The sequence below is a fragment of the Bos indicus genome, chromosome 15 (assembly GCF_029378745.1).
Source record: "Bos indicus isolate NIAB-ARS_2022 breed Sahiwal x Tharparkar chromosome 15, NIAB-ARS_B.indTharparkar_mat_pri_1.0, whole genome shotgun sequence".
Lineage (NCBI taxonomy): Eukaryota > Metazoa > Chordata > Mammalia > Artiodactyla > Bovidae > Bos > Bos indicus.
The window spans coordinates 79,447,071-79,519,159 of record NC_091774.1 but is presented as its reverse complement, the minus strand read 5'-3'; the positions used below and the strand labels follow the sequence as shown (position 1 = coordinate 79,519,159).

General features: G+C 38.7%; 3 pseudogenes; 2 read left to right on the top strand and 1 right to left on the bottom strand.

Annotated features, from left to right (window-relative positions):
- Positions 1-20,778: 20,778 nt before the first annotated feature.
- LOC109569092 (olfactory receptor 8H1-like) lies at positions 20,779-21,728 on the top strand (annotated as a pseudogene).
- A 9,122-nt stretch (positions 21,729-30,850) lies between these two features.
- On the top strand, positions 30,851-31,798 carry LOC109569401 (olfactory receptor 8H1-like; annotated as a pseudogene).
- Positions 31,799-57,157: 25,359 nt separating this feature from the next.
- On the bottom strand, positions 57,158-58,154 carry LOC109569091 (olfactory receptor 9G4-like; annotated as a pseudogene).
- Positions 58,155-72,089: the final 13,935 nt, after the last annotated feature.

The window sequence follows — 72,089 nt, the reverse complement described above, 5'->3', positions numbered from 1 at the left end:
TCTCTTTCAGTATCCTATCATTTTGCCTTTTCATACTGCTCATGGGGTTCTCAAGGCAAGAATATTGAAGTGGTTTGCCATTCCCTTCTCCAGTGGACCACATTCTGTCAGATCTCTCCATCATAACCTGCCCATCTTGGGTTGCCCCACAGGCGTGGCTTAGTTTCATTGAGTTAGACAAGCCGTGGTCCTAGTGTGATTAGATTGACTAGTTTTCTGTGAGTATGGCCTCAGTGTGTCTTCTCTCTGATGCCCTCTTGCAAAACATACCATCTTACTTGAGTTTCTCTTACCTTGGGCATGGGGTATCTCTTCATGGCTGTTCAAGCAAAGTGCAGCCATTGCTCCTTACCTTGGAGGAGGGGTATCTCCTCACTGCCGCCTTTCCCAACCTTCAATGTGGGATAGCTCCTCTAGGCCCTCCTGTGCCCGCACAACCACTGCTCCTTGGACCTGGGGTTGGTCCTCTCGGCCGCTGCCCTGACCTTGGACATGGGCTAGCTCCTCTCAGCTGCCGCCCCTGACCTCAGACTTGGGTAGCTCTTCTTGGCCATTCCTGCGCCATCACAGTCTGGCACTCTAGGCCGCTGCCCCTGACCTCGGACGTCAGGTAACTCCTCTCAGCCGTGCTTAGGGTGCCGGTCGCAAGAGAAGCCCATAAATTGTAAGTGAATAGATTTTAATAGAATGAACACGGTCATGTAACTACCACTCAGATCAAGAAACACAGCATTACCAGCAATCCAGAAGCCTCCCTCAAAATGGGAAAAAATATTGCAAATGAAGCAACTGATAAAGAATTAATCTCAAAAATGTAAAAATAATTCATATAGCTCAGTATGAAAAAAAAAATGCAACCAAAATATGGGTGGCAGACCTAGACATTTCTCCAAAGAAGACATACACATGATCAACAAATATATGAAAAGATGCTCAACATCACTAATTATTAGAGAAATGCAAACCAAAACTATGATGAGATATCACCTCACAACAGTCAGAATGGCCATGATCAAAAAATGCGTGTATAATTTGAGTCAAAAGGAAAGCAACTGGCTGCACACATTTTCTCTCCCTAGAATTCGGAGCATGTTTTCTTCTATGTAAACTACTGTCAGAGAATTCTTTATTTAATGTCTAAAGAAGATGTTGGAAGATCCTTAAAGGAAAGGGGAATAAGTCTGATTATTAATGGTTCCTTAATTAACTTGACAGCACACTTTATAAACATTAAGTAAACTTTTTCAGGGTATATTTCCTGTGAGTGTTAGTGGCCCTTCTGTGTGAAATGGTAAAGAAACCGAGGCATTCCACCTTTCTCAGTTTCATATGATTTAATCGTAATGGAAACCATGGTGAGAAAAAAAGAAACGGTCTGGACTAACCCCTGTGAGTGGAAAGGTAATCAAGAACGAAGTCCTCTTTGACTATTTTTGCGTGTTTGCATTCATTTTGCAGAATATCTGACTATAAAAATTTCAGGCTAATTCCAGGAACATGTATCTGTAAGTTTTATTGGGTAGTTCAAATACCAATGCCTTTTCCTTTAAAATTATTTTGCTTTTTGTCTATGCTCAATAGAAAAAATTAGTTAAGAAATACTTCATTACTTATGAATTTTATGTTTGTGTCTCCCTATTTGTGGGTGTGTCTGCATGTGTATATTTATTTCTACCTACATACAGGAATAAAAATTTTAACAATTAGCCAGAGATAGCTAAACTGGAACCTAGTATGGCTTATTAGCTTAGTTTACACAATAACCAGCCATATGTACTATGACATGCTATTCTTCCAAGCCTTTTCCTTCCATTGCAAAACAGTTCATAATTTTAATAAATGCATATAAATACCATTATCCAAAGCACTTATTTGTCTACAAATAATTTGGCACATATGGTATGACATTAACACGGAATATGCTTCATTTCTTTAGCCCTTTTCACAGCATCCTTCACTTCTTTGTTTCTTAAGGTATAAATTAATGGGTTTAACATAGGAATAACCAGGGTATAAAACACAGATACCACCTTTTCCTGTTCTAAGGAATACTGGGAGTTTGGCTGAATGTAGCTAAAGCTTAGAGAGCCATAGAGTAGAGTCACAACCGTGAGGTGTGATGCACACGTGGAGAAGGCTTTGTGTCTGCCTGTGGCTGAGCGGATCCTCAGGATAGCGGCAACAATGAAGATGTAGGAGACCATCACAGACATGAAAGTGATCAAGGCAATAATGCCAGAGAAGATTAAAAGCAGCAGTTCATTCATGGATGTGTCAGAGCAGGACAGCTTCAACAGTGGGGGGAGGTCACAGAAGAAGTGCCTGACGACATTTGGCCCACAGAAAGACACTGTCATATACCACTGAACAACTAATACACACACACAGTAACTTTACTTCTACAGAATAAAGGATGAAGTTTTCTTGGCCTTATCATCCTTTCACATGGGAGATGCTAGCCCTGTGTTCAATATGTAAAGCCCAATATTTCCTTATTTCTTACTATTTTCATAATCTCACAATATTGTTCTTCTATTATAATACCTTTATAGATCTAGAAATCTGTGGAGACAGGTGAATAATCTTCATAAGATTACATAGTTATGTTTTATATTGAAATTCATTCTTTAGAAAATATTCCAAATTGAATCCAAACATTCATTTGTATTACTCCCAAAGAATTGCATGACAACTTTGTGGTTAATATAGAGAAAAAAACTTAAGTGGAGTATATAGAAGGAGATGAGAGCCAAATTACAAATCCCTCCCTCCCCTATACCTTGAAGTCTTTATCACACTAAAATCTGAATGTGATTTTCTTCTTCTTCTTCTTTGTATTTCAACTTTTGACAGAATGCGTATATACTGAGTATTGCCTGAATTTTACTTACCAGTGAGTGGAAGAAAAAAAAGTGCAACAACTTAGCTCGTTTATGAGCCTCATCACCACCCATTCTTGTGGTCTATTTTTCTATATTTCCCCCCAAACAAAAACAAACACACAAAAGATAGTTAAATCTGTTGGTTTTCAGTGATGCATGAGTTAAGTCAGTGGCATAAGTTACCAGGCAGTAGATTTGAAATTTAAAAATTTTAAAATAAAAGAACAAAAAGCACAGATTCCATGCTGTCAATGCAAGAGCAAGATGAACAAAGAACAATCATATCAGAAAACAGATTTAGTTGAAAAGTTCATTTATATAATTACCTCAGTTCAAATGGGAATAGAGTCCCTGGAGTTCATCTTGTGATCAAAGGATATAATAAATATGTCATTAAAAGTTCCTCTGTGTATCTTGAGGGATTTAGGAAATTCACAAGAATGCAATTTGTCCCTAAGGATTTCATTTCCTTAATTTACAATGAATAAATGAAATTTATCACAAGTAAAAAAAAAAAATGTGTGTGTGTGTGTATATACATACCAACAAAGGTCTATCTAGTCAAAACTTTGGTTTTTCCAGTAGTCATGTATGTATTGAGAGTTGGACTATAAAGAAAGCTGAGTGCCAAAGAACTGATACTTTTGAACTGTGATGTTGGAGAAAACTGTTGAGAGCTCCTTGGACTGCAAGGAGATCCAACCAGTCCATCCTAAAGGAGATCAGTCCTGAGTGTTCATTGGAAGAACTGATGCTGAAGCTGAAACTCCAATACTTTGGCCACCTCATGCGAAGAACTGACTCATTGGAAAAGACCCTGATGGTGGGAAAGATTGAAGGCAGGAGGAGAAGGGGGCGACAGAAGATGAGATGGATGGATGGCATCACCAACTCGATGGACATGAGTTTGAGTAAACTCCGGGAATTGGTGATGGACAGGGAGGCCTGGGGTGCTGCAGTTCATGGGGTCGAAAAGAGTTGGACATGACTGAGTGACTGAACTGAACTGAACTGAATATATATATATATATATATATATATATATATATATATATATAGCAAAAATGCAATTGATAGTGATCCCTGCTTGGTACTTTAGGAAAAGGAGGTTTTCAGAATGCATTATCTGTGCCTAATGTCGGAAACACACACACATACACACATATTCCAATAAACACACAAACAGAAGCAAAAGCAAACATCATTGAGCTTTAAGGCAGTAGAACAAGAACCTGATAATTAAAAAATCTATCCCTTTACTTCCTTGGATTGTAAGAATGTCATCAAGAAAATTACAATTAAAACTACTACATCATAAAAGGCTTCCTTGCAAAGAAGTCAACCATTCATCCAATCTAGCCTGTGTTTGCTGATAAAAATTTGGGGGTTTTTATCTTTATCTTAAAATGAATCATGAGTGATTCTGGTAGCAGTATTTCAAACTATTCCATATTATATATATATAATATAGTATATATATATATATATATATATATATATATATATTCCTTTATTATTTATTCTATAACCAATTACAATTTTTCAACCTGAATGAAAATTTCTTAAATGTCTGAATTAACAGTTGATGGGGCAAAAGTTAGGAGTGGGGGTTAGTTGATATTCTAAGCTTGAGTTAGGCCAGGAGATACTCCATTATTTGATGAGACCTAGAGCACTTTAAGTACTTGATGTGTTCTCTGTTTGTTTTTTAATATATAATCCATTTTCAGTCCACATATGACATATTTATATAAGAAATGCACAACTGACTCTTGAATAATGTGTTGGGGTGCCAGTCCTCTTGTGCAGTTGAAAAACCCATGTGTAATTGTGAGTCTTCCCTCTGTTTTTGTGCTTTTGTGGTTCATCCACCTCTACAAATTCAACTGAGGATCCTTTAGTAATATAGTAGCTACAACTGAAACAAATTGATGCATAAATGGACCACTGCAGACAGAAGATGAGGTATTTGGATGGCAGGTGGCTCAGATGGTAAAGCGGTTGTCTGCAATGTGGGAGACCCGGCTTCAATCCCTGGGTTGGGAAGATATCCTGGAGAAGGAAATGGCAACCCACTCCAGTGCTCTTGCCTGGAGAATCCCATGGACGGAGGAGCCTGGTAGGCTACAGTCCACGGGGTCGCAAAGAGTGAGACACGACTAAGCGAGTGCTTTGCTTTGCCTTTGTTCGCAACTCAATGCACATGAATTTGAGCAACCTCTGGCAGTTGGTGATGGACAGGGAAGCCTGGCGTGCTGCAGTTCAGTTCAGTTCAATTCAGTGGTTCAGTCATGTCTGGCTCTTTGAGACCCCATGGACTGCAGCACACCAGGTTTCCCTGTCCATCACCAACTACTGGAGCTTGCTCAAATTCATGTCCATTGAGTCAATGAGATAGCACAGACGGCTGCCGCGGCGACAGGGAGGAGCAACCCACGCCTGAGGCCAGGGGCGGAGAGGAGATGAGTTACCCCGCATCCGAGGTCAGGGGTGGTGGCCGGGAGGAGCTACCTCACGCCCCCATGCCCGAGGCCAGGGGCCGTGACCAGAGAAGTTACCCAGAACCCTGGCTGTGCGGGCGCAGGAGGGCCTAGAGGAGCTATCCCACACTGAAGGTCAGGAAGGGCACCGGTGAGAGGATACCCCTCCTCCAAGGTAAGGAGCAATGTCCGCTTCACTGGAGCAGCCGTGAAGAGATAACCCACGCCCAAAGTAAGAGAAGCCCAAGTAAGACCATAGGTGTTGCAAGAGGGCATCAGAGGGCAAACACACTGAAACCATACTCACAGAAAACTAGTCAATCTAATCACACTAGGACCACAGCCTTGTCTAACTCAATGAAACTAAGCCATGCATGTGGGGCAACCCAAGATGGGCGGGTCATGGTGGAGAGATTTGACAGAATGTGGTCCACTGGAGAAGGGAATGGCAAACCACTTCAATATTCTTGCCTTGAAAACCCCATGAACAGTATGAAAAGGCAAAATGATAGGATACTGAAAGAGAAACTCCCCAGGTCAATAGGTGCCCAATATGCTACTGGAGATCAGTGGAGAAATAACTCCAGAAAGAATGAAGGGATGGAGCCAAAGCAAAAACAATACCCCACTGTGGATGTGACTGGCGATAGCAGCAAGGCCCGATGCTGTAAAGAGCAATATGGCATAGGAACCTGGAATGTCAGGTCCATGAATCAAGGCAAATTGGAAGTGGTCAAACAAGAGATGCCAAGAGTCAATGTCGACATTCTAGGAATCAGCGAACTGAAATGGACTGGACTGGAATGGGTGAATTTAACTCAGATGACCATTATATCTACTACTGTGGGCAGGAATCCTTCAGAAGAAATGGAGTGTCCATCATGGTCAACAAAAGAGTCGAAATGCAGTACTTGGATGCAATCTCAAAAACGACAGAATGATCTCTGTTCGTTTCCAAGGCAAACCATTCAATATCACAGTAATCCAAGTCTATGCCCCAACCAGTAACGCTGAAGAAGCTGAAGTTGAACGGTTCTATGAAGACCTACAAGACCTTTTAGAACTAACACCCCAAAAAGATGTCCTTTTCATTATAGGGGACTGAAACGCAAAAGTAGGAAGTCAAGAAACACCTGAAGTAACAGGCAAATTTGGCCTTGGAATATGGAAGGAAGCAGGGCAAAGATTAATAAGTTTTGCCAAGAAAATGCACTGGTCATAACAAACACACTCTTCCAACAACACAAGAGAAGACTCTACACATGGACATCACCAGATGGTCAACACCGAAATCAGATTGATTATATTCTTTGCAGCCAAAGATGGAGAAGCTCTATACAGTCAACAAAAACAAGACCAGGAGCTGACTGTGGCTCAGATCATGAACTCCTTATTACCAAATGCAGACTGAAATTGAAGAAAGTAGGGAAAATCACTAAACCATTCAGGTATGACCTAAATCAAATCCCTTATGATTATACAATGGAACTGAGAAATAGATTTAAGGGCCTAAATCTGATAGATAGAGTGCCTGATAAACTATGGAATGAGGTTCGTGACATTGTATGGGAGACAGGGATCAAGACCATTCCCATAGAAAAGAAATGCAAAAATTCAAAATGGCTGTCTGGGGAGGCCTTACACATAGCTGCGAAAAGAAGAGAAGCGAAAAGCAGAGGAGAAAAGGAAAGATATAAACATCTGAATGCAGAGTTCCAAAGATTAGCAAGAAGAGATAAGAAAGCCTTCTTCAGCGATCATTGCAAAGAAATAGAGGAAAACAACAGAAGGGGAAAGACTAGGGATCTCCTCAAGAAAATCAGAGATACCAAAGGAACATTTCATGCAAAGATGAGTTCGATAAAGGACAGAAATGATATGGACATAACAGAAGCAGAAGATATTAAGAAGAGATGGCAAGAATACACAGAAGAACTGTAAAAAAAAGATCTTCACAACCCAGATAATCATGATGGTGTGATCACTGACCTAGAGCCAGACATCCTGGAATGTGAAGTCAAGTGGGCCTTAGAAACCATCACTACGAACAAATTTAGTGGAGGTGATGGAATTCCGGTTGAGCTATTCCAAATCCTGAAAGATGATGCTTTGAAAGTACTGCACTCAGTATGCTAGCAAATTTGGAAAACTCAGCAGTGGCCACAGAACTCTAAAAGACCAGTTTTCATTCCAATCCCAAAGAAAGGCAATGCCAAAGAATGCTCAAACTACCGAACAATTGCACTCATCTCACATGGTACAAAAGTAATGCTCAAAATTCTCCAAGCCAGGCTTCAGCAATATGTGAACCGTGAACTTCCTGATGTTCAAGCTGGTTTTAGAAAAGGCAGAGGAACCAGAGATCAAATTGCCAATATCTGCTGGATCATAGAAAAAGCAAGAGAGTTCCAGAAAAACATTTATTTCTGCTTTATTGACTATGCCAAAGCCTTTGACTGTGTGGATCACAATAAACTGTGGGAAATTCTGAAAGAGATGGGAATATCAGACCACCTGATTTGCCTCTTGAGAAATTTGTATGCAGGTCAGGAAGCAACAATTAGAACTGGACATGGAACAACAGACTGGTTCCAAATAGGAAAAGGAGTATGTCAAGGCTGTATATTGTCACCATGTTTATTTAACTTCTATGCAGAGTACATCATGAGAAACGCTGGACTGGAAGAAACACAAGCTGGAATCAAGATTGCTGGGAGAAATATCAATAACCTCAGATATGCAGATGACACCACCCTTATGGCAGAAAGTGAAGAGGAACTCAAAAGCCTTTTGATGAAAATGAAAGTGGAGAGTGAAAAAGTTGGCTTAAAGCTCAACATTCAGAAAACTAAGATCATGTCATCTGGTCCCACCACTTCGTGGGAAGTAGATGGGGAAACAGTGTCAGACTTTATTTTTCTGGGCTCCACAATCACTGCAGATGGTGACTGCAGCCATGAAATTAAAAGACGCTTACTCCTTGGAAGGAAAGTTATAACCAACCTAGATAGCATATTCAAAAGCAGAGACATTACTTTGCCAACAAAGGTTCGTCTAGTCAAGGCTATGGCTTTTCCTGTGGTAATGTATGGATGTGAGAGTTGGACTGTGAAGAAGACTGAGCGCCGAAGAACTGATGCTTTTGAACTGTGGTGTTGGAGAAGACTCTTGAGAGTCCCTTGGACTTCAAGGAGATCCAACCAGTCCATTCTGAAGGAGATCAGCCCTGTGATTTCTTTGGAAGGAATAATGCTAAAGCTGAAACTCCAGTACTTTGGCCACCTCATGGGAAGAGTTAACTCATTGGAAAAGACTCTGATGCTGGGAGGGATTGGGGGCAGGAGGAGAGGGGGATGACAGAGGATGAGATGGCTGGATGACATCACTGACTCGATGGACGTGAGTCTGAGTGGACTCCGGGAGTTGGTGTTGGACAGGGAGGCCTGGTGTGCTGCGATTCATGGGGTCGCAAAGGGTCGGACATGACTGAGCAACTGATATGATCTGAGTCAGTGATACCAACTAATCATCTCATCCTCTGTTGTCCCCTTCCCCTCCCACCTTCAATCTTTCCCAGCATCAGGATCTTTTCCAATGAGTCAGTTCTTCACATCAAGTGACCAAAGTATTGGAGTTTCTGCTTCAACATCAGTCCTGCAATGAATATTCAGGACTGGTTTCCTTTAGGATGGACTAGTTGGATCTCCTTGCAGTCCAAAGGACTCTCAAGAGTCTTCTCCAACACCACAGTTTAAAAGCATCAGTTCTTCACCACTCAGCTTTCTTCAGAATCCAAACCTCAGATACATACATGACTGCTGGAAAAATCATTGCTTTGACTAGATAGACCTTTTTTGGCAAAGTAATGTCTCTGCTTTTTAATATGCTGTCTAGGTTGGTCACAGCTTTTCTTCCCAGGAGAAAACATCTTTTAATTTCATGGCTGCAGTCACCATCTGCAGTGAGTTTGGAGCCTCAAAAAATAGTCTCTCATCATTTCAATTGTTTTCCCATGTATTTGCCATGAAGTGATGGGACCGGACACCATGATCTTAGTTTTCTGAATGCTGAGATTTAAGCCAATTTTTTCAAGCCTTAATTAGTTACTGTGTGAATATGCCCTTTGGGACATAGGGAAGGTCTAGGAGGATGAAAGTTTTCTTTCTACAAATAAGAAACTTGGGGGCAATGGTTTTGTATTTGAAAGGGCCCCAGGGTGTCCTCTGCATTTCAATCCCACTTTTCTTTGATAATCTTCAACCTTGTGGGGAACAAGTGATGGATAAGAAAAGAAATCCCATTTTGCATAGAGATGTTAATCATAAATTCAACAGAGGAGCTCAATTTTAAGAGTACCTGGTTTCAACATGACAAAATAGATAGTATGACTCCACTAAAAAGATGTATAACTTGAGAGTTGTGAGTTAAGTTCTATTTGGGGCAAAATAGGACTGCAGCCAGGAGGCAGCATCTCATATAGCTCTGAGAGACTGCTCCAAAGTGGCAGTGGGTTAAAATCAATATATAAGGTTTTGGTGAAGGGAGTTAAGACCATGAAGCACTCATTCTACAAAAGGTTGTTTGTTAGTCATGAGGATCTGAGGTCACCATGAAGGGATTTAATGCTTAATGCTTCTCTAGATATGAAGAGATGCAAGCACTGAGATCATAAAAGCATCCAACTATCTAAATACCTGTCCCACCGGATTCCCTGGAGCACAGAGTGCCTCACTCCACCCTGAACTCTCTCAGGGGTTGTTGGAGGTCAAGATCAAAAGCTATAGCAGCATGGGGTTCAACCTCCATAGGGGCAGATGGCAAATGCCTTTGTTGTTCAGCTGTTGGCAATGCTCTTGTGCCAGTTTGTAATTGATATATGAAAGTCGCGTGAAGTCATAACACAAAGCATAAACAAAATGAGTTTCAACTTTGGGACATTATTGAGCATGAAAAACTCGATTCTGGTAATTTTGCAATTACCATTGTTATAGAGGTGGCATTTACATTAAAAATTGCCATTAGCTTCTCAATTATTGGCTTAACTCGCACAGTTGCCTGTTGTCAAATAGGTTTACACTGCTTTTTTTTTTTTTTTTTAGTTTCCAAAGAGAACTGTTTTATCAAAACTAAATTTGTTGAGTAGAGTTGCCCTTCAATAGCACATACAAAAGTAGCTCCTTTATTGACACCAATAAGTTATCACCTGAAAGTCTGCAGTATGAGCAGCCTTCTCTGTAAGAGTCACTTTAAAATCTATATTAACATGAATTTAATTATCACAAATCAGCAGGAACTTTATAATAACATTGTAATCTATTCTTAGTCTGTTCCTTTTTAGATCCTTCCTTTGTTTCTTCATCTTGATAAGTTATCTTCAGTGAAATACTTGTTGTGGTCCAGGCATGGGTTGGAAAAGAATTTCCAGACAACAGACAGAATGAGAGGGAATTAAAGTTTATTAGAGTGGGAGATGCTGTTAGAATAGCAGGCCAGCTCAAGGGAGAACTGACATTGAACAGAGTTCCTTAGTCCCCTTTTATACCCAGGGTACAAGGAGTAGGATAGAGGTCTTGAGAGTCATTTGCTGATTGGATGAGACATGTATACTGGGTGACAGGAAAGAGTAAGCAAATGCCTTTTCCCCTCCTATGGGGTAGGAAGGGAGACAGGTTATTCTGCTCAGGAGGACCTGAAACCCATTAATAGTTACAACATGGGGGAGGGAAGGTCCATAAGGGTCTGTTTTTTCTGTTGCTGCATGCCAAGACCCTCCTTGGTTTTATCTGCTCTTTTGTCCTTGGATCACCACATTCCTCACTCTCTTTATTTTTAGGGCCAATTCTTTGGCCTCTTTTGATATCCTGCTCATGTCTAACTGTCTACTTATTTCCCTTCTCAGACATTTGAGAACCCAGACTCAAAGGAAAACGGGCGATGACCGCTCTGACTTCTTCAGGCTGTGCAGGGGCGTCATGGGGCTCTGGGTTCCCTTTGCCTGCTCTCTGTCAGGGTGCATTTAGGAGGGAGATGATAAGGTGACTTGTTTCAGCATTGTCTAGGTGTTGCTCAGTGAAATTCTTGTCATACTTGGAGACTTGCGGTATTCTAGGAGAAACAAGCTTAACAAGAAAGTTAAAGGTATGTGGCCCAACGATTAATAGAAGCAGAAGAGCTGCTCGGGGCTACCAGGAGAACCAGGACCACCTTGGTTCATGGCGTTAGTGTTTCTCTGGGTGCGAGAAGAGGCAAGGATTTGGGCTCATAAAATCTTTACTGAAAACATCTGACTATCTGAAGGCCAGTTCTTCTGGGTTTTTCCCAGAGCACAGGATGCCTTATTTCTAAATCCCACCCTGAACTCCTTTCAGAAAGTGTTGAGGGTTAGCAGCTTGCAGTGGTCATGATGTAATCTTTGTAGGGGCAGCTGGCAAGTGCCAACTTCCATTCAGCAGGGTCCCTTCAAAGCCACTATTCAACTATGTTTTGGGGGCATTTTATGGCCATTGTGTCCAATGGGGCTGGGAAAACTCATTCCCTGGTCTAGGGAATATTCCATTGACAGGCCCCTCAGTGTGCTATTATTGGACCAGGCCTTGCGAGAGCAAATGTTTCTGGATTATATCTGTGTTACTAACCTCTTGGTCCAGGAAAATATTCCCTCTTGTTGCTACTTTCCATATCTAGGGTTACATTAGTACAATCATTGGCCTCATATGGAACTGCATATCAGCATTTTAACACAGGCTCAGTCACACATTTGGTAAGGTAAGAATCTTCTGGAACAAGTGACATAGAAAATAAAATAACTATAGGTAGAAGTTATTAGTGAAGTCATAAGTAAGAATTATAAGTCAAGAACTTTCATTAGGTATAGCCCAGTATACCCCAGGTCATCTGACTTCATTTGTTAAATGACTATAGCCTTGTATTAACCTCCTAATTATACACCATGGAGCATCTGATCTTTAACTGAAGGCTGGTTACTGAGATAAGCTTTAGAAACAAACTTAGAGTGTCCTATTTAATAATTTAATTAAATTTTTGAGCAATATAACATAACAAGGAGCTATCTCAGGAGTCTTAGTATACAAAACTAGAAACTTAGTTTAACAATTAGCAAAACTTAATATTCAGTGAAACATGATTTTTTCCATTATGAGGGCATTAACCCTGGTACCAGAGAAGGTTTTAACCCATCAAATGAAAATGAAGTTTGTCAGGGAGCCAGGGAAAGCCGAGGAGCCATCTTGGATTTCCCATAGCCCTGACTCTTTGATTTACAGCTATTGTTCACCCATTTTTAATTGCCTGATTTAGGAGTAGACTGTTGCCATGTTTTAAGGACATCAGGATAGCAAAAATCTAGCAGTGAGGGGTTAGTTTTTGTATAAGCAGAATGAGCTTTTACATGTACCATAATCTTAAATAATGCTTATTTACTTTACCAAAGTCACAAAAGAATTTAAAAACAAATATAAATCACTCAGAGGCAAAGAAATTCATAATCTTTTATTGAAAGCTTCATTCTAAGAAAACTTTGCTCTCTTAACATAGAGAGTAGACTAAATTCCAGTCTGTTACCAGTTTACCAGATAACAAACAAAAGTTGTTTATCAGTTAATCTTAGAAATCTTTTCCATACACCTTGAAAAACTAGCAGTATTTTTCTAAAGGCATGAGTGTGAAACCATAGAAGACATGTTTAAAATCTAATTAAAGTACAATTGACAAAGTAGCCTGGTCATTGCTGTGACTTGTAACACTTTAACATGATAACTAGAATTATAACTGAAAACATTTTACCAGGGCATATCAGATTTTCATGAATTTCACATAATTTCCAGGATATTTATATAAGTAACATCAATATACAATATAACCTGAGAAGATTCCATCACCCCTCCGACAATACTTCCCATGTAATTTAACATGTCAAATGAACTCAGGTGGTTTAATAGCTCTTTTGGATGTCTCAGGGGCCCTCTGAAGCTGCTAGAAGTCAAGTTATTTAGGAAGTTTTGTCGATAAATATTAAAAGGGTTTATAACACTCAATCAGATAGAATCATATATATCACTGTGAAACAATATATTCACTTAGCCAAAGTAACAAAGAAGATTTCAAAGGTAAACATAGAAGAAATCACTTCAGAGGTAAAGAAACTTAAAATCCATTATCAAAGGCAGTTCAATATTTCAAGAACACTGGTATTTATGCACAAAACTCTTCCCTTGGGGTCCACTTTCCATAAAACCTTCTTATCACTTTCTGTGCCCATTTGTTCTCCCATCCTGAAACAGCCACCTGTAAGTCAGGCCAACTTCCTTTTCCCTTCATAAAATGTAATTTCATTCCTCAAACCTTCTTTACTGAAAACATACATCCTACTTTCCTTAAGCAACCAAGAACTGACCTTTATGTTAGCATTCTATAGATTGGTGAACATAAATATCAGTGATAATTTCTTTAAAAATTTGTTTTCTTATAGAGAACATCTCAGGGTGGCACCAAATATTATTCATTAATAGTCCAAAATCTCTTTAGTTTCTGTGTAAGAGGAAGTTAGAGCTAAGTTATGACTATTTCAGAGTCTTATTTTATTTGGAAATGACCTAGCTATTCAATAAACTTCTGTCACTTAGTTTAGCAGAACCCTAGAAATTCAAGTTACCAAAATCTAGAGAGACTGTTTTAGACAGACATTTTTAAAGTATAATTATTCTCAATAGAGTTTATTTAAAAGCTCATATCTCATTTACATTTTTTTTAAAGTTTCTTCACTTGAGGTACTTTCCTTTCTGACAAAATTGTAACAGATATATAAATATAACAATATTTAATTTATAGTAAACCTAGGCACAATGAAAATATTATGCTTAATGTTAATGGCTCTTAGACATGTCTATATTAGATTAGCAAACAAACATTAATGCTAGATACTTAATATTGAATATTTCCCAGTTCACATGAATCTGAAATTCATTTAGGTTAATTTCTTTTATATTTAGAATTGTCTGATTTGTAAGCACTTACTTTTCTTTAGCCCAATTAAATTAGAACTCACTTACAAGTTCAGCAATATTATTAAAAAAAAAAAAAAACAAAAACCCAAAAGACACACACTGAGATATACATAAATCCAGACAGACAGACAAAGATCTCATAGTTTTCCACTTGATATTTAAAATGTCTCTTTGACACCCCCTCCTTTTTTTTTTTTTTTTTAAGTTCTAATTTGCCCAAGGTTGAGAAGGCAATGGCAATCTCCAGTACTCTTGCCTGGAAAATCCCATGGATGGAGAAGCCTGGTAGGCTGCAGTCTATGGGGACGCTAGGAGTCAGATATGACTGAGCAACTTCACTTTCACTTTTCACTTCCATGCATTGGAGAGGAAAATGGCAATCCACTCCAGTGCTCTTGCCTGGAGAATCCCAGGGATAGGGGAGCCTGGTGGCTGCCGTCTATAGGGTCACACAGAGTTGGACACAACTGAAGTGACTTAGCAGCAGTAGCAGAGGTCTCAGGCAAAGTGGGCTGAGACATGGAATTTTTCAGGGACATGGAATGGGTTAACTTTAAGCTTTCCCTTAGGCAGACTTTTTAACAGACTAGTTGTTTTTAATTGCATATGCAAAAAGAACCAGTTTTGAAGCATAGAGAAGAGTTTTTGATCCTTCAGGCTTTTGAATATAGAAGAAACACCTGGACCAAAGGGAACCTCAGAATCCTTTCCTAGAGATCATGTGGATACGACAGGTCGAGCTGGAGTAGTCTAGGAAATCTGATGGAGAGAGACAGAGGGCAAAAGGAGATAGGGAGGCAACAGAAAGACACATGCGGCATAAGTCCCTCAAATCTGGGGATTCTGACTGAGGGTCATGAAGGACTGAATAGAAGGAAATTCTGAGTCTTTTCCCTGCTTTTGGCAAAAGCTAGCCTTTGACTGTGTGGATCACAATAAACTGTGGAAAATTCTGAGAGATGGGAATACCAGACCACCTGACCTGCCTCTTGAGAAACCTATATGCAGATCAGGAGGCAACAGTTAGAACAGGACATGGAACAACAGACTGGTTCCAAATAGGAAAAGGAGAACGTCAAGGCTGTATATTGTCACCCTGCTTGTTTAACTTATATCCAGAATACATCATGAGAAACTCTGGGCTGGAAGAAGCACAAGCTGGAATCAAGATTGTTGGGAGAAATATCAATAACCTCAGATATGCAGATGATACCACCCTTATGGCAGAAAGTGAAGAGGAACTCAAAAGCCTCTTGATGAAAGTGAAAGAGGAGAGTGAAAAATTTGGCCTAAAACTCAACATTCAGAAAACGAAGATCATGGCATCTGGTCCCACCACTTCATAGAAAATAGATGGGAAAACAGTGGAAACAGTGTCAGACTTTATTTTGGTGGGCTCCAAAATCATTGCTGATGGTGATTGCAGCCATGAAATTAAAAGACGCTTACTCCTTGGAAGGAAAGTTATGACCAACCTAGATAGCATATTCAAAAGCAAAGATATTACCTTGCCAACAAAGGTCTGTCTAGTCAAGGGTATGGTTTTTCCAATGGTCATATATGGATATGAGAGTTGGACTGTGAAGAAAGCTGAGAGCCAAAGAATTGATGCTTTTGCACTGTGGTGTTGGAGAAGACTCTTGAGAGCCCTTTGGACTGCAAAGAGATCCAACCAGTCCATTCTAAAGAAGATCAGTCCTGGGTGTTCATTGGAAGGAGTGATGATGAGACTGAAACTCCAATACTTTGGCCACCTTGTGAGAAGAGTTGACTCATTTGAAAAGACCCTGATGCTGGGAGGGATTGGGGGCAGGAGGAGAAGGGGACAACAGAGGATGAGATGGCTGGATGGCATCACCGGCTCAATGGGCATGAGTTTGGGTGAACTCTGGGAGTTGGTGATGGACAGGGAGGCCTGGGGTGCTGCAATTCATGGGGTTGCAAAGAATCAGAGTCGACTGAACTGAACTGAATGTGCCATTCAGAGGCAATATTGTCTTTTTTGTGGGGGGTCCCCCAGTTTGTATTGGGCCAGGCCTTTTGCAGGGTCAAAATTTTCCAGTTTCTGAGAATATAGCCAAGGGGTGAGTCTGAGAGAGGCTCCGGGAACATAGCAGAAAACACTCTTAGCCTATGTACCGTGGAATGTGGGTACTGAGCGTCACCGGCTGACAGAAAGGTGTCCCGTTTGTCCCAGTGATCTCTGAGTGAGACTAATGGCACAAAAATGGCCGACCGTCCCAACAGTCGCGTCCACAGAGGTGACCCCTGAGAACGGTTGCAGGTAAGGCACCATGTGACCCGGGCAGAGAAAGACAGAGATTCCTGGGAGCAACCAGGTTACTCGCCATTTAGCGATTTCCTGAAACGTGGAAGGCACTCTTGGGATGGTTCAGAGGCTACACCTAGGCTCCAGTAAATCAATCTGGACTGAAAGGAAAAGAAGTGAAAGTGACAGGGAAGAAGGATGAGGAATCAGCCTTACAATCCTATGAGGAAGGCGGTGGCCAGGGGACAATGATCTGTTTTGCTTCAACTACTATGTACCTGACATGGTGCATGGAAGTTGTCTTGCTGGGGGCAGATGCCCTTGTGGCCTGATCGGTTCTGTGTCCCCCTCATCCTCACACAGGTGTCTTCATGTGGCAGGCACCCTAATGGCTTTTAAGTGCCTGACCCATGCACACAATATTGGTTGGCCTAGTCCTCAGTTGGAGAGAAGAAAAAGGAGAGACCCTCACCCATTCAGGGGGCAGCTACCAGGGCTCTGTGAGCAGTGGGGCCTCTGGAACACACCAGAGGGAAACCATGGCCAGGGTTCCTCAGTTGCTTCCACAGCACTCGCCTGTTCTCAGAGGGTCCCTATGAGAAAGGAGAAGTGAGGAGGTGGGGAAAAATACCCTAAGTCCCTGTATGGGCCACAAAAACTGTCATGGTGTGGGCGCGAGTTGAAAAAGAATTTCCAGACAATAGAGTGAGAGGGAAATAAAGTTTATTAGAGTGGGAGACGCTGTTAGAACAGCAGGCCAGCTCAAGGGAGAACCGAGGCTGAACACGGGTCCTCAATCCACTTTTATTCCCAGGGTACAAGGAGTGCAAAATGGGACTTGTGGGTCATTTGCTGATTGGATGAGGCAGGTATACTGAGCGGGGGGAAGAGTAAGGCAAGTGCCTTCTCCCCTCCTATGGGGTAGGAGGGGAGACAGGTTATACTGCTCAGGAGGACCTGAAATCCATTAATAGTTACAACATGGGGGAGGGAAGGACAATACGGGTCTGGTTTTTCTGTTCCTGCATTCCAGGACCCGCCTTGGTTTTATCTGCTCTTTCGTCCTTGGTTCGCCACAATGCAACATTTGATGAACATTTCTGGAGTAAAATTTGTCATGGAGTATCACTCAATGCATAATGCATGAAATTATGGGTTTTAGGAAAGGACGGCATAACATTGGTCATAGTATATTGTGAAATTTTAGTTATAAAATGCAGATGGATACTAAATATACAGTATGATAAAAAGTATGCATATCTAGTGGCACCCAAATAAGCATTTATGAACCAGAAAAATTGAGAAAACTTTATCAAATATTACAAGAGGTTGATTGTTTTCATATCATTTTTGAAATTTATTATATTCTCATTTTGTATCTTTATTTTTCCTGATATATTTTAGCATGCAACAGTTGTTTTAGAAAAATCAGTTGTTACCATGAATTATACATATGCAAAAAAGAACACAAGGACATTTTTGGAGATTTTTGGATAGGTTTAGAACTTTGATTGTGGTAATGGCATCATGGATATATACAGAAGTCCAAACTCATCAATATGTACCAGTAAATAAGTGTAAATCTTCCTGTTTCAATTATATTTCAATAAAACTTTAGGAAAAAAAAATAGTTCTTACCTTGTCAAGAATTCCCTTCACATTTTCAGATTTCATTTTGTTTCTAATGAACATAATAACTCCTATAATAGTGTTACACACTTAAATATAAATGTTTCATTGTGAAAAATGCATCATTTTGTCCCTAATGGTTCCAGTCATAAAGTAATCAAGCATTTTTTTAGAAATAGTTTATTACCACATGCATATGTCTAGAGCATCACAAAGGAAGATTAAACCATCATGCTCTTCACTGTCTGACTCCTAAGGGAAAAGATAACTAGCTTTAAAAACCTTAGCATTGCTACACTTAGTTTAAGAAATCTTTTCCTTGGAGACATACAAAATAATATTTCCTTGAAACTAGTCCACAGGGATGATGAAATTTTTCATTAACATCAATCCCCAGTATGTGAGGTACCTTGAAATTATTAATATAAGAGGAAAGGCATACTCTGCTCTGTTTACTTACATGGTAGAGCCCTGATGTTCTTTTTAGACAGAACTTCCAGGCAAAATTTACACATGATCAGCAGCTGAACAGAATTTCTATGTTGATTAACTTTTCTCTCAGAATAAAAAAAAATGAATGCACTAAGAAGTCAAAAGAACTTACCTCAAAGAAAACAAATATTATATTACAGAAATTTTTGACTGAGAAGATCTTCATATTTCATTTGTGAGCAAAATTTGAGGTTGACATACTTCTAGACAGATAATATTAGAAGAAAATGATTTTTCACTAACTTTGCCTCTTGGTAAGTACTAGTCTCAAAATTAGAAGACTTTTGTTAGGTTCAAATATAATAAGGAATTATCAGAAGTCTCTGCATACAGGTACCATTTTTTGAATGATATCTGTATCATTTCTTACAGATATCATTTAAATGATTTCTATATCGAGTCTGAGTGAACTCCGGGAGTTGGTGATATACAGGGAGGCCTGGCGTGCTGCGGTTCATGGGGTTGCAAAGAGTCGGACATGACTGAGCGACTGATCTGGTCTGATCTGATATCATTTCTTACAAATAGTATTTGAATGATTACTTACTTTATTATTTCTTCTTCTTACCCTAAGAAGTTCCAGGACTTGTAGATCCAGAAATATAAAATTTGTGCAATCAAGGTCTGCAAGGAAATTGTTAATTTTAGAAGTTTTATTTTAATAGTCAAATTAGGAAAATGCATATTTTGAAAATTAATATGAATATGAAGCTATAATTTTGATACTCTTTACAACTAAAAAATCAAGAGGTTGATATTTATTTTCCATTAGTATTAAATAATATTTTAATATAGTGAACAGTATGTGATACATTAAAACAATTCTACCACTGGTCCTTTTATATCTAGCATTTATTTTCAGGTTTACTGAAATTAATTTTAAATAGTAATAGAGTATCATGTGGAGAAGGCAATGGCACCCCACTCCGTACTTTTGCCTGGAAAATCCCATGGACAGAGGAGCCTGGTAGGCTGCAGTCCATGGGGTCGCTAGAGTTGGACACAACTGAGTGACTTCACTTTCACTTTTCATTTTCATGCACTGGAGAAGGAAATGGCAACCCACTCCAGTGTTCTTGCCTGGAGAATCCCAGGGATGGGGGAGCCTGATAGGCTGCCATCTATAGGGTCGCACAGAGTCAGACATGACTGAAGCGACTTAGCAGCAGCAGCAGCAGAGTATCATGAGCATACTCTCTGGGATCAATCTATCTTGGTAGAATTACAGAGAAAACATGAAATAGCCCTGACTGAAAAAATTACCTAAATTCTCTGTGCACTTTTTCTCACTTAAAAAATGTGGGTAATACCTATGATGTAATATTCTAATGAGAATTAAACATTTTAACAAAGGGAAATGATGTTAGGGCTATCCTAATTGTTTTTGATATATTCAGTTTAGTTCAGTCGCTCAGTCGTATCCGACTCTTTGAGACCCCATGAATCGCAGCACGCCAGGCCTCCCTGTCCATCACCAACTCCCGGAGTTTACCCAAACTCATGTCCATCGAGTCGGTGATGCCATCCAGCCATCTCATCCTCTGTTGTCCCCTTCTCCTCCTGCCCTCAATCTTTCCCAGCATCAGGGTCTTTTCAAGTGAGTCAGCTCTTCGCATCAGGTGGCCAAAGTACTGGAGTTTCAGCTTCAGCATCGGTCCTTCCAAAGAACACCCAGGGCTGATCTCCTTTAGGATGGACTGGTTGGATCTCCTTGCAGTCCAAGGGACTCTCAAGAGTCTTCTCCAACACCACAGTTCAAAAGCATCAATAGATTAGTGTTTATTATATTATATCCAAATGTCAGTTTATACCTGTTGCTATATTTATATATTTGGCAATCAAATTAAGATGTTTCTCTTCATACTTTGTACACACTTCATCATTATCACATCCTAGAAGCACTAACATAAATCTGTCATGTCATTAATGAAAATGCAAACTTTTTGAAGAAATTTTTCCTGAGTATCAACTTTGATCTCAACTGTTTGGAGCATTTGAACACCATGGGCAGAAGGAATATCACACAGGTGTCTGACTTCATCCTCATGGGACTGACAGACTCTGAAGAGATCTGGCTGGTCCTCTTCACCCTCTTTCTCCTGATGTACCTGATCACTGTGCTGGGGAAGGTGGGGATGATCCTGCTAATCTCCCTGGATTCCCAGCTTCACACACCCATGTATTTTTTCCTCAGTCACTTGTCATTTCTTGATCTCAGTTACTCAAGTGTCATCACCCCTAAAACTTTAGACAATTTACTGACTTCCAACAAATATGTTTCATACCTGAACTGCTTCATCCAGTTGAATTGCTTTGTTTTCTTGGGTGTCACTGAATGTTTCTTTCTCTCCTCCATGGCCTATGATCACTATGTAGCTATCTGCAGCTAGGTCTGTGTTACCTGGTTGTTATATCCACCAGACACTGCTGCTCCCTACTTTTTGAATCTTATTTGATTGGCTTTATGGACTCCTTTGTCAATGTGCTTTGCATGAGCAGATTGCATTTCTGTGGCTCCAATATAATCTATCACTTTTTCCGCAAAGCACCCCCAATTTTAGCCCTGTCATTCACTGACATACATGACATTGAAATCATTATATCCATTTTTGCTGGCTCCACTCTACTGGTGTCTTTTATCATTGTGTCTGCATCCTATGTGGCCATCTTGTCTATCATCCTGAAAATTACTTCCACTTCAGGGAAGCAAAATGCCTTCTCTACTTGTGCTTCCCATCTCTTGGTGGTCACCATCTTTTATGGTACTACAATTTTTACTTATGTAAAACCAAGTAAGTCCTAGTCTTTGGGAAAGGATCACGTGGCTTCTGTGTTTTATACTATAGTCATCCCCATGCTGAATCCACTCATATATAGTCTTCGAAACAAAGAAGTGAAAAATGCTCTCAGAAGAGTCATGCAGGAGAGAAAAGTCCCCAAACAATTAAAATAACAGTGATGATAAATTTTAAAGCTCATTTTTTTCCATTCCTATAGTGTATTTCCTTGCTTTCTCTACAGAAACAAATAGAATTATTTATATTTATTATTTATGTATTTACGTTGTTGTTGAACCATCCTGCTTGATTGAATATAATGCCAAATATTTCTAAGAATATTTCTTTAGAAATCTACATTGTAACTGGAAATCATGAACCATGTTAAACCATGATCTATGTATATTCATTTTTAAAGGCAACTGGTTTGCAAAATGAAAGATTATAGTTTTCATCTTTTAAATTATATCATACAAGTTCACATGCATAATCCAACTTCCCAGAATTTTATGATGGAAAATAGCTCAGTTTTGGGAATTATAAACTATTTTGGAAATTATTTCCTTTACCTTCTGTAGAATCAACGTAGCAGAGTGATTATGAGCACTTGCCCAGACCCAACCAACCATTCCAGAATTTAGATTCTAGATCTGCTGCACTTTTACTTATATAACCCTTTAAAGCATTGCTGAAAGTTTAAGTTTAAAGTTTCCTCAAGAAAAAAAGTAATTTATCTTGCTCAAGATAAATAATAATTCCAGGTCTATAAATATTCTGTAAAGATTAAATCAGATAATGATGGCATTTAAGGACATACTAATAAACGGTGGCCATTATTGCTTGAAAACTCATAACCCTGCAGTATTTTATATGTACAAAGGCTTTTTCTTATCGAATATACATTTTTTATTAATTACTTTTGATTGATTTGGTTATTTTCTACATTACAATGAACTGAATCAGGTAGATATATACACATTCCATCCCTCTTGGATTCAACCTCCCCCCAAAGGAAACATTTTAAAAGGCTTACTTCTGTGACATGTCAACAAGCTTCAGTACACTGCTTATTCATAGAAATTCTATGTACTTTAAGACCTCATTGCTTTTCTCCTTATTTCTATTGGTTTGACATTATTAAAAATATTTTTTTTACTTAAATGCTTGTCTAATTTGTACTAATATTTTTAGCAAAGACAAGTTGTAAAGCTACTAAATTACAATGAAATCAGACATAAAGCAACCTATTAGCTTTAATCAGATAGGGTGTTAAAATTTTCTTTATTTAAAAATTTTGTACATTACCTTTCATTTTCTCTACATTACCTTTCATTTTCTCTACATAAAGCATAAGAATATATTTTAAATTTTCCAAATATTTCATAATTTTCTATACTTTTGTAATTAAATAGATCATTATATTCAAATAATAATGATTATAAACATTTTTTAAAATTTATATTGGTTTCTATCTAAAATGGTGTTTGTTTATTTTTTTTAATAAAATTTTTTTAAAAAGTACTTTTTTAAATGTTAAAATTCAAACTCTCTTTTAGGAAATAAAAGTTTAAATTATTTTTACTAATTCAAAACTCTAGACAAATTTGTTTGTCTTGCATTATTTCCCCCTACTTTATTTTAAAAATTCCCTTTCATATTTGAATGCCATGAAATTATCAAGACTTATTTTTGCTCTGATATTCATGTATTCTAGACTTTATATTTCCAGCTATTGTTATTTGCTTTCACTTGCATTTGTTTAAGAATAACTTTTTGGCTCCTCTCTCCTCTTTCAAAAGCATATTATCTCATTTTATTTTTATGGGCATTTTTAATTTTTCTAGTCTATTTGACAAGCTATGACTTTACTTTGATATCAAGGTAAAGGGATGCATTTTTGCAGTGGTTGTTGTTCAGTTGCCAATTCGTGTCCAACTCTTTGAGACCCTATGGACTGTAGCACATCAGGCTTCCCTGCCCCTCACCATCTCCCAGAGTTTGTCCAAGTTATGCAGTGAGGTATAGCATAAAACAGAAAAATTTAATTTCTTAATCCCTATACTGTGTATCTCTAAGTTCAAAGAATTGATAACTTTGAATATTAGAAATAACAAGGGAACATTTCATGCAAAGATGGGCACAATAGACAGAAACAGCAAGGACCTAACAAAAGCAAAAGAGAGTAAGAAGAGGTGGTACACAGAAGAACTGTGCAGAAAAGGTCTTAAAGACCCAGATAACCACAATGGCATAGTCACTCACCTAGAGCCAGACATCCTGGAGTATGAAGTCAAGTGGGCCTTCAGAAGCATCACTATGAACAAAGCTAGTGGAGGTGATGGAATTCCACCTGAGCCATTTAAAAATCCTAAAAGATGATGCTGTTAAAGTGTTGCACTCAATATGTCAGCAAAACTCAACAGTGGCCACAGGACTGGAAAAGGTCAGTTTTCATTTCAATGCCAAAGAAGGGCAATGCCAAAGAAAGTTCAAACTACAGTACAGTTGCTTTCATTTCACATGCTAGCAAGATAATACTCAGAATCCTTCAAGATAAGCTTCAACAGCATGTGAACCAAGAACTTCCAGATGTACAAGATGGATTTAGAAAAGGCAGAGGAACTGGAGGTCAAATTGCCAGTATCCATTGTATCATAAAAAAAGGAAGAGAATTCCAGGAAAAAAAAAATATACTACTGCTTCACTGACTATGCTAAAAATTTTGTGTGGATCACAACAAACTGTGGAAAATTCTTCAAGAGATGGGAATACCAGACCACCTTAGTGGCTCCTGAAAAACTTGTATGCAGGTCAAGAGGCAATGTTTAGAACCAGCCATGAAACAATGGATTGGTTCAAAACTGGGAAAGGAGTATGTCAAGGTTTTATATTTTCACCCTGCTTATTAACATCTATGAAGAGGACATCATGTGAAATGCACAGCTGGATGAAGCACAAGCTGGAATTAAGATTGCCAGGAGAAGTATCAACAACTTCAGGTGTGCAGATGGTACTACCCTAAAAACAGAAAGTGAAAAAGAACTTAAGACCCTCTTGATGAAGTTGAAAGAAGAGAGTGAAAAGCCTAGATTAAAATTCAACATTCAAAAAACTAAGATCATGGCATCTGGTCCCATCACTTCATAGCAAATAGATGGGGAAAAATGTAAACAGTAACAGATTTTATTTTCTTGGGCTCCAAAATCACTGTGGATGGTGACTGCAGCCATGAAATTAAAAGACACTTGCTCCATGGAAGAAAAGTTATGACATGGAATAAAATCTGTGACAAACCTAGTCAGCATATTAAAAGGTGAAAGATTTATATGATCTGAAGGAAAATGAGAGTATAGACAGCATATTAAAAAGCAGAGACATCACTTTGTGGACACAGGTTCATATAGTCAAATCTATGTCTTTTCCGGTAGTCATGCATGGATGTGAGAGTTGAACCATAAAGAATGATGAGCACTGAAGAAATCATGTTTTCAAACTGTGGTGCTGGAGAAAACTCTTGAGAGTCCCCTGGGCAGCAAGGAGATCAAACCAGTCACTCCTAAAGGAAACCAACTCTGAATATTTGTTGGAAGGACTGATGCTGAAGCTGAAGCTCCAACACTTTGGACACCTGATGTGAAGAACCAACTCATTAGAAAAGACCTTTATGCTGGGAAATATCGAAGATGAGAAGGGGGTAATAGAGGATGAGATGGGTGGATGGCATCACCAATTCAGTGGACTTGAGTTTGAGCAAACTCCAGGAGATAGTGAAGACAGGGAAGCTGTTTTATTGCCATCCACAGAGTCGCAAAGAGTCGGACACAACTTAGCAACTGAACAACAACAATGATATGCATGTTTGTGTATAATCATGAAGTACTAGGTATAAAATATCACTGCAACATTTGCGAAGTATATTTATAGACTCTCATTTCTCCAGATTGGGCAGAAATGTTTCATTAAATCTATAGTATTAAAAAGAGAAACTAGGTTTTCCTTTTATTTTTCCTTGACAAGAGACTTGAAAATAAACCCTGTTTAATGTACTCTCTTCAACATTGATACAAAATGGCCCCTGGAAAAGATGAAACCCTCAGTACTGCTTTCACTGTGCATGAATCACTAAGAAGTAATGAAAGTTGGGTAATCCTATTTAAATGTTTATTGAAAAGAACTGAAGATTAATCCATAAAGTACTTTTAGGAGAAAATATGTGTGCTTATATTTCTCTCTCTCAGACAAGATGGTAAGTTTTTTGAGAGAAGAGTCTGTTTAGTCATAGTTTGACTATTGCTCTCCACAGCATGGAACAAACACATATGTAATATTTATGATATTTACAATAAGTAAATGTTTTCTTTGCTCTTTTTGGCTTGTGGAAACAAAGTGATTAATTTATTAAGATCAATGTTTCTTCCTTAATCATGTTTATAACTTGCCTTGGAATTTGGACCATCCTGTGCATATTAGCACTCAAAAAAGCATTAGTTTGGTTGAAAATTCTATCTAGAATTCTTTCAAAAACATTGCTTACTGGTATATTAAAAATGGCATAGAGATTAATAGACTTTTTAAAATGATTTTTTTCCTTTAGTGGTTAGGATATGGAAATGAGTGTACATAGATCTATATTTGTTCATATGATTTTAAATCATTGGAGTCAAGTTTTTAGGACTTCTTTTGTATCATACATCAAAAGGAAACTTCTTTTTGATGGTAACTGGTCTTCAGTTTTGGAATAATTGAAGACAATTCATGTGAAGGGATCTGTGAGTACATATATATATATATATATATATATATGTTTGGTTTAAATTTTTAATTTTCTTCTCAGATATGTATTACTGGTGCCTGATGCCAGCAAACTTCATTTTACAATAAAATATTTTACATTATAAAGTATTGTAAGTGACAACTGATGAAATATACTATGCATTATTTTAGGGACTTATTGAGGATATTGTCTTAACTCATCGCTCATTCCCTTTATTAATTTAACATCAATTTTTTTTTTCTTCTAAGCACAGTGTCTGAATCAGATTAATTGCCTTCAAGATATTTCATCATCATTATTGAAAATTATTAAAATTATTATATTTCCCTTTTTCTCTACCAGGGATTTTCATCCATGCATCATAACTACAATGCTCAAATGTTGATAATTGTATGAAACATCCTCACTGTTGAACCTTCTTTGTATTTACTGTGGTTCTAATTGTATATATTTTCATTTTCACTTGTATGAATATATGCTGTTCTGTAGATAATTTCAATATTTTATATTTATTTAATGCTAATAAAAACAGGTATCTATTTTTTATTTCTGTGCCTTAATATTGCCTTGCTATTCTCTTTCCAAGAGAAAAACATGCCACGCTTTTCTTGTTAAGCATAAGAACCAGAAATATATTTTATTTGTTCAGAGTTATGATTAAATGTCCATATATATTTTTCAAAATGTCCTTGTATTTATCCTTGGTGTACTTTCCATCATTCTAGATTAATAAAAAATTTTAATCTATCTATGTATCTTTATATATATGAAAGTGACAGTATTAGGCACTCAGTCGTTTCTGACTTTTTGCAACACCATGGAATGTAGCCTTCCAGCCTCCCTGTCAATTGAATGCTCCAAGCAAGAATGCTGGAGTGAATAGCCATTCCCTTCTCCAGGGGATCTTCCCACCCCAGGGATCAAACCCTATTCTCCAGCATTGCAGACAGATTCTTTACCATCTGAGCCACAAGGAGCCACAAGGGAAGCCCATATGCATATATATATATATATATGTGTGTGTGTGTGTGTGTGTGTGTGTGTATATATATATTGCATAGTTAAAACTGTAATGAATTAGGGAATGTAGCAATACCATCTTTAAATTAAGAGAGATTTTAAAAATCTCTGATCGTGCTTTGGTTTCTGACATGACACAATGAATGGTATAACAATAGTTTGAAATCAGGAAAAACACTAAAATGAACAAAATGAGTTCCAGTGTTAGAAAATATTAAGAAAAACTTTCTCCTCATAGTTTTGCATTTATCATGGTTTTTGAGGTGGCTTTTACTTATAAAATGAGAGTGGATAGTGACTATACAGTATGATAGTGATTATGCAAATCTAGAGGTATACAGATAAGTACTCCATGACAAAAATAATTGGGAGCAATTCATTAAATTGTTACAGCAGTTTTGATTTTTTTTCATATCATTCTTTGAATTTTGTTATATTCTAGTTTTCTTTTTAACAAATATATTTACTCCCTAAATAGTATTACACATTTAAATATAAAACCTTTATTGTCAAAAATGTATCATTCTGCCCCTGATGATTTTAGTCATAGAGTAAATATTTTGCTAGAAATAGTTTCTCTACCAACCTGGGCATAAATTTAGAGCATCACAAAGGTAGACCAAATCATTAGGTCCTTCATTTTGTGGCTCCTAAGGGAAAAGACAACTAGCTTCTCAAATCCTATTATAGCTGTTTTTGGTCCTTGAACTTTTGCCCCTGGAGACAGGCAAAGAAATCTTTCTTGATAATTGGTCCATAAGGATGAGCAAACGTTTCATTATCAACAATTCCCAGTATATGATCTACCCTGGAAATATTAGGATAATATGAAAAGCATGCTCTTCTCTGCTGATGTACCTATAGAGTGGAGTCCTGAAATTCTTTTCAGGTATCACTTCCTGGCAAATTTTACATTTGATCAGGAGCTGAATAAAATTTCTAGTTTGATTTACTTTTCCCTAAGAAGAAAACAAAATGAATGCATTAAAATTTAAAAATAATTTATCCCAAAAAAGAACCATGTTTATTACAGAAATTTTCAACTGATGACCTTCATGTTTTATCTGTGAGCAAAATTTGTGGCTGACACTTTATAGACAGATAATACTGAAAGAAGTGTATTTTACCAACCTTGACCTCCAGTATTATTCTCAAAGGTAGAAGGTTTTAGGTAGAATCAAATAAAATGGAGATATTTTCAGAATATGTACATTGATATCATTTAAGGAGAAGGCAATGGCACCCCACTCCAGTACTCTTGTCTGGAAAATCCCATGGATGGAGGAGCCTGGTAGGCTGCAGTCCATGGGGTCGCTAAGAATCGGATACGACTGAGTTACTTCACTTTCTCTTTTCACTTTCATGAATTGGAGAAGGAAATGGCAACCCACTCCAGTGTTCTTGCCTGGAGAATCCCAGGGACAGGGGAGCCTGGTGGGCTGCCGTCTATGGGGTCGCACAGAGTCAGACACGACTGAAGTGACTTAGCAGTAGAAGTAAGTAATGCCAAGATTTGTAGAACCAGAAATATGAAGTTGATGTAATCACGGTCTGCAATCAATGTGTGAATTTAGAAATATAATTTTGGAAGAAATTTAATTTTGAATTATCAAGTTGTACAAGCATCCTATTGTTTGAAGATTAATACTAACATATGGTCTATAACTTAGTATATGCTACTGAAGTTCAATAAAGTTGAAATTGCTATTAGTAAAATATTTAATATATTGGGAAAGAAAGAACAGTGCATGGTGCATTAAACTATATATATCAAACAATTATAAATGTTGGGCTGGAAAAAGCACAAGCGGGAATCAAGATTGCCAGGAGAAATATCAATAACCTCAGATATGCAGATGACACCACCCTTATGGCAGAAAGTGAAGAGGAACTAAAGAGCCTCTTGATGAAAGTGAAAGAAGAAAGTGAAAAAGTTGGCTTAAAGCTCAACATTCAGAAAACGAAGATCATGGCATCTGGTCCCATCACTTCATGGGAAATAGATGGGGAAACAGTGGAAACAGTGCCAGACTTTATCTTTTGGGGCTCCAAAATCATTGCAGATGATGACTGCAGCCATGAAATTAAAAGATGCTTACTCCTTGGAAGGAAAGTTATGACCAACCTAGATAGCATATTCAAAAGCAGAGACATTACTTTGCCAACAAAGGTCCGTCTAGTCAAGGCTATGGTTTTTCCAGTGGTCATGTATGGATGCAAAAGTTGGACTGTGAAGAAAGCTGAGTGCTGAAGAATTGATGCTTTTGAAGTGTGGTGTTGAAGAAGACTCTTGAGAGTCCCTTGGACTGCAAGGAGATCCAACCAGTCCATTCTAAAGGAGATCAGCCCTGGGTGTTCTTTGGAAGGAATGATGCTAAAGCTGAAACTCCAGTACTTTGGCCACCTCATGCGAAGAGTTGACTCATTGGAAAAGACTCTGATGCTGGAAGGGATTAGGGGCAGGAGGAAAAGGGGACGACAGAGGATGAGATGGCTGGATGATATCACCGACTCGATGGACGTGAGTCTGAGTGAACTCTGGGAGATGGTGATGGACAGGGAGGCCTGGTGTGCTGCGATTCATGGGGTTGCAAAGAGTTGGACACGACTGACCGACTGAACTGAAATGAACTGATATATCAATTTATATATACATCAAATTACCCATTATATATATCTCAAACAATTTTTTGTTATTATATAACTAAAAATGTTGCAGGTTTGCTGAAATCAGTCATAAATAAGAATATAGATAGTATTATGGGTATTCCTTCTCAGGTCAGTCTACCTTGGTAGAATATTGGATCCAATATTTAATAGCTCTGACTCTGGTTGGGTTAACTAAATTCACAGTGCTTTTTTTCTCATATGAAGAATGTATCAAATGGTACTGCTACTGCTGCTGCTGCTAAGTCACTTCAGTCGTGTCCAACTCTGTATAACCCCATAGACAGCAGCCCACCAGGCTCTGCTGTCCCTGGGATTCTCCAGGCAAGAACACTGGAGTGGGTTGCCATTTCCTTCTCCAATGCATGAAAGTGAAAAGTGAAAGTGAAGTCACTCAGTCGTGTCCTACTCTTAGCGACCCCATGGACTGCAGCCTCCCAGGCTCCTCCATCCATGGGATTTTCCAGGCAAGAATACTGGAGTGGGGTGCCATTGCCTTCTCCACAAATGGTACTAACTACGGTATAATAATCTCATGGTAATTAAATGCATTAATAATGACAAGCCTTAAAACAGTATCAGTCATTCTCATTATTCAACTGTACTAGGTTTTGCTACATTATATTCCAATATATAGTTATCCTTATTTCTATATTTGGTAGTCAAATTAAGAGTTTTCTTTTCATATTCTCTATAGCCCTCTTCTCAATTTCTAGAAACATCAAACTATACCATCAAGTATAAATATATCATGTTGTTTATAAAAACCCAAGCTTTTTGAAGTAATTCATGTCAAGTATCAACTTTGATCTCAACAGTTTGGAGCACTTGAACACCATGGGCATAAGAAATATCACACAGGTGTCTGACTTCATTCTCATGGGACTGACAGACTCTGAAGAGATCCGGCTGGTCCTCTTCACCCTCTTTCTCCTGATATACCTGATCACTGTGCTGGGGAATGTGGGGATGATCCTGATAATCTCCCTGGATTCCCAGCTTCACACACCCATGTATTCTTTCCTCAGTCACTTGTCATTTCTTGACCTCAGTTACTCAAGTGTCATCACCCCTAAAACCTCAAACAATTTAATAAATTCCAAGAAGAATATTCATACCTGAACTGCTTCACTCAGATGTATTTCTTTGTCTTCTTGGGCGCCACTGAATGTTTCCTTCTCTCCTCCGTGGCCTATGATCACTATGGAGCCATCTGGAGGGTAATGCAACCCTCTGCATTACCAGGTGGTTATGTCCACCAGGCAATGCTGCTCTCTCATCTTTGGATCCTATTTGATTGGCTCTATGGACACCTCTGTCAATGTTCTGTGCTTGAGTGGATTGCATTTCTGCAACTCAAAGATAATTTATCACTTTTTCTGTGATGGACCAGCAATTTTAGCACTGTCCTGCACTGACACATATGACATTGAAATCATCATATTCATTTCTACTGGTTCCACCTTAGTGGTGTCTCTTATCACAATATCTGTGTCGTATGTGTCCATCCTGTCTACTATCCTGAAAATCACTTCCACTTCAGGGAAACAAAAAGCCTTCTCTACCTGTGCCTCCCATCTACTGGTGGTCACCATCTTCTATGGCACTATGATTTTCACTTACTTAAAACCAAGTAAGTCCTACTCCTTGGGAAAGGATCAAGTGGCTTCTGTTTTTTATACTATTATCATCCCCATGCTGAACCCCCTTATATACAGTCTTAGAAACAAAGAAGTAAAAAAGGCACTCAATAGGGTCATGAAGAAGAGAAAGGACTCCAAATAATTAAAATAACAGTGATGTTATAACTTCAAAGTCATTTTTCTTTTCATTCCTGTAGTTAATTTCCTTGCTGTCTCTTCAGAGACAAATATAATTGTTTGTTTATTTATTTTGCTGAGCCATCATTTGCCTAACTAAATATAATCTTGGGTATTTTTAAGAATATGCCTTTGGAAATCTATATTATAATTGGAAACCAGAACCATGTTAAACTATAATCTAACTATACACATTTTTAAGTGAAACTGATTTCTTAAATTAAAAAAAATATATAGTTGTCAGCTTTTAAACTATGTCATATATATTCCAAAACATAATCCAACTTCAGAGAATGTTATGATGGAAAAGAGGTCAGTTTTAGGAACAATGATGCCAATTTCAGAAATCGTTTCCTTTACTTTATAGAGAAGCGTTATAGCAGAGTGATTATGAGCACTTGCTTGGGAACCAAACATTCCAAAATTTAGATTCTAGGACTGCTGCTCTATTACTTATATAACCCATAAATCACTGAAAATTCAAGCCTCAAAGTTCCTCAACTGCACTAGATACATAATAATTCCAAGTCCATATAGTTACTATAAGGGGCTTCCTAGGTGGCTCAGTGGTAAACAATCCATCTGTCTATGCAAGAGACATGTGTTCGATCCCTGGGTCTGGAAGATCCCTGGAGACGGAAATGACAACCCACTCCAGTGTTCTAGAAAATTCCATGGACAGAGAAGCCTGGTGGGCTATAGTCCATAGGTTTGCAAAGAGTCTGACAGGACTGAGTGACTCAGCATACATGCACTCACACACATAGTTACTATAAAGATTAAATCAATTCACGTATGCAAAGCATTTAAGGCCATACTAATAAATGTTTCAGTTTTCAGTTCAGTTCAGTCACTCAGTCGTGTCTGACTCTTTGCGACCCCATGAGTTGCAGGATGACAGGCCTCCCTGTCCATCACCAACTACCGGAGTTTACCCAAACTCATGTCCATCAGGTCAGTGATGCCATCCAGCCATCTCATCCTCTGTCATTCCCTTCTCCTCCTGCCCCCAATCCCTCCCAGCATTAGAGTCTTTTCCAACAAGTCAACTCTTCGCATGAAATGGTCAAAGTACTGGAGTTGCAGCTTTAGCATCATTCCTTCCAAAGAAATCCCAGGACTGATTTCCTTCAGAATGAACTGGTTGGATCTCCTTGCAGTCCAAGAGACTCTCAAGAGTCTTCTCCAACACCACAGTTCAAAACCATCAATTCTTCCCGACTCAGCCTTCTTCACAGTCCAACTCTCATATCCATACATGACCACAGGAAAAACCACAGCCTTGACTAGACACATCTTTGTTGGCAAAGTAATGTCTCTGCTTTTGAATATGCTATCTAGGTTGGTCATAACTTTCCTTCCAAGGAGTAAGCGTCTTTTAATTCCATGGCTGCAGTCATCATCTGCAGTGATTTTGGAGCCCCCCAAAATAAAGTCTGACACTGTTTCCACTGTTTCCCCATCTATTTCCCATGAAGTGATGGGACTGGATGCCATGATCTTCGTTTTCTGAATGTTGAATTTTAAGCCAACTTTTTCACTCTCCACTTTTACTTTCATTAAGAAGCTTTTGAGTTCCTCTTCACTTTCTGCCATAAGGGTGGTGTCATCTGCATATCTGAGGTTATTGATATTTCTCCCAGAAATCTTGATTCCAGCTTGTGTTTCTTCCAGCCCAGAATTTCTCATGATGTACTCTGTATATAAGTTAAATAAGCAGGGTAATAACATACAGCCTTGACGTACTCCTTTTCCTATTTGGAAGCAGTCTGTTGTTCCATGTCCAGTTCTAATTGTTGCTTCCTGACCTGCATACAAATTTCTCAAGAGGCAGATCAGGTGGTCTGGTATTCCCATCTCTTTCAGAATTTCCCACAGTTTATTGTGATCCACACAGTCAAAGGCTTTGGCATAGTCAATAAAGCAGAAATAGATGTTTTTTCTGGAACTCTCTTGCTTTTTCGATGATCCAGCGGATGTTGGCTATTTGATCTCTGGTTCCTCTGCCTTTTCTAAAACCAGCTTGAACATCAGGAAGTTCACGGTTCACCTACTGCTGAAGCCTGGCTTGGAGAGTTTTGAGCATTACTTTACTATCATGTGAGATGAGTGCAATTGTGCAGTAGTTTGAGCATTCTTTGGCATTGCCTTTCTTTGGGATTGGAATGAAAACTGCCCTTTTCCAGTCCTGTGGCCCCTGCTGAGTTTTCCAAATTTGCTTTCATATTGAGTGCAGCACTTTCACAGCATCATCTTTCAGGATTTGAAATAGCTCATCTGGAATTCCATCACCTCCATTAGCTTTGTTCATAGTGATGCTTTCTAAGGCCCGCTTGACTTCACATTCCAGGATGTCTGGCTCTAGGTCAGTGATCACACTATTGTGATTATCCGGGTCATGAAGATCTTTTTTGTACAGTTCTTCTGTGTATTCTTGCCACCTCTTCTTAATGTCTTCTGTTGGCCATTATCATAAGAATATTGATATCCCTCCAGTATTTTTAACACACAGTGACTTCTTCGCAACGGATATATAGTTGTGTTTTATGCGTTATTTTAGGTTGATTTAAAAGGGAAACACACAAACAGCTAAGGAAATGCTCACCACCTCACAATTTTGGATTCTGAGTGGAATATGTTAATATTGTAAAAATTTGAAAAATATTGAAAATTTAAGGAAATAAAAATGCACTGGAAGTTATTATGTGTTTAGTATGTGTTCTTCTGGATTGATAATTATGTAGGTTTTGTGTGTGTATATTATGAACATGTGTGATATTTCTGACATTTCCTATATTTTTGAGACTTTCTACATACACTTACGTGTATAAACTTGAATATTCTTTTTATCATTGAAATCTAAGATGATTGAGTTTGTATGTGAGAAAGATGCTCATTTTGCCATTCTTTGGGCATGAAATGTTATTGAATTCATCAAGTTAACATTGTGCATGAAATGTTATAATTTTGATGACTCCCTGAAAATATTGATTTTATTTTTTAAATTTTTTATTTATTATTTATTTATTTTGGAGTGTAATAGCTTTACAATGGTGTGTTAGAATCTTCTGTACAACAGAGTGAATCACTTATTACACACATATCCCCTCACTCTGAGCCTCTCTCCATGCTTTCATTGTGCATGAAACACTGAGTGGTAATGAAAGAATTTGGGAAATCACATTTAAATGTTTATTGAAAGGAAGTGAAGATTAATTTGAAAAGGTGTTTTTAAAAGAAAATGTATGTGTATAATATTTCTCTCTCTCCAAATATATTGTAAGCTCTTTGAGAAAAGAATTTGGTTAGTCATAGTTTTACTCTCCACAACATGTAGCAAATGTATTTATTCAATATGCAAGTAAATATTTTCTTCCATTTTTGCTTGCTGGTGAAGGCACAGTGATGAATTCATTAAAATGAAAGATTTTACTTCATTTACGTTTATATTATGTTTTCATATTTGCACTTCTTCCTGTGGCTTCCCAGGTGGCATTGTGGTAAAGTACCTGCCTGCCACTGCAAGAGACATAAGAGATGTGGCTTGATCCCTGGGTTGGGAAGATCCCTGGAGGAGAGCATGGCAACCTGCTCCAGTCCTCTTGCCTGGAGCATCATGTGGACAGAGGAGCCTGGCAGGCTACAGTCCATGGGGTCACACAGAGTCAGACATTCCTGAAGGTACATAGCAGGCACAAAGGTGAATATTAGCACTCAAAAAATATTATTTTAATTGGAAATTCTGACTATCAAAAAAACTCTTAACACATGTGCAAAATATGGCCTAGTGATTAACCGATAGATTTCATTTCCAATTACTTTTTCCTTTGTAGTTCAGCTCAGTTCAGTTCAGTCACTCAGTAGTGCCCAACTCTGTGAGACCATGGACTGCAGCACACCAGGCCTCCCTGTCCATCGCCAACTCCCAGGGCTTACCCAAACTCATGTCCATTGAGACAGCATCTCTAATTTTCTTGAAGAAATATCTAGTCTTTCCCATTCTATTGTTTTCCTCTATTTCTTTGCACTGATCATTAAGGAAGGCTTTCTTATCACTCCTTGCTATTTTTTTTAACTCTGCCTTCAAATTGGTATATCTTTCCTTTTCTCCTTTGCTTTTTCCATCTCTTCTTTTCACAGCTAATTTGTAAGGCCTCCTCAGACAGCCATTTTGCTTTTTTGCATTTCTTTTTCTTGGAGATGATCCATTGTAGTTAGTATATGGAAATGAGTATACACATAATTATATTTTGTTCATATGATTTAAAATCATTGGAGTCAACTGGTTAGGACTTCTCATACATCATACATCACAAACAAATCTCCTATAAAACTATCAGTCTTCAGTCTTGAGAGTAGCTGAAGACAATTCATGAGAAGGGGTCTGTGTGTGTGTATGTACATGTTTGGGTCTAAATTTGTAGTTTTCTTCTCTGATCTATATTACTGGTGTCTGTCTCCTACAAACTTCATTTTACAATTAAGTATTTTACATTATAAATCATTGTGACAACTGATGAAGCATAGTATGCATTATTTTAAGGACTTATTAAGACTGTCTTTTTTAAAAATAATATTTATTGGGGGCGGTCCTAAAATGGTGGAGAAATAGGATGGGGAGACCACTTTCTCCTCCACAAATTCCTCAAAAGATCATTTAAACGCTGAGCAAATTCCACAAAACAACTTCTGAATGCTGGTGGAGGACATCAGGCACCTGGAAAGGCATCCCATTCTCTTCAAAAGGAGGTAGGACAAAATATAAAAGATAAAAAGAGAGACAAGAGAGTTAGGGACAGAGACCCATCCCGGGGAGGGAGCTGTGAAGGAGAAGAAGTTTCCAAACACCAGGAAATCCTCTCACTGGTGGGTCTGTGGGGAGCTTTGGAATCTCAGAGGGCAACATAACTGGGAGGAGGGGTGCAAAAAAGAATCCACAGATTACCTTCCTAGTCACAACTCCCAGCGGAGAAGTAGCCCAGATGCTTGAGTCCACCAGCAGCTAGCAGGGTTGAATGGGGAGGCATTTTGCATTGCTTAGGGCAGGGACAGGGCCTGAATGCCCTGAGGACAATCTGAGGGAGCAAATGTGAGATAGCAACCCAAAATGTGGGATAACAAAGGATTGACGGAACACCAGAGGAGAGCTAGCCAGCTGGGGACTGGCCCCTCCCCCAAGCCCCTTCCCTCCCCCACCCCTGCTAAAGGCTGAGAGCCAGGCGGGCAACAGCCAGAGCCTGAAGGCGAGGGGCTATCTCAACCACAGAGATGGCATCCTCCACCAAACTGTGAGCAGTCTCCCAATTACTAACCAAGTCTTCCTGGGATCCTGGACGGTTGACATCCACCAAGCAGGTTGCAGTCAGAGATCAGCTCCCCAGAGGAGACACACGGCCCACCTGAGGCAGTGCTTTTGCTGCACACCCAGGAAACCAAAGGTCTGGGACCGGGAAGGTGATAAGAGGCACTGCCCAGCTGGGAGAGTGCACTCTCCAAGCACCTGGTCGCCTGAGCTGCTCGGACCTGGGAAGGGCACAAAATGCAGGCCCAACGGAGTATGTGCCTTTGTGGAGTATGCAAAAACCTGAACCTGAGTGGCTTAGACCTAGGAAGTGCACGCACCCCAGGACCCACTTTAGACAGTTCCCCTGCAGAACAACCTGGAGCCTGAGCACTGTAGACCAGGAAAGGACACATTCCATGAGCAGGGGCAAACCCAGTGTGGCCCAGACGCTGTGAGCACTCCCCACACACGCCAGTGATATTTCTTTGCAGTGTTCTTCCCTTCCCACAGCACAACTGAACAAGTTAGCCTAAATGAATGACCACCTTCGCCCCCTTGTGACAGAGCAGAAATTAGACACTGAAGAGACTTGGAAACAGAGGAAGCCAAAATAAACAAAGAAGACAGAACTGCTCTGGAAGTGACAGATCCAACAGATTAAAACCCCGTAGTTAGCACTAACCGCATTGCAAGGTGCCTATAGACCATGAGAAGAAGTATAGGCTAAAACAAGGAACTATCTGAAATTGAACTGACCCCACACTGCCCTCAACAGCTCCAAAGAAATTCCTAGATATATTTCACTATTAACATTTTTTAATTTTTTTAATTTTTAAGTTTTTTATTATTCCTTTAATTTTCATTTATTTTTTATTTTTTAAATTTTATTTTATTTTTAAACTTTACATAATTGTATTAGTTTTGCCAAATATCAAAATGAATCTGCCACAGGTATACATGTGTTCCCCATCCTGAACCCTCCTCCCTCCTCTCTCCCCATATCATCCCTCTGGGTCGTCCCAGTGCACTAGCCCCAAGCATCCAGCATCGTGCATCGAACCTGGACTGGCATCTCATTTCATACATGATATTTTACATGTTTCAATGCCATTCTCCCAAATCTTCCCACCCTCTCCCTCTCCCACAGAGTCCATAAGACTGTTCTATACATCAGTGTCTCTTTTGCTGTCTCGTACACAGGGTTATTGTTACCATCTTTCTAAATTCCATATATATGCGTTAGTATACTGTATTGGTGTTTTTCCTTCTGGCTTACTTCACTCTGTATAATAGGCTCCAGTTTCATCCACCTCATTAGGACTGAGTCAAATGTATTCTTTTTAATGGCTGAGTAATACTCCATTGTGTCTATGTACCATAGCTTTCTTATCCATTCATCTCCTGATGGACATCTAGGTTGCTTCCATGTCCTGGCTATTATAAACAGTGCTGCGATGAACATTGGGGTACACGTGTCTCTTTCCCTTCTGGTTTCCTCAGTGTGTATGGGAATGCAAACTAGTACAGCCACTATGGAGAACAGTGTGGAGATTCCTTAAAAAACTGGAAATAGAACTGCCTTATGATCCAGCAATCCCACTGCTGGGCATAATTTTCATTTTTATAACCTACTATTACCTTGCAAAAAAAAAGACCTCATTTTTTTTTTTTTAAATCAAAATTAAAAGTTTCATTATGTCCATAGTTACATCAGTCCATCTTAGGATTGTTAGATGTCATCAGAGAGTTGAAGAAAGTCCTTTCCTAGAAGCGGAGAAACCCACCATGGGAAGTCTTCAATTGATGAGGAAGGGAGTGCTCCACAGACGCAGCAATTAGATTGATTGTGGAATGCAGCATAGAAATGAATCCAGGACAGGAATGCACTGTGTTGACAGTCAAACGGCAGACTCAGGACTTTTGGGGTCAGCAGAAGCAAGCCTACATAGATTCTCAGGCCCATCTCGGTTCCTGGCTCAGTGTCTTTTTTTTTTTTCTTTTTTTTCTCTAATTTTATTTTATTTTTAAACTTTACATAATTGTATTAGTTTTGCCAAATATCAAAATGAATCTGCCACAGGTATACATGTGTTCCCCATCCCGAACCCTCCTCCCTCCTCCCTCCCCATACCATCCCTCTGGGCCGTCCAGTGCACCAGCCCCAAGCATCCAGCATCATGCATCGAACCTGGACTGGCAACCCGTTTCCTACATGATATTTTACATGTTTCATTGCCATTCTCCCAAATCTTCCCACCCTCTCCCTCTCCCACAGAGTCCATAAGACTGTTCTATACATCAGTGTCTCTTTTGCTGTCTCGTATACAGAGTTATTGTTACCATCTTTCTAAATTCCATATATATGCATTAGTATACTGTATTTATGTTTTTCCTTCTGGCTTACTTCACTCTGTATAATAGGCTCCAGTTTCATCCACCTCATTAGAACTGATTCAAATGTATTCTTTTTAATGGCTGAGTAATACTCCATTGTGTATATGTACCACTGCTTTCTTATCCATTCATCTGCTGATGGGCATCTAGGTTGCTTCCATGTCCTGGCTATTATAAACAGTGCTGCGATGAACATTGGGGTACACGTGTCTCTTTCCCTTCTGGTTTCCTCAGTGTGTATGCCTAGCAGTGGGATTGCTGGATCATAAGGCAGTTCTATTTCCAGTTTTTTAAGGAATCTCCACACTGTTCTCCATAGTGGCTGTACTAGGTTGCATTCCCACCAACAGTGTAAGAGGGTTCCCTTTTCTCCACACCCTCTCCAGCATTTATTATTTGTAGACTTTTGGATCGCAGCCATTCTGACTGGTGTGAAATGGTACCTCATAGTGGTTTTGATTTGCATTTCTCTGATAATGAGTGATGTTGAGCATCTTTTCATGTGTTTTTTAGCCATCTGTATGTCTTCTTTGGAGAAATGTCTATTTAGTTCTTTGGCCCATTTTTTGATTGGGTCATTTATTTTTCTGGAGTTGAGCTGTAGGAGTTGCTTGTATATTTTTGAGATGACATGATCCTCTACATAGAAAACCCTAAAGATTCCACCAGAAAATTACTAGAAATAATCAATGACTATAGTAAAGTTGCAGGATATAAAATCAACACACAGAAATCCCTTGCATTCCTATACACTAATAATGAGAAAACTGAAAGAGAAATTAAGGAAACAATTCCATTCACCATTGCAACGGAAAGAATAAAATACTTAGGAATATATCTACCTAAAGAAACTAAAGACCTATATATAGAAAACTATAAAACACTGGTGAAAGAAATCAAAGAGGACACTAATAGATGGAGAAATATACCATGTTCATGGATTGGAAGAATCAATATAGTGAAAATGAGTATACTACCCAAAGCAATTTATAGATTCAATGCAATCCCTATCAAGCTACCAACAGTATTCTTCACAGAGCTAGAACAAATAATTTCACAATTTGTATGGAAATACAAAAAACCTCGAATAGCCAAAGCGATCTTGAGAAAGAAGAATGGAACTGGAGGAATCAACCTACCTGACTTCAGGCTCTACTACAAAGCCACAGTTATCAAGACAGTATGGTACTGGCACAAAGACAGAAATATTGATCAATGGAATAAAATAGAGAGCCCAGAGATAAATCCACGCACATATGGACACCTTATCTTTGACAAAGGAGGCAAGAATATACAATGGATTAAAGACAATCTCTTTAACAAGTGGTGCTGGGAAATCTGGTCAACCACTTGTAAAAGAATGAAACTGGACCACTTTCTAACACCATACACAAAAATAAACTCAAAATGGATTAAAGATCTAAACGTAAGACCAGAAACTATAAAACTCCTAGAGGAGAACATAGGCAAAACACTCTCCGACATACATCACAGCAGGATCCTCTATGACCCACCTCCCAGAATATTGGAAATAAAAGCAAAAATAAACAAATGGGACCTAATTAACCTTAAAAGCTTCTGCACATCAAAGGAAACTATTAGCAAGGTGAAAAGACAGCCTTCAGAATGGGAGAAAATAATAGCAAATGAAGCAACAGACCTCATTTTTAAAGCAAATTTCATATATATATATATATTTTATAATTTTTGTGATTTTGTTTTGTTAATATTGTATTTTTGAGAGTCTAACCTCTACTCTAGATTTTTAATCTTTGCTTTTTGGTATTTGTTATCAATTTTGTACCTTTAAGAATCCAATCTTCAGTGTCCATTTTTACTTAGGAGTGTGACTGCTGGCTTAATTGCTCTCTCCCCCTTTTGATTCACCTTTTTCTCCCCCAGGTCACCTCTATCTCCTCCCTTCCCCTTCTCTTCTCTACCCAACTCTATGAATCTGTTTGGGTAGTCAGGGCTATGGAGAACACTTAGGAAATGGATTGCTGGCAAGATCTGTCTCTCTCCTTTTGACTTCCCCTCTTCTCCTTCTGGTCACCTCTATCTCCTTCTTCCCTCTTCTCTTCTCCATGTTACTCTGTGAACCTCTCTGGGTGTCCCTCACTGTGGAGAATCTTTTCACCATTAACCTAGATGTTTTATCATTGGTGCTGTATGGATGGAGAAGTCTTGAGACAACTGTAAGAATAAGACTGAAAGCCAGAGGCAGGAGGCTTAAATCCAAAACTTGAAACTCCAGAAAACTCCTGACTCCAAGAAACACTAATAAACAAGAGCTCATCCAAAAGCCTCCATACCTACAATGAAACCAAGCTCCACCCAAGAGCCAACAAGTTTCAGAGCAAGACATACCAAACTAACTCTCCAACAATGCAGGAACATAACCCTGAGCATTTAGATAAAAGCAGCCAAAAGTCACACCAAACCCACAGACACCTCAAAACTCACTACTGGAAACTTCATTGCACTCTAGAGAGAATAGATCCCACTCCACCCACAAGAACACTGACACAAGCGTCCCTAACCAGAAAACCTTGACAAGCCACTCATCCAACCCCACCCACAGGGAGGAACCTCCACAATAAAAAGGAACCACAAACTTCCAGCATACAGAAAGGCCACCCCAAACACAGCAATCTAAACATGATAAAAAGGCAAAGAAATATTCAGCAAGTAAAGGAACATGATAAATGCCCACCAAACCAAACAAAAGAGGAGGAAACAGGGAGTCTACCTGAAAAATAATTCAGAATAATGATAGTACAAATGATCCAAAACCTTAAAAATAAAATGGAGTTGCAGATAAATAGTCTAGGGACAAGGATTGAGAAGATGCAAGAAATGTTTAACAAGGACCTAGAAAAAATAAAAAAGAGTCAATCAATAATGAATAATGGAATAAATGAGATCAAAAACACTCTGAAGGGAACCAACAGTAGAATAACTGAGTCAGAAGATAGGATAAGTGAGGTAGAAGATAGAGTGATGGAAATAAATGAAGCAGAGAGGAAAAAAAAAAAAAAAAAAGAATTAAAAGAAATGAGGACAACCTCAGAGACTTCTGGGACAATGTCAAATGCCCCAACATTCGAATCATAGGCATTGCAGAAGAAGAAGACAAAAAGAAAGGCCATGAGAAAATATTTGAGGTAATAGTTGAAAACTTTCTAAAATGGGGAAGGAAATAGCGATGCAAGTCCAAGAAACCCAGAGAGTCCCAAACAAGATAAACCCAAGGTGAAACAGCACAAGACATATATTAATCAAACTGACAAAGATCAAACACAAAATTCAGTTCAGTCGCTCAGTCGTGTCCAACTCTTTGCGATCCCATGAATCTCAGCACGCCAGGCCTCCCTGTCCATCAGCATCTCCTGGAGTTCACTCAGACTCACGTCCATCGAGTCAGTGATGCCATCCAGCCATCTCATCCTCTGTCATCCCCTTCTCTTCCTGCCCCTATCCCTCCCAGCATCAGAGTGTTTTCCAATGAGTCAACTCTTCACATGAGGTGGCCAAAGTACTGGAGTTTCAGCTTTAGCATCATTCCTTCCAAAGAAATCTCAGGGCTGATCTTCAGAGTGGACTGGTTGGATCTCCTTGCGGTCCAAGGGACTCTCAAGAGTCTTCTCCAACACCACAGTTCAAAAGCATCGATTATTCGGTGCTCGGCTTTCTTCACAGTCCAACTCACACATCCATACATGACCACAGGAAAAACCACAGCCTTGACTAGACGCATCTTTGTTGGCAAAGTAATGTCTCTGCTTTTGAATATGCTATCTAGGTTGCTCATAACTTTTCTTCCAAGAAGTAAGCGTCTTTTAATTTCATGGCTTCAGTCACCATCTGCAGTGATTTTGGAGTCAAAAAAATAAAGTCTGACACTGTTTCCACTGTTTCCCCATCTGTTTCCCATGAAGTGATGGGACCAGATGCCATGATCTTCGTTTTCTGAATGTTGAGTTTTAAGCCAACTTTTTCACTCTCCACTTTTACTTTCATCAGGAGGCTTTTGAGTTCCTTTTCACTTTCTGCCATAAGGGTGGTGTCATCTGCATATCTGAGGTTATTGATATTTCTCCCAGCAATCTTGATTCCAGCTTGAGCTTCTTCCAGCCCAGCGTTTCTCATGATGTACTCTGCATAGAAGTTAAATAAACACGGTGACAATATACAGCCTTGATGAACTCCTTTTCCTATTTGGAACCAGTCTGTTGTTCCATGTCCAATTCTAACTGTTGCTTCCTGACCTGCATACAGGTTTTTCAAGAGGCAGGTCAGGTGGTTTGGTATTCCCATCTCTTTCAGAATTTTCCACAGTTTATTGTGATCCACACAGTCAAAGGCTTTGGCATAGTCAATAAAGCAGAAATAGATGTTTTTTCTGGAACTCTCTTGCTTTTTCGATGATCCAGCGGATGTTTGCAATTTTTCTCTGGTTCCTCTGCCTTTTCTAAAACCACAAAGAACAAATATTAAAAGCAGCAAGGGAAAAACAACAAATGACATACAAGGGGGTTCCATAAGGATAGCAACTGATCTTTCAATAGAAACTCTTCAGGCCAGAAGGGAATGGCAGGACATAATTAAAGTGATGAAAGAGAAAAATCTACAACCCAGATTACTGCACCCAGCAAGGATCTCATTCAAATATAAAGGAGAAATCAAAAGCTTTACAGACAAGCAAAAACTGAGAGAATACAGCACCACCAAACCAGCTCTTCAACAAATGCTAAAGAATCTTCTCTAGACAGGAAACACACAAAAGGTTTATAAACTCGAATCAAAAACAACAAAGTAAATGGCAATGGGATCATTCTCATCAATAATTACCTTAAATGTAAATAGGTTGAATGTTCCAACCAAAAGACAAAGATTGGCTGAATGGCTACAAACACAAGACCCCTATATATGCTGTCTAAAAAAGACCCACCTCAAACATACAGACTGAAAGTGAAGAGCTGGAAAAGATATTTCATGCAAATGGAGACCAAAAGAAAGAAGGAATAGCAATACTCATATCAGATAAAATAGACTTTGAAATAAAGGCTGTGAAAAGAGACAAAGAAGGGCACTATATAATGATCAAAGGATCAATCCAAGAAGAAGATATAACAATTATAAATATATATGCACCCAACATAGGACCACTGCAATATATAAAGCAAATGCTAACAAGCATGAAAGGGGAAATTAAGAGTAACACAATCATACTGGGAGATTTTAATACTGCACTCACACCTATGGATAGATCAATCAAATAGAAAATTACCAAGGAATCACAAACTTTAAATGATACAATGGACCAGTCAGACCTAATTGATATCTATACGACATTTACCCCAAAACAATGATTTTCACCTTCTTCTCAAGTGCACACGGAACATTCTTCAGGATACATAATATCCTGGGTCATAAATCTAGCCTTGGTAAATTAAAAAAAAAAAGAAAAGAAAAGAAAGAAAGAAATCATTCCAAGCATTCCTTCTGATAACAATGTGGTAAGATTAGCTGTCCACTACAGGGAAAAAAAAAATTAAAAATAAAAACATATGGAGGTTAAACAACACACTTCTGAATAACCAACAAATCACAGAAGAAATCAAAATATGTAAGGAAACGAATGTAAATGAAAACACAACAACACAAAACTTATGGAATTTAGTAAAAGAAGTGCTAAGGGAAAGGTTCATAGCAATACAAGCTTATCTCAAGAAATAAGAGAAAAATCAAATAAATAACCTAACTCTACACCTAAAGCAACTAGAAAAAGAAGAATTGAAGAATCCCAGGGTTAGTTGAAGGAAAAGAATCATAAAAATTAGGGTAGAAATAAATGAAAAAGAAACAAAGGAGACCACAGCACAAATCAACAAAACTAAAAGCTGGTTCTTTGAGAAGATAAATAAAATAGACAAATCATTAGCCAGAGTCATCAAGAAAAAAAGGGAGAAGAATCAAATGAACAAAATTAGAAATGAAAATGGAGAAATAACAACAGATAACACAGGAATACAAAGGATCAAGTATCATAAGAGACTACTATCAGCAACTGTATGCCAATAAAATGGACAACTTGGAAGAAATGGACAAATTCTTAGAAAAGTATAACTTTCCAAAACTGAATCAAGAAGATTGAAGATCTTAATAGACCAGTCACAAGCACAAAAAAAGAAACTGTAATCAGAGTCGCCAGTCCAGGTTCAATGCACGATACTGGATGCTTGGGGCTGGTGCACTGGAATGACCCAGAGGGATGGTATGGGGAGGGAGGAGGGAGGAGGGAGGAGGGTTCAGGATGGGGAACACATGTATATCTGTGGCAGACTCATGTTGATATATGGCAAAACCAATTCAATATTGTAAGTTAAAAAATAAAATAAAATAGAATTAAGAAAATAAAATTAAATTTAAAAAAAAGAAAAAGAAAAGAAAAGAAAATTTGCAACAAAAGCCCAGGACCAGACGGTTTCACAGCTGAATTCTACCAAAAATTTAAAGAAGAGCTAACACCTATCCTACTCAAACTCTTCCAGAAAATTGCAGAGGAAGGTAAACTTCCAAACTTATTCTCTGAGGGCACCATCACACTAATACCAAAACCAGATAAAGATGCCACAAAAAAAGAAAACTACAGGTTAATATCACTGATGAACATAGATGCAAAAATCCTTAACAAAATTCTAGCAAACAGAATCCAACAACATATTAAAAAGATCATACATCATGACCAAGTGGGTTTTATCCCAGGAATGCAAGGATTCTTCAACATTCGCAAATCAATCAATATGATACACCACAGTAACAAATTGAATGATAAAAACCAAATAGATGCAGAGAAAGCCTTTGACAAAATTCAATATCCATTTATGATAAAAACCCTCCAGAAGGCAGGCATAGAAGGAACATACCTCAACATAAGAAAAGCCATATATGATAAACCCACAGCAAACATTATCCTCAATGGTGAAAAATTGAAAGCATTTCCCCTAAAGTCAGGAACAAGACAAGGGTGCCCACTTTCACCACTACTATTCAACATACTTTTGGAAGTTTTAGCCACAGCAGTCAGAGAAGAAAAAGAAATAAAAGGAATCCAGATTGGAAAAGAAGAAGTAAAACACTTACTGTTTGAGGATGACATGATCCTCTACATAGAAAACCCTAAAGACTCCACCAGAAAATTACTAGAGCTAATCAATGAATATAGTAAAGTTTCAGGATACAAAATAAACACACAGAAACTCCTTGCATTCCTATACACTAATAATGAGAGGACAGAAAAGGAAATTAAGGAAACAATTCCATTCACCATTGCAATGAAAAGAATAAAATAGAAATAAATCTACCTCAGCAGTGGTCACAGGACGGGAAAAGGTCAGTTTTCATTTCAATCCCAAAGAAAGGCAATGCCAAAAATGTTCAAACTACCAAACAAGTGCACTCATCTCACACGCTAATAAAGTAATGCTTAAAATTTTCCAAGCCAGGCTTCAGCAACATGTGAACTGTGAGCTTCCAGATGTTCAAGCTGGTTTTAGAAAAGGCAGAGGAACAGAGATCAAATTGCCAACATCTGCTGGATCATGGAAAAAGCAAGGGAGTTCCAGAAAAACATCTATTTCTGCTTTATTGACTATGCCAAAGCCTTTGACTGTGTGGATCACAATAAACTGTGGAAAATTCTGAAAGAGATGGGAATATTGGACCACTTGACCTGCCTCTTGAGAAATTTGTATGAAGGTCAAGAAGCAACAGTTAGAACTGGACATGGAACAACAGACTGGTTCCAAATAGGAAAAGGAGGATGTCAAGGCTGTATATTGTCACCCTGCTTACTTAACTTCTATGCAGAGTACATCATGAGAAACGCTGGGCTGGAGGAAGCACAAACTGGAATCAAGATTGCTGGGAGAAATATCAATAACCTCAGATATGCAGATGACACCACCCTTATGGCAGAAAGTGAAGAGGAACTAAAGAGCCTCTTGATGAAAGTGAAAGAGGAGAGTGAAAAAGTTGGCTTAAAACTCAACATTCATAAAACTAATATCATTGCATCTGGCCCGACTACTTCATCGCAAATAGATGGGGAAACAGTGGAAACAGTGGCTGATTTTATTTTTTGGGGGGGGGGGGATCCAAAATCACTGCAGATGGTGATTGCAGCCATGAACTTAAAAGACACTTACTCCTTGGAAGGAAAGTTATGACCAATCTAGATAGCATATTGAAAAGCAGAGACATTACTTTGCCAACCAAGGCCCATGTAGTCAAGGCTATGGTTTTTCCGGTGGTCATGTGTGGATGTGAAAGTTGGACTATAAAGAAAATTGAGCACGGAAGAATTAATGATTTTGAACTATCATGTTGGAGAAGACTCTTGAGAGACCCTTGGGCTGCAAGGAGATCCAACCAGTCCATCCTGAAGAATGTAAGTCCCGGGTGTTCATTGAAAAGACTGACATTGAAGCTGAAACTCCAATACTTTGGTCACCTGATGCGAAGAGCTGATTCATTGGGAAATCCCTGATGCTGGGAAAGATTGAGGGCAGGAGAAGAAGGGGACGACAGAGGGTGAGACGGTTGGATGGCATCACCAACTCAATGGACAGGGGTTTTGGTGGAATCCAGGAGTTGGTGATGACAGGGAGGCCTGGTGTGCTGTGGTTCATGTGGTCTCAAAGAGTCAGACATGAATGAGTGACTGAACTGAACTGAACTGAAATCTACCTAAAGAAACAAAAGGCATATATAGAAAACTATAAAACACTGATGAAAGAAATCAAAGACAAAACAAATAAATGGAGAAATATGCCATGTTTATGGATTGGAAGAATCAGTATAGTGAAAATGAGTATACCACCCAAAGCAATCTATAGATTCAATAATGCAATCCCTATCAGGCTACCAACGGTATTTTTAACAGAACTAGAAGAAATAATTTCACAATTTGTATGGAAATACAAAAAACCTTGAATAGCCAAAGCAATCTTGAGAAAGAAGAATGGAATGGGAGGAATCAACCTGCCTGTCTTCAACTATATTACAAGCTACAGTCATCAAGACAGTATAGTATTGACACAAAGACAGGAAAGTATAGATCAATGGAACAAAATTGGAAGCCCAGAGATTAATCCAGGCACCTGTGGAAACCTTATCTTTGACAAAGGAAGCAAGACTATACAATGGAGAAAAGATAATCTCTTTAAGAAATGGTGCTGGGAAAACTTGTCAACCACTTGTAAAAGAATGAAACTAGAACACTTTCTAATGCCATACACAAAAATAAACTCAAAATGGATTAAAGATCTAAATGTAAGGCCAGAAACTGTAAAACTCCTAGAGGGATACATAGGCAAACACTCTTTGACATACCTCACGAAGGATCCTCTATGATCCACCTCCCAGAGTAATGGAAATAAAAGCAAAAATAAACAAATGGGGCCTAATTAAACTTAAAGGCTTTTGCATAATGAAGGAAACTATAAGCAAGGTGAAAAGACAGCCTTCAGAATGGGAGAAAATAATAGCAAACGAAGCAACTGACAAAGAATTAATCTCAAAAATATACAAGCAGCTCCTGCAGCTCAATTCCAGAAAAATAAATGACCCAATCAAAAAATGGGCCAAAGAACTAAACAGACATTTCTCCAAAGAAGACATACAGATGGCTAAAAAACACATGAAAAGATGCTCAACATCAACTCATTATCAGAGAAATGCAAATCAAAACCACAATGAGGTACCATCTCACACCAGTCAGAATGGCTGTTATCCAAAAGTCTACAAACAATAAATGCTGGAGAGGGCATGGAGAAAAGGGAACCCTCTTACACTGTTGGTGGGAATGCAAACTAGTACAACCACTATGGAGAACAGTGTGGAGATTCCTTAAAAAAAAAAACAAAAAAAAGGGGGAAATAGAACTGCCATAGGACCCAGCAATCCCACTGCTGGGCATACACACTGAGGAAACCAGAACTGAAAGAGACACATGTACCCCAGTGTTCATCGCAGCACTGTTTAGTATAGCCAGGACATGGATGCAATCTAGATGTCCCTCAGCAGATGAAAGGATAAGAAAGCAGTGGTACATATACACAATGGAATATTATTCAGCTATTAAAAAGAATACATTTGAATCAGTTCTAATGAGCTGATGAAACTGGAGCCTATTATACAGAGTGAAGTAAGTCAAAAAGAAAAACACCAATACAGTATATTAAACATATATATGGAATTTAGAAAGATGGTAACGATGACCCTGTATGCAAGATAGCAAAAGAGACACAGATGTAAAGAATAGACTTTTGGACTCTATGGGAGAAAGCCAAGGTGGGATGATTTGGGAGAACAGCACTGAATCATGTATATTATCATATGTGAAATATATTACCAGTCCAGGTTCGAGGCATGAAACAGGGTGTTCAGGGCTGGTGCACTGGGATAACCATGAGGGATGCGATGGGTAGGGAGGTGGGAGGGGTGTTCAGGATGGGGAACACATGTCCACCCATGGCTGATTCATGTTAATGTATGGTAAAAACCACTACAATATTGTAAAGTAATTAGCCTCCAATTAAAATAAATAAATTTAAAAAAAGAAGAAAAGCTTCTGGTCAAGTGAAATATTTACCAGCCCACCAGCCCCCTCCGTCCATGGGATTTTCCAGCCAAGAGTACTGGAGTGGGTTGCCATTGCCTTCTCTGTTACCTGAACATAAAAGTTCAGTTTTACTGACAGGCACCCGAGGCAAATGAGATTCCATGTTGGGGCTAATAATTTATTTCATCTTTCCACTCAATTTTGCTGGGAAACAAAAATTCTTTAAAAAACAGAAGAGTCTATTTAAAAAGTTAAGAGGCAAGATTGTTATCTCATGAGAAGAAAGGTGTATTTGAAGATTACAAAGTAAAAGGTTAAAGGGGGCTTTGACCATTTTTTTGTCTTTATATTTCAGCATGACTTAATTCCTTTTAGTAGCAAGCAGGCATGAATTAACATATTACCTATGTCAATGAAAAATAAGTGAGTCTGAGAAAGAAATGGAAAATTTTATTCAAGCCAAATTGAGAATTATAACATCTCAGAAAACTCTGAGAAGCCTTCTGCACTTCAGAAATCAAGTTGTTGTTATTTGTTGTTCAGTTGCTAAGTTATGTTCAACTCTTTGCAACCCCATTAACTGCAGCAAGAAGTCAAGGCACAGTTATAAAAGTTTTTTGAGACAGAGGGATGTATATTAAATAGTGGATTATTGACAGGTTGAAAAAAGTGAAAGTCACTTAGTCGTGTCCAACTCTGTGACCCCATGGACTATACAGTCCATGGGATTCTCCAGGCCAGAATACTGGAGTGGGTAGTCTTTCCCTTCTCCAGGGGATCTTCCCAACCCAGGGACTGGGCCCAGGTCTCCCACGTTGCAGGTAGATTCTTTACCAACTGAGCAATCAGGGAAGCCCATTGACAGGTTACACAATCCAAATCTAAATATGCCATGGCCCCTTACAAGATCAAGAAGCAAGGTTTTCTTTTAAGGAGCTGTTGACGCTGGGAGAGGGTTAGTCTTTAGGGTTGAGCACGCATTTCTGTTGATGGGTCAATTCGTAATGCTGATACACGATGCACAGCACAGAGGAGCAAGGAGACCAAAGGACATCAAAACTCTTTTTTTTATCTCTAAATTTTTCTTGTGTCATCATAAAATATGAATTTTATTTCACATTTAAAAAGATTTAATGTGGTTTTGCCAGTGTTTATAAATATATTGTATATAAATATTGACATTTTTATAATATACTTAAAACTTTTGCATTTTTATATTACCATTTATCCATATGTGAACACTCAAACAATATATTCCGAACTGAACTTAGTAGGGAAAGTTATCTTTCTTGAAGAATTTTTAGCAAACGTGTGTGAAAGCAACACCATCTGTTTATAGAGATATGTGCTCAATAAGAAGTACCTTCCAGGGACTTCCTTGTTTTCCGAGTGGTTAAGACTTTGTCTCCAATGCAGAGGGTGTGGGTTCAATCCCTGGTGAGACAGCTAAGATCCCACACACCTCATGGCGAAAAAAAAACAAAACAAAACATAAAACAGAAGCAATAGTGCAACAAGTTCAATAAAGATTTTAAAAAGAGTCCACATCAAAAGAAAACAAGCTCTTTAAAAAAGAAAGAAAAGAGGACAAAGTAAAGGTAAAGGAGACCAAGTGTCATTATATCCCTGAGTGCTCAACACTATTTCCTTAGCCTTAAAGCTTCATCAGAAAGTATCAGAAAACACTGACTCTCTGTAAAAATAAATGAATAAAGGGTAAAATTCCTATGCTACTTTATTGTGATTTCTAAAATCCCACAAAAATACAATTATCTTCTTTTTTCTTTAATGGAAGGTCTTTGGGGAAGGGTCATGAGTTAATGGATTGTTAAAATGCTTAATATTCCCTTTCAGTGTGATAGCTATTGGAGCTTTTTCTCCTTCATTTATCCCTTGTCTTTCTTTTTGTCCTTTTTCTATGAACAGATATCACGGTACCCTAGAATCTATCAGGGGGACCAAGTTCTTGACAAAATTGTGCTTTTACCTATGTGACTTTAAGCACACCAGTTTTCCACTATATTTGCTAGTTCCTTCATCTGACAAGGAACGGAGCCCATTCATCTCTAAGGTAGTCTTTAATATATAACATCTCTGTAAGTAAACAAATATGTGTGTACGTGTGTCTTGACCCTCAGCAATCGGTAGCTAAATCTTCAGAGAGACCGTGACAGAAAAACGTCTACTTAAGCCATTCTTTCTAGTGTGAGATGGACAGCTATGCACTGCAACCTGTCACACTCTAATGCTTTGGAGTCCAATCCCACAGCAGCTTCTCTTGCCATCACCCGTAGCATACTGATGGTAGCTCCTACTGAGCTTTACAAGGATGCTAATGACTCCCTAAACAATGTGTTTCTTCAGTTCACTTCAGTTCAGTGGTTCAGACGTGTCTGACTCTTTGAAACCCCATGGACTGCAGCACACCAGGCCTCCCTGTCATCACCAACTCCCGGAGTTTACTCAAACTCACGTACATTGAGTCAGTGATGCCATCCAACCATCTCATCCTCTGTCATCCCCTTCTCCTCCTGCCTTCAATCTTTCCCAGCATCGGGGTCTTTTCAAATGAGTCAGTTCTTCCCATCAGGTAGCCAAAGTATTGGAGTTTCAGCTTCAGTATCAGACCTTCCAATGAATACCTTGGAAAAGTAAATGTTCTTGAAGCCCTTGGAGAAGCCAGGTGAGAGGTGAGGAGGGTGATCTTTAGGCAGCAGTGGAGTAGATCACATCTAATAGGTTATTTACAATATTTCTGTCATCCATCTTCAATACCATGCCAGGTTGGTCTGACATTCTGATTTCAAATCCCAAACCCTTGCTTAGTGTTCCTGTGTCAATACAGTTAGCCACACTAAAGTTGGAGTTCCATTGTCCTTGGCCTCATGCTCTTAGAATCCATTCCTATATATATATTCTCCAGATTCTTGTCAACCTTGATTTGTGATGTCCTGAAATTATTAGCAGATCGGATTTGGCATTTCACCATCTGGGCTATGCGGGTTTTGAAGTTTCACACCAAACACAGAAGAAAGGGAGGATGATGGAGCTGAGTGTAAGGGAGGCTTGTTTCTGCATGTGTTCAACCCTCCAGGTACAGTCAATAATGAGACAGTACTGTGAAAGTTCTTATTCCCTAGATAAAGGGGGAAATCATTGGTTTTCAAATGAGACTTAAGGAACAGAGATGAAAAATTCTCAGATTTTTACTTTTCTGCCCAAATGCCCCTATCCTATGCCTCAGAACCTTACTCCTTTCTGGTCATATTTTTATCTTTCCTTAAATACCAAACAAGTTTATTTAGGGAGGTAACTCTGCACTACTACAATATGGTCATAGCATCTGTCCTCAAATATAGTTTCCCAAGGACCAGAGGAAGTGAAAGACTTCTTCAAATATATAGTTTAAGCTTGCTGCCACCTGTTTGTTTTATCAATTACTTAGTTCCAGGTTTAAACTGCAGCAGAAGCCAACTCTCCCCATGATGTTTATAATCTCCATCTGCAAGCTTCTTTGCTATAGGAAGCGATCCCTCGGTGCTTTGTTTCCACCTAGCTTTCAATCTATGATGCCACTGGCAATCATTAAGTAAGTCTGATACTACTGCAGGGGCTTCTCAGGTGGGCTAGTCGTAAAGAACCCACCTGCCAGTGCAGGAGACATAAGAGACATGGGTTTGATCCCTGGGTCAGGAAGACCCACTGGAGAAGGGCATGGTAAACCACTCCAAGATGCTATATGTTACCACTGTGCCATTTCCCACCAGAATGAGTTTAAATATCTAATCTTCAAATATGTGAACAATTCAATTATATTTGAATGTTTGTCTCCTGAGACTGCTCTAACACCAATATCAGTTATGAACCTGGCAGGTAGCAGAAGGCCACACAAACTGGTTAATTTGGTGAGGGTTAAATAAAGGTATTAATACAAAGCGATGTCTAAGGCTTCCAGAATTTCCAGACTAATGTGATAAATCTAGAACGAATAACTTCTGAGAGTTGTTACCTCCTCTATTCCTGGAGGAATCAATATAAGAAAAGAAAGAGGCTATGAGCACTGAAGGAGGAGCTTTGAAATGGGCCATCCATCAGGATCTATGGTTTCGGTCCAGGGATGAAGCCAGCTATGACATTTTTGCTAGAAAGGAGGCTGGGAAAAAACACTTTGACCCTATTCACTTCCCTTCTAGTCACAACCACTGGTTAAACACACTAAGTACGCAGAGAACAAATGAGCTGACTGATGCAGTTAGTATAGCTGAGCATCCTGGAGAAGAAATAAGATTAAAAGGATGGACCATGGATTTGGGAGAACAGAGGAAAAGTATTCAACTTGTAACAAAGGCAGCAATGGAGACAAAGACATGGAGAGCAGACTTGTGGATAGAAGGCGTGGAAGGACACCATGGGACGAATGGAAACAGTAGCACGGGAACACGTACATTATCATATGTAAAACAGAATGTTCTATAAGACACAGGGAGCCCAAACTAGGGCTCTGTGACAAACCTAGAGATGTGGGATCGGGTGGGAAGTGGAAGGGAGGTTCAGGAGAGAGAGACACATATATATACCTATGGCTGATTCATGTTGCTGTATGGCAGAAACCAACACAATACTGGAAAGAAATTCTCTCTCAACTAAAAATAGATGAATTAAAATGTTTAAAAAATAATATTAATGAACATATGATTTTAATATGCACATGATTTTAATAACATATGCACATATATACGTATGTTCTGAACATATATATATATGTACATATATATATATGGTATGCATAGGTATACACATAAGTTTAATTTGACTTCTACATAACTAAAGAAAAATGAGAATGAAAATTCTCACTAGGAAAATTTAGTCTCAGAAAAAAATTTCTCCATCTTCAGTTGTCACTCAGTCATGTCCATCTCTTTGCGACCCCATGGACTGCAGCACACCAGGCTTGTGTATCCATTACCAACTCCTGGAGCTAGCTCAAACTCTATGTAAAATTCATCGAGTTGGTGATGCCATCCAACCATTTCATCCTCTGTCGTCCCTTTCCCCATCTTACTAATTCCCAATTTTTCAAAACACAGTTTTATTTAATTGCCATTAAATCCTAAGGGTTTGCAGGAATCTACAATCCTGGGGGGGGGGGGGTGCAGAAACTGATTTAAATGATTCTGAGACAGGCATTCCAGTCTTTCTTACTCTATTATTTTCCTCTATTTCTCTGCATGTATCACTGAGGAAGGCTTTCTTATCTCTCCTTGCTATTCTTTGGAACTCTGCATTTAAATGGGCATATCTTTCCTTTTCTCCTTTGCGTTTAGCTTCTCTTCTTTTCTCAGCTATTTGTGAGGCCTCTTCAGACAACCATTTTGCTTTTTTGCATTTCTTTACCGTGGGGATGGTCTTGATCCCTGCCTCCTGTACAATGTCACAAATCTCCATCCATAGTTCTTCAGGCACTATGTCCATCAGATCTAATCCCTTGAATCTATTTTGCACTTTCACTGTATAATCATAAGAGGTTTGATTTAGGTCAGAGCTGAATGGTCTGTTTTTCCTACTTTCTTCAATTTAAGTCTGAATTTGGCAATAAGGAGTTCATGATCTGAGCCACAGTAAGCTGCTGGTCTTGTTTTTTTGACTGTATAGAGCTTCTCCCTCTTTGGCTGCAAAGAATATAATCAATCTGATTTTAGTATTGATCATATGGTGGTGTCCATGTGTAGAGTCTTCTCTTGTGTTGTTGAAAGAGCGTGTTTGCTATGACCAGTGCGTTCTCTTGGCAAAACTCTATTAGCTTTTGCCCTGCTTCATTCTGTACTCCAAGACCAAATTTGCTTGTTACTCTAGGTATTTCTTGACTTCCTACTTTTGCATTCTATTCCCCTAAAATGAAAAGGACATCTTTTTGGGGTGTTAGTTATAGAACATCTTCTAGGTCTTCATAGAACCGTTCAACTTCAGCTTCTTGAGCATTACTGGTCGGGGCATAGACTTGGATTACTGTGATATTGAATGTTTTGCCTTGGAAACAAACAGAGATCATTCTATAATTTTTGAAATTGAATCCAAGTACTGCATTTCAGGCTCTTTTGTTGACTATGATGACTACTCCATTTCTTCTAAGGGATTCTTGCCCACAGTAGTAGATAATGGTCATCTGAGTTAAGTTCATCCATTCCAGTCCATTTTAGTTCGCTGATTCCTAAAATGTCAATATTCACTTTTGTCATCTCCTGTTTGACCACTTCCAATTTGTCTTGATTCACGGACCTAGCATTTCGTCTACATCAATTTAATACTTTGCCAAATATTTGACCCTGTATTAAATTAATGTAGCATACATCAAGTTTACAAAGACAAAAATTTACAATGATATTTTCTATGTACTCATTTAGAGCTCTTGAATAAATATGGTGGAATTACTTCCTAAAAATAAATGTGTATAAAATCTTGAGTCAATTTCCAAAAATTTAGCCACTCCAAATATTTTCTCCACAGAATGAGGTTTGTACACTAAGATTCAAAATCAAACTTTATACAAAAATCCATCAAATTCCTTTTTGTCTCTAAGACTTTCCAAAGATAATTAGGCAGATAAATGTTATGGAAAACATAGTATTGTTAAGAAGCATAGTAAGTTTCCCATCATGGTTCAGTGGTAAAGAATCCACTTGCAGTTTAGGAGATGTGGGTCTGATGCCTGGGTCAGGAAGATCCCCTGCAGAAAGAAATGGCAAACCACTCTAACATTCTTGTCTGGAGAAACCCAAAGACAGAGGAGCCTAGCAGGCTACAGTTCACAGAGTTGCAACAGTCCAGCATGACTAAGCAACTAAACCACAACTACAGAATCAAGCATACTACAGTATTTTAAAACATCAAACAAACTAATATCGTATATTTAAAATAGTTTAATCACAAAAAAAGGAATAATAAAAAACAACATGGTTCAATCAGTGTTTCTTCTTTTAAGTATAACATGCTGCATTTACTTGAAATATGGTAATGTTTACAAACATGTTAATAAGCCAATAACATAGAAAACGCAATGAGAACATTCTGCAAAAAAGATCACCGTCATCTCTGAGGTGTTATGGTCTTTGCCGCTTTCCAGAAGGCCTCTTTGATATCTTTGTTTCTCAGGCTATAGATGAGAGGGTTGAGCAGTGGGTTGACCACAGTGTAGAACAGGGCAGCCATTTTGTCTCTCTTCAGGGAGTAGGTGGATCTCAGCCTTGAGTACATGAAAAGCAACGATCCATAGAAGAACGTGACCGAGACCAGGTGTGAGGCACAGGTGGAGAAGGCCTTGCACCTTCCTGAAGCCATATGGATCCTCAGAATAGCCACAAGGATGTGGAAATAGGAAATGATGATGACAAGAATGCTCGAGAGGACCGTGAAACCCACGAGACCCAGGAGGACCTGCTCATAGACCTTGGTGTCTGTACATGACATCTTCACCAGTGGCGGTGCATCACAAAAGTAGTCGATGATATTTTTGCCACAGAAACTTAGGCGAAAAGTGTTGGCAGTATGGGCTATGGCATTCAAGAACACTCCTATATAGGAGCCAGCAACAAGTCTGGTACAGAGGAAATGAGACATAGAACTTGAATAAAGTAGCAGGTTACAGATCACCATGTGGCGGTCATATGCCATGGCTGCTAGGAGAAAGCACTCAGTGTAGGCCACAACACAAGAAAAGAATAGCTGGGCTCCATATTCAGCCAAGGAAAAGCACTTGTCTTCTGAGATACAAGTAGCCAGGATTCTGGGAGTGTACACAAAGGTGTACCAGAAATCCAGGAAAGACAGATGGCCAATGAAAAAAATACATAGGTGTATGCAGGTGGGAATCAATACGAATTAAGATAACCAGGTTCATGTTCCCTGACAAGGTTACCAAATAGTCAGAAATACTCCAAATAGTATTAGTTGCCACTGGGGTTCTGTTGAGAGACCCAGTAAGATGAATTCAGTCAGGATGGTGCAATTTCCAACATCCATGTCCACTAGGGGAAAGATTGATAAGATAATGAGAAAAAATTACTGATTTTTCTTTTGGACTAAAGAAATAAAGGTATCAGTTAACTCAACAACTGCTAGGAGGTGTATTAATCCCTTACAATGTTGGTAAAATACCACATCTTCAGTCTGTCACTTGGGAAGACCACTAGAATTGGGGAAAATAACTGATTTTAGAATTAAGGCTTTAACTTGCTATTTGCTTAATGCAGGGTGAGTATCTGAGTCTCATTAAATGAATGAACAAAATGAGGACACTGACAGGTTGGTTGATTGAGTTAGCAGATACACAGGAAAATGTCAGCCAAATGTCTGGTACATGATGAGTGGCCAAAAGTTTTGAGTATTCTGAATGTATTATTGAGAATCTATGTGTCTAGCATGCTGATAATTCAACAGATATCAATACACTGTACTGCTCCTGTCACTATTAGCACACATAGAAATACACACACACAAACACACACATTTCACTTTGTTTGGACAGTGTCCTAAATCCTATACTTAACCCACTTAATACTTTCCACAGTTTTTAAAGATATTATCATAATCTTCATGTAGTTTAAGAAATGTTTCCAAGGACCTAGAACTGATCAACAGCAGAGATAGTATTTGAACCTAGAATTTTCTGTACCAAGACCTCATGTTCTCAACTGTTAAGCCATTGACCTCTCTTATAAGTAAATATATTTTTCTCTTCTTCTTCCAGCTAAGACAATCCTATAATTCTCTGACAACTTGAATTTCTTTGCCTTCAAAGTGAGAAAAGTATTCTGCACTTTTCTCTAGTTCATGGGAGATTTATATACATAGTTGAAGCATATTTGGATTCAGTAATGTTGAATATTACAAAAAGAACCAACTTTTTGGTGTCAAAGCTCCACTGAAAAATTATGACTCCTTCCAGGTTTATATCTTGAACTTCCAGAGCTCTCGGAGATTGAACTTGCATCTCTTACATCTCCTGCATTGACAGGCAGATTCTTCACCACTAGCTCCACCTGCGAAGCCCCCATTAGGCAGTGAGAGAAAGTGAAACAGAGAGAACCGGGGTTTACTTTAATGTGAAAATACTCATCTCTGAGGCAAACCAGAGGCAGTTCTATACCTAGAATGCAAACCCAAATGTTCTCCCTCAAGGTATATTGGTTCCACTTAGTGAAGTAGCTTACTTAACTTAGTGAAGTAGCTTAATCTTTCAGTGACTTGTTATCCTTTCCACTGTAGGTGAGGGTTCAGAGAGGATGTGACTTGACTGATGACATGATGGTAAAAGCAACTTTGGAGTCCCGAAGGCCATTCCATTTCTTTTCAGCATATAATGGATTTCTTCTCATTAATACCCAAAGCACAGATGCTTTAGTCATATATCCCAGGTTTTGTAAACTTGTTTTAACTTAAATTTTTATAATCCTCCCTCTTACCACTTCTCTTCATCTATTAGAACTTCATCCAAAGTGTATTAGTTACATGATTGATTCCCATACATCCTGGGAGCTTCACAGTTATAATGCCATTGTTATTCAGTTGTACAATACAACTTTCTAAATATACTCAAACTTAATAGAATTATCTTGGGTGGAGTTTTTGGCTATTATATTCAGTTCAGTTGCTTAGTCGTGTCCAACTCTTTGTGACCCCATGGACTGCAGCATGCCAGGCCTCCCTGTCCATCGCCAACTCCCGGAGTTCACTCAAACTCATGTCCATAAAGTCGGTGATGCCATCCAACCATCTCATCCTATCATCCCCTTCTCCTCCTGCCTTCAATCTTTCCCATCATCACAGTCTTTTCAAATAAGTCAGTTCTTCAACATCAGGTGGTCAAAGTACTGGAGTTTCAGCTTCAGCATCAGTCCTTCCAATGAATATTCAGGACTGATTTCCTCTAGGATGGACTGGTTGGATCTCCTCGCAAGTCCAAGGGACTCTCAAGAGTTTTCTCGAACACCACAGTTCAAAATCATCAATTCTTCGGTGCTCAGCTTTCTTTATATTGATAATGTATAAAAGGGTGCATTGTAGGTTCTTCCCTTTAGGTCCAGTGGCTAAGACTTCAGTCTCCCAATGCAAGATGCCCAGGTTCAATCCATGTTCAGGAAACTAGATCCCATAACGAAGAGTTGGCATGCTGCAACTAATAGATCCTTCATGCTACAACGAACATCAAAGATGTCTTGCAATGAAACTAAGACTTGATGCAGCCCAAAAAATTAATAAACATAAATATTAAAAGAAGAAAAAGTAACTATGTGAAAAATAAATGATTAAGAAGGCTATAGACACCATCTCAATAGTTACCAAAAATTTTCTATGCTACATTATCACTTGACTAAAGAATAAAAAATATCTGAGACTTATTAAGCTCATTTAAAAAAAAGTTTACATCAGAGTACAGTTCATTTACAATGTTGTGTTAGTTTCAGGTGTACAGTAAAGAAAATTCATTATATATATCTCCACTCTTTCTTAGATTCCTTTCCTATAGGCCATTGTAGAGTATTGACTAGGGTTTCCTGTGCTATACAGCCTGTCCTTATTATTTATAGACTTTATGTGTAGTGTGGTGTGCACGCATGCTCAGTCTTGTCCAGTTCTTTGTGACCCTATGAACTATAGCCCCCCAGACTCCTCTGTCCATGGGATTTTCCAGCAAGAATACTGGAGTAGTTTGCCATTTCCTCCTTCAGGGGATCTTCCCTACGAAGGGATCAAACCCACGTCTCTTATATCTCCTGCATTGATGGAAGGGTTCTTTACCACTAGCATCACCTGGGAAGCGCCTATATTCATCCATGTGGCTGTAAATGCCATTATTTTATTATTTTTATGATTGAATAATATTCTACATGTACCACCATAAACATAATATTCCTTTTTAATAGAATATAATTTGGGGAACAAAACTAAAATATCTGCACAGACCAATTACTACTCTTTTATGACTGCCCTCTAAAGAGGAATATAACTAAAAAGAAAAAAAAGCTCTGGTCTATGCCAAAAGTTTTCCTAGAAGAAGAGATATTTATATGACCCTGTAAAATGAATCCAATTCTGGACCCTTGTCAAGGGTAATGTGAGAGAGGAGAGGATTTTCATGACAAGAAAAAACACATATCAGATCCTTAACATGAGAGTCTGGTGAGCTAAGAAACTAAGAATGGTCAACTTGGACTCTGGGAGAGGAGAGGGTGGGATGATTTGGGAGAATGGCATTGAAACATGCATAATATCATATATGAAATGAATCGCCAGTCCAGGTGTGATGCATGATACAGGATGCTCGGGGCTGGTGCACTGGGATCACCCAGAGGGATGGTATAGGGAGGGAGGTGGGAGGGGGGTTCAGGATGGGGATCACAAGTACACCCGTGGTGGATTCATGTTGATATATGGCAAAACCAATACAATATTGTAAAGTAATTAGCCTCCAATTAAAATAAATAAATTTACATTTAAAAAAAAAAAAGGAAGAAAGGGGTGGAGAGAGGAATCAGGAATGAATCGTAAGAGTTATCCATTCACTAAGCTTACTGGAAGCCATATAGGGAATTGAGGTCTTGAAACCAACACAAATGGGAACACTGCCATCATGAGGAAGCAACATGGTCAGATGTATATTTTCAGGGTTCATTTTGACTGCAAATCAGAGAATGGACTGAAAGAGAGGAAAAGTTCCCTCTAAACAGAAATTTCTCTGAAATTCTTAGTTCTTTATTCCCTACTGAGGCTACCTTCCAATAAAGATAAGAAAGAGGCACTAAGAAGTCTTGGGGAAATTACTACAGCTTACATAAACTGGGAACTTATGGTAACAAACTCAATGACTCTCAGTTTCAATTCCTCTTCTAACCAGGAATGTGTACTAATATAGCAATTTAACCTCCAAACACTAGGAAAGTCTTAAAGACAAGATCTTTTCAAGTTATTAGTTAACAGTGGAAGCATCTTTTCTGTATTTTTACACAAGAAGGTCCAAAATGTTGGAAAGAGTGAATAAATAAATTTGGTGGAACTTTTAGGACATTCTATTAAAAGACCAAATCATGTAGTCATCATTCTGAGATCACAGATTAATCATGTTATACATTGTGCATGTGTGCAGTTTGCTAAGTCACTTCAGTCTGACTCTTTGCGATGCTATGGACTGTAGCCCATGAAATGAACTCTCTAATGGGCTTCCCTGGTGGTTCAGATGGTAAAGAACTCACCTTCAGTGCAGGAGACTCGGGGTCAGTCTCTAAAATAGAGAGGTAATTAACCGCAAATCAATGATCTATGTGATTAATGTTTTTTAAATGACTTAAAAAAAAAAAACTGATTTCATGAAATCAAGAGTAGATTCTCTTATTATACCCTTTGATCTGGGATGATCTTGTGGTTTGCACTGACAAATAGTTTGCCACATTGGCAGCACCATGTAGATATTAAGCACCGATCTCAAGAAACACTGGGCTTCCCTAGTGGCTGAGACAGTAAAGCATCCATCTGCTGTGCAGGAGACCCAGGTTCGATCCGTGGGTCAGGAAGATCCCCCAGAGAAGGCAAGGCTACCCACTCCATCATTCTTGCCTGAAGAGTTCCATGAACATAGGAGCCTTACAAGATACAGTTCATGGGGTCACAAAGAGTCAGACATGACTGAGCAACACACATACAAGAAACATTACCTGCCTCTATTCTTACTTTTGAAATTCTGACACCACCATATAAATAAGCCTTAGTTAGATTGCTGAAAGATGAGACATCTGATTACATTCTCTTTTGGACCTCCTTTCTCACAGCAAGCTGGACCCCAGTCATATGAGCAAGTCCATTCTTCCTCACCTAGCCCTCGCTAACATAACAGCTGAGCAGAGACCATCAGCAAGCCCAGCTGGAAACAGACAGGGCTGGCATAGTCAGTCTTGCATAGCTGCACAGTTGGAATGGCACCTGAGTTCAAATCCTGATTGGATTACTTGATGGGTCTGTAATCGTGAGCGAGTCTTTTAATAACCTCCAACCCACACTTTTTCATGTTTAAGAAATGAGAAAAATATCAGTGATATGTACATAAAAGTGTCACCAGAAAATATCATTAAGTAACAGCTATTTTCATTCCGAGAAAAATGAGTAATGCTTGACTTATCTTTTAAATCTGACCTCAAGAAAAAACAATGTGGCTAAGTTTCCCAAGGAAACCATTTAAGCCAGAATAATGGTGTCCCCCATAATCTTTCTAAAACCCGGAAAAGTAATATATACATATTTGCCTACTCACAAGTACTCAGCAAAGGATCGGCAGGCTTTGAAACGCACATTTTAGTGCCTTGACTTGATGGGGGCAGAGTCTGATGCTAATCACCTATGTGTGTGTCTGTGTTTTTCCTTTTTGTTTCTTTTTTTATGGAGGTAGAGCTGGTTTGCAGTAGTGCCTTAGTTTCAGGTGTATAGCACAGTGATTCAGTTCTCTTTCTGCCTATATTTCAAGATTATTACAAGATATAATTTCCTGTTCTGTACAGTGAATCCTTTTGTTTACCTATTAGGACTATGGGATCAACAGATACAAACATGTGTGCTTTAAAGAATGCCAGTGTCCTCCCTGGCACAATTTCACCCCAGGAAAAATTAGTTGATCCTTTTCCAGCATTCAGTTCCTAAGATTTCATTTATTAACATCCATTATAGAATCTATTATAAATATAAGAGTAGAAAGGTTGTCTACAACATCATGTATAAGAACAGGTTAGAATTAGTCCTCAGTCATGTCCGACTCTTTTGTGACCCCATGGACAGTAGCCCACCAGGTTCCTCTGTTCATGGAATTCTCTAGGCAAGAATACTAGAATGGGTTGCCATTCCCTTCTCCAGAAGAACAGATTAGCAATCCTTAAATATGCATGTAGTTTTGGATACATGGGCCATTCTCATCATCTTGATTGAAGAGAGAGATGCGATGCACCACAGAAAAAGAGAACTCCTCTTTTCACTTTAAGATTCTCACATTCTTATTTCCCTAAAAATCAATCATGTGAGCTTGTTTATTCTAATTGCCACTTCCTGGTTCTTTACCTGACTTGGATTAAATTTGTAGACTCGTGGATCTCTTTGAGAACACATTAAAAGGACTATTACCTTCTTCCCAGCATCCAAAATTTCCTGTGTTTAAATAAACAACAACTGGGAGATGACTGTGGCTCACACCATGAAGCCCTTATTGCCGAATTCAGACTTAAACTGAAGAAAGTAGGGAAAACCACTAGACCATTCAAGTATGACCTAAATCAAATCCCTTACACTTATACAGTGGAAGTGAGAAATAGATTCAAGGGATTAGATCTGATAGACAGAATACCTGAAGAACTATGGACAAAGGTCTGTGACATTGTACAGGAGGCAGTGATCAAGACCATCCCTAAGAAAAGGAAACACAAAAAGATAAAATGGTTGTCTGAGGAGGTCTTACAAATATATGTGAAAAGAAGAGAAGCAAAAAGCAATGGGGAAAAGAAAAAAAAGAATTCCCATTTGAATGCAGAGTTCCAAAGAATAGCAAAGAGAGATAAGAAAGCCTTCCTCAGTAATCAATGCAAAGAAATACAGGAAAACAATAGAATGGGAAAGACTAGAGATCTCTTCAAGAAAATTAGAGATACCAAGGGAATATTTCATGCAAAGATGGCCACATAAAGGACAGAAATGGTATGAACCTGACAGAATCAGAAGATATTAAGAAGAGGTGGCAAGAATACACAGAACTGTACAAAAAAGATCTTCATGACCCAGATAATCACGATAGTGTGATCATTCACCTAGAGCCAGACATCCTGGAGTGTGAAGTCAAGTGGGACTTAGGAAACATCAGTACAAACAAAGCTAGTGGAGGTGATGGAATTCCAGTTGAGCTATTTCAAATCCTGAAAGATGATGCTGTGAAAGCGCTGCAGTCAATATGCCAGCAAATTTGGAAAACTCAGCAGTGGTCACAGGACTGGAAAAGGTCAGTTTTCATTCCAATCCCTAAGAAAGGCAGTGCCAAAGAAAGTTCATACTATTATACAATTGCACTCATCTCACAATGCTATCAAAGTAATGCTCACAATTCTCCAAACCAGGCTTCAACAGTACATGGACTGTTAACTTCCAGATGTTCAAGCTGGATTTAGAAAAGGCAGAGGAACCAGAGATCAAAATGCCAACATCCACTGGATCATCAAAAAAGCAAGAGAGTTCCAGAAAAACACCTACTTCTGCTTTATTGACTATGCCAAGGCCTTTGACTGCATGGATCACAAAAAACTGTGAAAAATTCTTAAAGAGACGGGACTACCAGACCAACTCACCTGCCACCTGAGAAATCTGTATGCAGGTCAAGAAAGTGCCTGGAGCCAGCGTGAAGAACTCCACCCGTGGAAAAGGACATGAGGAAGGAGGCTCAGCACATGCAAAGGCAGGATCGAGCCTCAGGAGTCCCCCTGGAAATTCTTGAGCATCTATCCCCAAAACCAAATCCTGCCTACTTTCTGCTTTGTGCTCTCACCTACACCTCTGACTTTACGGGGGGCTGTCCCCCACCACCTCTCTCTGAAAAAAGAGTTAACTTATAGTTCTAGTTAATAAAGTTCCTGGGCATGACAAGAGTGTTTCAACCTACAAACTTCTTTGGAAGTCCTCTAGCCTGCCTGAATAGGTTCTTCCGGCCACATGTGATTTTCAGAGCCTCCCAACTGTGAGAGGCATGAGATGTTCTAAACTGTCTAAATACAGATTCCTTTGAGCAGTTAAAAGATTGATTAGAAATTGTATTGGTGAAGGGCTTTTCACTTTTGGGGCCAATGTTTGCTACTAAGTTTCCATATCCCTTACCTACTATATCCCTGGCAGTGTATTGATTAATATAATTGGTGTATAGGAATGTAAGTAGTAGCTTTAATGTTTGTAACCTTGGACCCTTGAGTTAATTCTTTTATTGTTATAGCCCACCACACCTTTGCCCTATAGGAATGTAACTTTATCTAATGCTTTCGGAGGGCACCTGACTTTAGAATAATCACCTTTAGAGAAAAATAAGTTTTCTGAAAAAAGGATCTTAAAATATTGACAGGCCTCCAGGCCAGAAGATGATGTAAATCACCTAAACTTTTGCATATGATAAGTTTGCAGGAAGAAAGCCTGGCTTACTGCTGACTCTACCCTTTCCCCCATTATCCTCTATGCACAACTTAAGGTATAAAAACTACTTTGGAAAATAAAATGCGGGCCTTGTTCACCGAAACTTGGTCTCCCCATGTCGTTCTTTCTCTCACCTTCTGGCTGAATTCCCATCTGTAGCGTGGAGGCTCATCAAGCCTACTAATTGTGCCTGGGCTTCTAAGATCTGACTGGGGAGGCCTTAGTGTCTCCTCTCCTTCTGGAGAACGGGAGGACGCCTGTGGCCTATGTAGGTGACGTAAATTCCTTGTATTGGAATTTTATTAGCTTTCCACGTAAACCAAGTTATTCAGCCTCTTTTCTCCACTGAATTTTCCTACTGAGATATCCTTATTTAACCACTCTTTATATCTTTAATTAACATTTAAATAAGCTGTTGTTTCCTGATCGCTGATGCCGTCCCCGCTTCGAATTCCCTGGATCAACCTGGGCTGGACCCCTATAAGAAAGTAACAGTTAGAACCAAAAATGAAGAAAACAGACTGGTTCCAAACTGGGAAAGGAGTATGTCAAGGATGTATATTGTTACTCTGCTTATTCAACTAATACGCAGATTATATCATGTGAAATGCTGGGATGGATGAAGTGCATGCTGGAATCAAGATTTCTAGGAGAAATATCAGTAACCTCAGATATACAGATGACACCACCCTTATGGCATAAAGAGAAGAACTAAAGAGCCTCTTGATGAAAGTGAAAGAGGAGAGTAAAAAGATGGCTTAGAACTCAACCTTCAGAAAACTGAAATAATGTCATCTGATCCCATCCCTTCATGGCAAATAGATGGAGAAACAATGGAATCAGTGAGAGACTGCTTTTTTGTGGGAGTGGCAGGGGGCTCCAAATTCACTGCAGATAGTGACTGTAGCTATGAAATTAAAAGACACTTGCTTCTTTGAAGAAAAGCTATGGCCAACCTGGATAGCAAGCTAAAAAGCAGGGATATTACTTTGCCAACAAAGGTCCATAGAGTCAAAGCTATGGATTTTCCAGTAGTCATGTATGGATGTGAGAGTTGGGCTATAAAGAAAGCTGAGCACTGAAGAATTGATGCCTTTGAACTGTGGTGTTGGAGAAGACCTTTGAGAGTCCCTTGGACTGCAAGAAGACCCAACCAGTCCCTCTTAAAGGAAATTAGTCTTGAATATTCATTGGAAAGACTGATGTTAAAGCTGAAACTCTAATACTTTGGCTATTTTATGTGAAAAACTGACTCATTGGGAAAGACCCTGGTGCTGGGAAAGATTGAAGGCAGGAGGAGAAGAGGAAGACAGAGGATGAGATGGTTGGATGGCATCACTGATTTTACGGACACGACTTTGAGCAAGCTTCAGGAGTTAGTGATGGACAGGGAAGTCTAGTGTGCTGCAGTCCATGAATTCTCAAAGAGTAAGACACAACTGAGAGACTGAATTGAACTGAAACAATCAAAAGTTTTGAGAGATGACAAATCCTTAGATATCTATTCGTTGACTCAGTAGTTATGATTTTTAGGTTAAAAACTCAACTCCTAAAAGATTCCTAAATTCTTTGCAATGTTAGTAATCTATAATTATGAAATGAGTGATGAATACTTTGAACTTCACATGTTTACAGCTGAATTCCTAGCCCTCACTCCCCCAAACAGATTGAACTGCTCATTTATCTTATTAGTAGTAAATTCTACTGAAGCCACACATTTGGAATCAACCTACTCTCCTTCTCTCCTGCCTCTTCTTCAAAATTCCAAGGAATCCTCATGTCCCTGCCTTCAAAACATTCCCTGAATCTGAGTCCTTCTCATCACCTGCACTGGCAGCATCTTGGTCAAACTACTACCATTTTTGCCAAAAATATTGCAAAATCCTTCAAACTGGTCTACACATTTGTTCCTCTATAGTTTATTTTCAATGTATCAGTCAGTATTGTTGTTTACAAAAATAAGGGAATTCATGTAACTCTTGTTCTTAAAATAAAAAAAAAAAAAAAACCTACAACTTTACTAGTTTATTTAAAGTCAAAGTCTGTGCAGTGGCCCTAATGTCCTTCACAAGCAGGCCCCCCATTACCTACAGAGCCTTACTCACTTCTCCTTTATTTCTGTTTCAACCTCATAGACTTTCTCAATGTTTCTTAAGAATAGCAGCCCCGGCCCAGCATCAGATATATTGGATCTATCTGTTCCCAGTGTGAACACTATTCCCCAGATGTTTTCAAGACTCACACTCTCATCTTCTTTAAGTTTCTATCAAATGACACTTTCTGGCATTTCTGCCCATCCTCATCAATCTATTTTAAATTTTATATTCCCTTCCCATCAACAATCCCCATCCTTATTATTCTGCTCAGATCCTGCCCTTTTTCCCCAGACATAAGATTCTGATGCTGGGAAAGACTGAAAGCAAAAGGAGAAGGGGACGGCAGAGGTTGAAATGGCTAGATAGCATCATTGGCTCAATGGACATGGATTTGAGCAAACTCCGGGAGACAGGGGAGGACCTGGGAGTCTGGAGTGCTGCAGTCCATGGGGTCACTTACAGAATCAGTCAGTGACTGGACAACAACTGCAATCTTCTCCTTTTGCTTAAGTTTATTGTTCCTCTTTCTTCACCAGAATGTAACAACACAGGTCAGAAAGACTTTTCTGTTTTGTTTATTGCTGTATTCCGAAGTATAGAACAGTTCCTAGCATGTAATTGGCACTTAATAAATTCTTCTAAAATTAATTAATGAGTAATTACCTTTATAATTTAAAGACGTCTCCTTTCTAACCTTGCTCAAACTCCCCAGGACACATCTTCCCTCAAGTGGTCAGTGTATTATGTCACTAATGAAAAGGAAGAGTAAATAAAGAGAAGATTCATAACCACCAAGATGGACTAAAATAATTTCTGAATTGGAGATAAATTGCAATTTAAAAATGAATAAAATAAGCAACAAAGAAAACGTCAGAGCCAGTCCTGTTGAGCCTCCCATATAAAAGGACTTCATATGTTGTGTGATCCCTGAAGCACCTCTGTCCCTTTCTCCCTTCACTGGAGCACTTAAAATTTGAGGGAAGAATGCATCCTTCTAGCACCAGAAAATAAGGACCAAGAAGGAAAATATCACACACTAGCTGTTTGAACAGCACAGCATTCTCAGAACCACTAGAGTCAAAAAAGCATGTCTTTTTTTGCCTCTTATTTTCTCTACTATGTACATGGATATATGATGATCCACCATAACTACCAGACTGAATTAGAACTCTAAATGAGGGGCACATATAACATGAACGAAATTCAAGTTAGAAGACTCTGTGTGTGTGTGTGTGTGTGTGTGTGTGTTTGCATAAGAATGACCCTTTGAGAGCCAGGCCAGACTCTGTCTGAGGTCACAGAAAGCCAGAGCACTTAGCTGCCCCTAACCCTGGTTGCTTACTCTTGATCAGGAAGGACACTCCAGGAAGCAACACCCTCTTCCCTCTCCTCTGATGCTTTGGGGAGCTGTGTTAGATCTAATATAAGTGTTTCCTCAGTAGTCCACTGGGATCTCTTCTGCAGTTCATCCCAGAAATATGTGCCTCCTTCTCCAAAGACACAATTGGAGGTCATTTGGAGCATGGGGATAATATATTAATTAGGATATGGTAAAATGAGGAGCGTTTCATTAAAAGTCCACTCTCAAAATGAATATGTCAAATGTAATCATACCTGTGTGTGACTGTGTGTGTGGGCTTCCCAGGTGGCGCTAGGGTAAAGAACCTGCCTGCCAATGCAGGAGACCTAGGAGAAGCAGTTTCAATCCCTGGGTTGGGAAGATTACCTGGAGAGGGGCATGGCAACCCACAGTATTCTTGCCTGGAGCACCACACGGACAGAGGAGCCTGGCAGGCTATGGTCCATAGGGTTGCAGAGATGGACACGACTGAATTGACTAGGCACACACAGCATTTGCATGATTAAAAAAAAAAAAAAAAACTCTCCAAATTGTACTAATTGGACTTTTATAGATATTATCATGTGATTCATAGTGTTTTTCCCTCTCCTATGTTTCACTATCTGTCCAGGCTACACTTCCTCATTCATTTCATTCATTCATCAGGAAACACTACCCATTCTTGGGGCCATGGCTTGAATTGCAACCCTCTAAAATTCATGTATTGAAGATGTAACTTCCAGTAAATTCAAATGTGACTGAATTTGGAGATAGAGCCTTTATAAAGGAAATTCAGTTAAAATGAGATGGTTAGAACGAACCTTAATACAATCTGACTGGTATCTTTATAAAAACAAACAAAAATGGAAACAGGAAAAGAGATACCAGGGACGCTTTTGCATGCACACACACACACACACACACACACACACACACACAGAAATCCAAGCCAGGAGAAAGTAAGAAAGTGACCAAGTGCCAGCAAAGGAAAAAGACGTCAGAACAAACCAACCATGCTGGCTCATTGATCTTGGCCTTTCAGCCTCCAGAGTTGTGAGAAATATATTTCAATTGTTTATGACAGTCTCTGGTATTTTGATATGGCAGCCCTAACAAACTCTAAATCCTCTCTTGGATGTAAAGCTTTTGAAATCTTTTTACCTCTAATTATCTATCTTTATCTCCTTCTCCATTTCTGTTTCATAGAGCAGCTCTTCTTTTGCCCTTCATTCTTTTGTTTCTTTGGGAAAATATTATTTTATTAGAAGCTTGCCATAACTCTAAATATAGTCGTTCTTTCCTATATATGCTGTCAAGGAAATCTTTGTATCACAGTAAGCAAAAATATGAAAATCAGAAAAGAAAAGCAAATTTATTTTGAATGGCATTTTACAGTAGATATTGTACTTATGAACTTTCAACTAGCACTAACTCATAACAAATGAATAAGTATCTCTGGAATCAAAAAATCTGTGTTTGTGTTCTTTTATCTTATCTATGATTTATCTGATTGGAACGAAGAGATTTCATCTGTCTAGTCATGACAGTGATTGCATAACCAATACTATTATTCTATATTAGATTATAATATTATACTTACAATTAATTAATTAATTAATAAGCTGTCAATTGTAATTAAAAAAAAAAAAACTTCTCAGAATTCCAGTAATACTATAAACTCTGTTCTGAGCTAGCATGCCTAGTAGTTTTTCCAATTGCCACAGACTGATTTATTTAAAAAAATATTCAAGAACACCAGTGCTGACTTAAAAAGACAATACAGGCTGGTATTTCTACATTATTCAGTGCTGACTTAAAAAGACAATACAGGCTGGCATTTCTACATTATTCAGTGATTTTATCTTTTGCTTAATTTATTTATTTCTGAGATTTACAGACTGTTATCAATAAAATTACAATTAATAAGCTGTCAATTGTAATTAAAAAAAAAAAAAACTTCTCAGAATTCCAGTAATAATATAAACTCTGTTCTGAGCTAGCATGCCTAGTAGTTTTTCCAATTGCCACAGACTGATTTATTTAAAAAAATATTCAAGAACACCAGTGCTGACTTAAAAAGACAATACAGGCTGATATTTCTACATTATTCAGTGCTGACTTAAAAAGACAATAAAGGCTGGTATTTCTACATTATTCAGTGATTTTATCTTTTGCTTAATTTATTTATTTCTGAGATTTACAGACTGTTATCAATAAAATAGAAACTAATCTGTAAAACACAAAACAAGCAAAAAAAAAAAAAAAAAACACCTCTCTGTTTACCAAGTTCAGTTCAGTTCAGTTCAGTCGCTCAATTGTGTCCGA